Source organism: Phascolarctos cinereus, unplaced genomic scaffold (genome assembly GCF_003287225.1).
Source record: "Phascolarctos cinereus isolate Bilbo 61053 unplaced genomic scaffold, phaCin_HiC Scaffold_1;HRSCAF=81, whole genome shotgun sequence".
Taxonomy (NCBI): domain Eukaryota; kingdom Metazoa; phylum Chordata; class Mammalia; order Diprotodontia; family Phascolarctidae; genus Phascolarctos; species Phascolarctos cinereus.
The window spans coordinates 23,423,063-23,495,151 of NW_027555514.1; the positions used below are offsets into that span (position 1 = coordinate 23,423,063).

Consider the following 72,089-nt stretch of genomic DNA (forward strand, 5'->3'; position numbering starts at 1 on the left):
ACATAGCTATGGAATATTGGCGAATGTTCTGAAATGGAGTCTCCATTCCATGTCATCAGACTCTTCTGGAGGATGCAGGGATTGCTTCAAACATTGTGTGCTATGAATTGGCTCTCATTGGCCAGTCCCTCCATTAGAGGGAAAAGGGTGCTGGATTAGATCTCAAAGGATCTGGGTTCAAACTTCGCCTCTGTTACTCTCTGGGTGGCTCTAAGCAAATCACTTACTCTTTCACGGCCTCAGTTTTTTAAGTTTTAAAATGAGGTGTTTGATCCAGTTGGTGTCCAGGTTCCCTTATATGTCTAAATGTACGGTGTGATAGATAAGATTATGAGGCACCTGGTAGGTGCAGATGGAGCTGCAGCCAGGGGAAACTGCACCTGGGGACACTTCATGCTGGGTTTGCTACTAGAGTGGCATTGGCCCAGAGGACAGTCCCCCAGAGAGCCTGGCCTTATTTGGGTTGGTGGAATCAGACCCCTGAAACAGCAGCACCATGGCAGTGGTGCCCTGTTGGGTAGCAGCCTGGGGACAATTGCAGTAATGTCTGCCAGAGCACTAGGAGGCTGGGTAAAGCCAGGGTTCACCAGTGACTGTGCGAAGGAAACATTTCACCCCCACCCCCTCCCGTGTTGACACCCTGGGGTGGAATCCCATTTGTTCTGTGCTAGGAACGAATCTGGATACTGTCTATTAGAGGTGCATAGCCTAGTTACAGACTCTAGCTTATAAGTTCGATTGCTTTTCTTATTTCTGCCTTGATCTGTGCTCAGCCTCGACCTACCTCCCAGGCAGATTCATTTCTGGCTTTTAGTTAGCAAGAGGATTTTTTTTAACATGCCACTTTTATATTTCTAACATATTCCCTCCTCTCCCCGACTCAGAACCATCCTTCATAATAAAGAGAGGGCAAAAAAGCAGTTTAATAAAACAAATGCCCACATCAACCAGATTTGATATTATATGCAGTGCTCCCTATCCTTGGTTCAATTTCTCTCTCAGTTCCCTGGACCTTGAGGATAGAGTGCTAGAACTGAAGTTAGGAAGACCTGGGTTTGAATCTTGCCTCTATATGTAAAAGCTGAATGGCTCTGGATGTCACTTACCCAAATTTGAGCCTCAACTTCCACATCTGTAAAAATGGGTGGAATAATATCATCTCTACCTCACAGTGTTGATAGGATCCAAAGAGATTATATATGTATATCTATATGTATCTAATATATGTATATCTGTCTATCTGTCTATCTGTCTATCTATCTATCTATCTATCTATCTATCTATCTATCTATCGAGATATGTACACACATACAAACACATGCACAGTATTTTGCAAACCTCAAAGAGCTATATAAATAATAACAGTTATTGGTCTCCAAGTACAACCTCTGAGTTAAGGATCAAACTACATGCTCGACAATTCCCTATCACACCAAGATGGTACTCTATTCTTCCTGGTTACCATAGTTAGATATATCTCTTCATGGGTTTCTCTTCCTGGTACCTAGTCTCAGTAACTTTCCAAGAGTGTTTTCTCAAGTTTCTGCTCTGGTTAACCCCCAAATCCTTTAATCACTTCTTCTTTTGTCCTACTTTCTCATTCATAGTAATTTGTTTTTTCATGCCGTTCTCCCTTCACTGGAGGTCCTCCTAATCTGTTTCTTGCTAGCCAATTTCTGGCCCGTTGGAAATCATCATTTATTACAACAAGTCTGTGAGGGTTATTGTAAGGATCAATAGAGAGATTTTAAAACTTAAAGTTTTAAAAGTGCTTTTCAAACTTTGAAGTGATATGTAAAGTGATATTATTATCATTATCAATTGATATGCATTTATTAAGCAGCAAGCACTGTGCTAAGTGCTGTTTTTCTTCATCATCATCATCATCATCCCCATTTTACAGATGAAGAAACTGAGGCTCCAAAGGTCCAGTGATAGCCAGGACCACATAGCTAGTAAGTGTGTGTGATGGTATTTGAATGCATTTCTTCCTGACTCCAAGCCCAGACCTCTTCACTATACCATGCTATTCCTGCTTCTCTTGGCAAGCCTCCTCGCATTTCCTTTCCTCTGGTAGGTCAATTCCTCTTCCTTAAAACTAAGGAACCAGGAAAACAATGGTTAAAAGAAACTCACCCTATGATCTAGATGAGTGGATTTCCCCTCTTTTTATGGTGTTGATAGGGAGTCAGCTTTTTTCCATTCCTTTTGATACCCTAGTATGGTGGTAAGCCCCAAATTCCTCAAGTCATGTTCCTTCAGAGATCATGGCTGATTTAAACCTTGATGGAGGGAGAAATTAATCAACTTCTTTTTTTTTTTTGAGGGTCATAAGTCAGCATTTATTATTTAAGTTGAAGAACAGGTTATGAACGGGGCAGGGGGGATGCCTAGGGGAGAGGGAAGAAGGGAGGAGACAGGGAGACGAGAGCCTCTCCTTTGTGTCTGCTCCCGACGGGGTTGATCCTGATTTCTGAGCCTTGGTCCAGGGCACACAATGAAGCACACGATAAGATGAGGTTCCAGGGGCTACAGGTTCAGGAAACAGCAAGGGGTGGCCAAAGTTACACATCCAAACGGAGGTGGGGGCTGGGATTCTCCTTGGATCAGCAGCACCGCTTCCTTTTAGAAACTGAAGCATAGTGATAAGTTCCATCCCACTTATTTCAGCTCTTAGGAAACATTCTTGTAGTTAAAGTCTTTGTGCTAATGCATGTTTTCTTTGCCTCTCTAACTTCTTGTGCTTTGCTTCTAGTTTCTTTGAATATGCATCCAACGTGTAAGCTGCCTGCTCGAGAGCTGCTGCTTTCTCCTCACTTAAAGTGATCTGATCCAGGTAAGGCTGAAGAGCTGCAGATTTCTGATTTAAGTCCTTCAGGTTTCTACTTATGTTCACTGCAGTATCTTTCATTTCTAGATACTTCAAGCTAGTCAGTTTGTTCATATTTTGCAGAAGTTTATAGTATTCACTGGCGGCTGTCAGCTCGCCGGTTAGGTACGTGGCCATTTTGGAGAACACGTCCTGGCACAGCCCTGTGATGTCCGCCTCGGCAGGCTTTGTGGTCTCCTCGGCTGTCTCCACCACGGCATCGTCTAGGTCGGGGAAGGGAAGAAGGAGAAAGGATGGGGATGGGGGAGGGGAGGGGAAGGGATGGAAGGGTGAAGAGTCGGAGAAGGAGGTAAGGGGAGGGGGTGAGGAGGGGGCGGCGGATGGCCGTGGGGCAGGGCCCTCCAGAATTGATCAACTTCTACCTCCCAGGCTCGTGCCTAGCCTACTGAACTACAGGATCTTCCAGCAACACCTAATCGAAATACAGAAATAGCAAAATGGAAGATAGAAGCTGGATTCAGGGGGATTAGGGTTGGTCTTAGGTAGAGTTAACAGTGCTTTAAAGTTCAGATTACATGGTTTTTAGCTGCACAAATTTTGTTTCTTCAGGTTTACCTGAAAGTTTGGAGAGAGCTTCCTAAAATTCCTGTACTTTGTGCCTTGGTACCTCCATCTATTAAAAAATCTATTGATGCCTTCTTATTTTGTGTCAGAGTTATTGGTTGATACATTGCCCCTCCATTCCTACCCTCCTCCCTTTGCCCCTTAGAACTCCATAATAAAAAATAGTTAAGCAAAGATGCCTAACAGAGTGGTCGTGTCTGATGGCACATACAAGATGCTGTATTTCTAGTTCCCAGCCTTTCTCTCAGTGGAAGCATGCATTTCATCATTTGTTTTCTGACATCTCACTCAGTTATAATATTTAATTTGATTTTAGCTTCCTTTCTCTTCATTCTTTTTCCTCAGACTGCATCAGTACAAAGAAGTCTTCTCAGGATTCTCTGAATTCCTCATGTTGATTGTTTTTTGTGGACCAGTCGTTGTCCATTATAGCCATATGTCTCCATTTGTTCAGTTGCTCTGCAGTTGATGGGCACCCACTTTGCCTCCATTGTTTTGCTTCCCATGAGAGTACCATCTGCTATTGGTGGCGCTAACTGAACAGTTGTTGTTGCTTTTAAGAATATGAGGCATTTTCCATGTGTGATATGTGTGACTAGAGTCAGAGTCTAAAATTGTTCATGGCAACATCCTGATTTCCTTATAGTACTTTCCATAAGAACTTTCCAAATTCCTTTGGAAGTAGGACTAGGGCATTGCTTCTCATCAAGATGGGATTCTCAATTGTAGCCCACGTCCCTGGCTACTGGCTCAGGGAAAAGACAGTATAGACTAGTGGAAAGAGTTGGAGGCAAAGAGCCTCATATAATTCATCTGAAAAACAAGGAGGTTGAGCAAAACCAGGAGAACAATTGATTTATACAGTGACCACAAGAATATAAAGGAAGACAACTTTGACCCAGAACTTGGACAGTGTAAAGAGCAGGCATGACTTCTGAAGGTTGATGACAAAGCACCCCTCCTGCCTCTTGGCAGAGATTTTTTGGACTGGATCTCATCCATAGCTTTTCAGACATGACCAATATATAGATTGTTTTTTTTTTTTTTCTTGGTTAGACGTATCTGTTTCAAGGGAGGGCTTTTATTTAAGAGGGGGAGTTGGTGGGTAGTGATGCTAATGACAAAAAACAAGATGAAGAGAGCAAGAGGAAGATAAAAAGTGAGCACAGGGCAATTTTGTTACTACTGTGTTAAATTTAATATACATTTCTGTCCCATATACAATCCTTTTTCCTATTATTCTTATGCTGAACTGTTTATGTTTGTGAAATTCATAATAAAAATTAATTAAAAAACCCTCTAAATCAGGCATTTTTAACTAGGGAGTCTATCAATTTGCTTTAAAAATTTTTCATAGTTGTAGTTTAATAAAATTAATTTCCTTTGTATTCTTACTTTTTTGTTTTGTGCATTTAAAAACATGATTCTGAGAAGGGGTCCATAGGCTTCCCCAAACCACCCAAGGGATCCATGATTCAAAGAAGGTAAGAAGACCTGATTTAGTTCCATAATCTCAGTATAAGAGTGGAGATTTTTACTCCCCACCCCAATTAATGTAACCACAGAAGGCCCAGAAATTCAGATTGGCTCATTCAATCAATCAAGATTATAAAAGTCCTTAGTCAACTTGAGAGGAATAAAGTGCTTTGTGAATGACTGAAAGAAGCAGATGTAGCTCTGGGCCCATACACAACAAAGTAAACCAATTTGGAATCTAGTTAGTATTCCAGAAACAGTCCAGTCTTCTGGAAGAGGAGCTCTAGCCAGCCCTTGAGGAAGGAACCAGAGGTGGTAACAATGGTTACATTGCTAGAGTGGTCATGGCAGACAACAGAAGAAGTAGCTACAGACAGATGGGGAGAAACAGGCACCCACAGGTTCCTTAGGAATCATGATTCTTCCTGATAGAGAGAAGTGTTGGCTATCAACTCTAGAAAGGCATCGTCCCTTGGAATCCAACAGAGAGACCCACTTAAAGGGAACTTCATGCAGATTCCATAAAGGGAGAAAAAGACTCCCAGTGCCAGGATTTTTGAGGTACCCCTTTACCACATATGTTGTTCTCACACGTGTCTCAATCTTACTGTACTCTAAATTTAAATCTACTCTTTCTCTGGACTGTAGGCATATTTATGGGACAGTGTTCCCAAGACTTTGGGATGTGTGTGATATTTTGTAACTACTATTCTTGCTATACTATCTCATCCTAGAAGCTAGTTGAGACTACCGGATGATAATCAATGGGAAGCCCACTGGTGGGTGTGACAGTACTTGTGAGTGACAGCACTAGAAACTTCAACCCTTCAGGATTACCCCTAGAACACTGAGACAATAGGTAGAAATCGTTCTATGTGTCCCAATCTGCCACTGAGTGTGGGAATTGCCCTAGACAAGTTGTTACTGTGATTCTATGAAGAAAACGAGAAAGTACACATTCTGGAAAACAATTTTTTTTTGGCTAGGCAGTGGGGTTAAGTGACTTGCCCAGGGTCACACAGCTAGTAAGTGTTATGTGTCTGAGGCCGGATTTGAACTCAGGTCCTGCTGAATCCAAGGCCAGTGTACTATCCGCTGCACTACCCAGCTGCCTCCACTGGAAAACAATTATGAACTATACTAGAGTGTACATACCCCAAAGAAGGCCAGTGATAGAAGGAAAGGTCCCGTATGCACCACAACACTGATAGCAGCATTTTTGGAGTGCATATACCCTAAAGAAGGCCAGTGATAGAAGGAAAGGTCCCATATGCACCACAACACTGATAGCAGCATTTTTGGTGGTAGCAAAAGAAATGGGAGAAAAGAGGGTTCCAACTGACTGAGAAGTAACTGAACAAAATTACGCTCTATTAATAATGTATGGAATATTACTGTCGTAGGAAATGATAAATACGATGAATTTAGAAGAACTTGGGAAGACTTATATGATTGGATATAGACTGAAATAAATGGAATCAGGGGAACAGTTTATACATAATTACAATAATGTAAAAGTACCCAACCCTGAGCTATCATTTGGGTCAAGGCAGTGACCAATTGTGACCTCAGAGGACCAATTGAAAAGCAAAACTCGCTGCTTTCAGTAGACTAGAGGTGCTGAATAAGGTATAAGATGTGTCCAAAATCTGATTTGTTTTGCTTATCAATACTTCTTTGTTACAAGGGAGGCTTCTATGAGGGTGGAGGAGTCAGTGGGAATCATTTGTGACAGAAAAAAAAAGCATCAATAAAACATTAATTTTTAAAAATAGTGTTACATCATTTTTTTGTTGCATCGTTTTTTTTAAAAAAGCTGAGAAGACTGAATTAGATCACCTCCAAGATCTCACTCTTCTTGCTTTATGCCCATGTTCTGGATTTAAATCTAAGCTCTATTACTTAATACTTTATAACCTTGGGAAAATCACTTCTTGTTTCTGGGCCTTGCTTTTCTCATTTGTAAAAAGAGGGCATTGGGTTAAACCATCTCCAGGGTAGCTTTTGATGACTTCCACAGATAAACCTTTCCTTTTGGTTGTTTCTGTGAGAAAGAGGAAGGGATTTTGCCCAAGAACTCTTCTCTTGGGAGATGGGAGGGTGAGGGAGGATGGGAGGAAGGAAGAGAGGAGAAAGAAGAAAAGAGGAGGAGGGGGAAGGTGAAGGAAGTTTATGTGCTGGATGAGAGGTTTGTCAGCCCCTAAACAGCTGTTCAGTGTTGGAGGATCACTCCTCTCCCTTGAGTCAAGGTGAGAAGGAAGACCATTAACACATTAGCTCTGATTAATTCATCATTCTGCTACCTGAAAAACAGGGCTCTGAGCGGCTAGGTCAGAGGTGCAGCAAAATCTCTGGAATTGCCCCAGACCATTAGAATTCCAAGAAAACAAAACGTTCTTTTAAAAAGTTTTGCAAAATGAATATCTATCACCAGACCATCTGTCCCGGTTGGTCATTTGGAGAATGTGCTTTATATATTTTGATTGGGCAAGAAGAGGGCAGGGACATGTGCTGTGGAGGTGGCCGAAGGGGAAGGTGGCAGAGGAGCTTGGCAGTTGCTTCTCTGCGTCTCTCCTCCCTTTTGTCAGGAGGGGGCCTGCTCAGCCTTCCTCGATGATGTCAAAGTTAACAACTGACACCTTTGGCTCTCTGAATGGGAGTGGAGGTGCAGAATAACATGTTCTTTTTGCACCAATCTTTTGTCCTGAAAAGGAGTCCCAGCCAATAACGTTAACTGAATCGAGTGGGTGGTTTTCTGTTATGACTGTTGGACTGAAAACAGAAAAAGGCCTTTTTGTATCCCCAGTGCCAGGCACATGATAAGCGCTTAATAAATACTTGTGGATTGGCTAACTGACACCTCCACTGACTTTCAGGTGTGACAGAGCTTGAGTGGTAGAAGAATAGAGGCCAAAGGGGAGAAGAGAAAAAACAGGCCTGGATCCTAGCATAGGCTTGGCTTGCTTTAGCGCACAGGTGTTTTTCCTTTGCCTTCTATTTCTGCTCTCCCTGGCGGCAGGTGAGAGGAAGCTTTTATGGGCCCTGCCTCGTCTCCCTTCTCCTCTGTAGGACAAAGCTGTGGGATGCATTATGATACCTCATCTTCTCTGTGGGCATAGGAGACAGAAGACTTCTCTTGGGCAGAAGAGTGACCAGTGGCCTTTTTTCTCCTTTTCTGCCAGGAGTTTTCAAGGCCCACATGACCTTATGGCAAGGTTGGCATTACTGAGTTCAAGAGAGATTTCTACTGCCATCCTTCTTTGGGAAGTAATTGTGTGTCTTAAATTCCTAGGATTATTTTTAAGGATTTTATTCTTATGTAGGTATCATTTTTGGAGGAGGTGTGCATTTGTACTGAGCTAAGAATTTCCCCTGATGGGTCCATGAAGCCCATCCCCTGATGGGTTCCCATGGTTCCCATTAAATCTTTCTAGCAAAGCCGTGTGGTTGTTTAGTGAAGTTCAGCCTGCCAGACACTCTAGTGGCCAGCGCCTAGAAAGGTATCAGAAGTACTTGCCTTCCCTTGATTTGGGATGGACACATTAACAGACACATTGACATTTTAAGCAACTTCCTTTTCCCCTCAGGATGTTTACTATTCTCCCTTCCCCACTACATTCCCCTAGCTATCTAGAATAAATGAATTGAAAGTGTTTATTAAGTGCTTACTATGAAGATATAAAGACAAAAATGAAACAGTTCTGGCCCTCAGGGAGCTTATGTTCTGTTGGGGGAGGCAACATGAACTCATAGAGTATTTACCAAATAAATATAATGCAATTGGATTACTGAAAAGATTATATAAAATTATATTTTTGTATAATTTTATATAATTGAAAAGATTATTAAAAAGTCTTGTGATTCTAGGATCCTACTTGGAGGGGACATAATTAGAACAATGATTAGGATATTTTCTCTTTTTCCCTCCTTCTGTTTAAATAATATGAGAATGATAACAACATTAACAACTCATTATGTAATGCTTTCTAAAAACCACGCAATGAGGGAGGCTCATGCTAGTGTACTTTCCAGCTGCTAAAGGTCAAGCTTAGGGAGGCTATCACTTGGCCAGGGTCACACAGCTAGGGAATGCTGAGGAAGGATTGGAATTCAGATCTTACCGCTTCTGACTTCACCAACAATGCTCTAGCTAATGTCCTCTAAACAGCTAAATCAAATGTGTTCCCATCAGCCAATCCGAATTTACAGCAAAAAACCAAACCAAAACAAAACAAATGAACAAAAAACAGAAAAACAAAAAGTCAAGAGCTTCACATTGCGTATTGAACAAAACTAAAATATCTTAGCTGGGTATTCAGGGCTTTCCACAGTCTGGTTCCAAATGCATTTCTAATTCTTTTATGGACTGCTTTCCTTCATGGAGCCTCTACTTGACCTTCTCCAATCTGGTCTTGCTTCTTGCGTGCCATCCCCTACATCTGAAAGAGAGGCTCTGCGTGTTGACACTTTTTGCAATCTCTTCCTTTCCTTTAGGTCCAGCCCAGGTGCCACTTCCATGTAGGCTTCCTTGTTCTCTCTTTCCCCTCCCATAACACCCTTCTCTATGAAAAACAAACAAGCTCAGTGACTGTAAATGATGGAATATGCAATAAGACAAAAATCAGTATCTGGAACCAAGACTGGTCATGGCATCTGATCTGATCTCTATTATCTAGTATCGTCTACTTTTATGTGATTGGAGTCATTGTGTGGGTTGTTTTTCTGGTGCTACTTTCTTCAATCTTTGTGGTTTTATACTTATTTCTCGGAGTTCCTAGCATTTGTCATTTATCATGGTGCCATGATATTCAACTGTATTGAAATACCACAGCTTGCTGAGCATTCCCCAACCAATCAGCACCTAATTTCTCTCCCTCCACCCTCCCTCAGTGTTAGGTACTGCAAAACAACGCTGTTGTGAATATTTTGCTTTATATGGAAACTTTTCTTTTGTCTTTAATTTCTTTGGGGGTTTTGCCCAGGAATGAGTCCCTGAGGTCAAAGTATATGAACGGTTTAATGACTCCCTCCCACATAATTCCAGGTTTTTTTCTCCCCAAAATGGTCAGACCAATCTACAACTCCACCACTTCTATGTTCACGTATCTATTTTCCCACACTCCTTCAAGCTAGTTTAACCAACTCCACCTTTCCATATCTTTCCAATTTGAAGGGGGTGAGGCAGTACCTCGGAGTCATTTAAATGTGCATTTCTTTTATTATTACAGAGTATTTTCTCTTATAGTGAGTAAAGTGTCAATTGGATTTCTCAGCAGAAAGTTTTAGAAAGTTATGTGTGTATTTTGGGGACAGAAAAAGCAAAATAAGAAATTTTCTTGTGATCCATTTAAAAAATTATTGTTTTAAAGTTGACCATTAGTTGTTTTTTTTTTTTTTCAAAAAAAAAGGGCTGGGAGAATCAAATCAAACTGATGTTACCACCTCTTCTATGGAAGTCCCTAGCTGATATGTCTCAAGTACTGGAGAATGACTTCTTGAAAGTGAAGCATTTTGTTAACAGTCTTAATCTGTGAGAAATAACTTTTTTTTTTCAGATAAACATGGAAAACCATAAGCAAAAAGAAATGGGAATTCAGCAGAGAAATGAGGGAAAAGAGATGGCAGAAAATTTCATATATTTTGCAATGAATGAATTGTAGTGAATTCCTGGGGAAAAACATCAGCACGAATAGTCTTAAATTAAGAGATGAGCATCAGAGATGACAGAAGATATGAAAGGCTGTTGGCAAAAATGAGGGATTATCACAAATTGCTTCTTAACACCCAAGGTTTGGGGTGAGAAATGGGACTGGATGACCCCTAGGGATCCTAGCATTCTCTGGTTAGTTTTTAATTTCTATGTTGTTGTCAAGCATGCCCTTGGAAATGAATTTCTTTGTAATTGTTCTCCCTTCAAGGTCCTCTGGTACACTCTGCCTCACCCCTACTCCCAGATTATATATTGGGCAGGGACTTTCCTTTCTACCTTGTCATTCTTTTTATCACCAAATATAGTGTTATAGTTAATCAGCATAATAATAATAGCAATAACACTACCACTAATAATAGTTATACAGCAATGAGTCATGGAACACTGCGGTCTCCTAAAGAATGGAAAACGTGTTCTCACCCAGAGTGCAATGGAGAGGGTGTTAGCAGGCTGCAGCCTGTCACCAACAGGGAATTAAGAAGCAACATGAAAGGAAAGGAGATTAGTGAGGAATTGTGTGAGTGATAGAGCAGATGGGCTGCTCAGATGGTGAGAATGAGGGATAGATAACCAACGTACCACCCTTGTGTTTCTTGTGGATAGTCACTGTGTCAAGAGGAGGCAGGGACAGCCCACCTGTGGGCCATGGTGGCAGCTTAACAGAAGCCTAGACAAGAGTCTTGCCACCTGGGCAGGCCTGGAGGGAGTATGATCTGCCCGTGGCAAGAGAGCTCAGCTCCCATCGGCTATTTGTCTCTATTTGAATATAGTAATGATTTTGATAACAAGAACAGACATTCTGCCGTTGGCAAGAGTCAGCTATCGGCTATTGTCTCTATTTGAATATAGTAATGATTTTGATAACAAGAACATTGAGGTAGCATTGGAGGGTTGGCCCGGAGTGTACATCTCTCATCGCATTTGAGCCTGACAAGAGCCCTTTGAAGGAAGCCCCATGGGTCTTATTCCCGTTTTGCAGCAATTACAATTAGAAGCCAGTTCTGGGTTCCTGGGAAGCTCTCAGTAAATGCTTGCTGATCGAATGAAGAATGACCCTTTACAGGTGAGACCGTATTATTCATCTTTGTGGAGCTGACACTATAGAAAGTCCAATTTGAAGAGGGTTTAATGAGCGGAATAAAGAGAACGCAGGCGGCTCTTAATGCCGTACCACCTGGGGCTCTAGGTGTGACCCAGCAGGGGCCCCTGCCTTGCTGGCACGCTGCCTAGCTCACTGCCCTTTTGTTGGTGGCAGCTGAAGGGCCTGACACGTGTTAGGAGAGAAGGCAACAGGTGGGCCGCCCTGGTACCCACAGAGTGGGAAGAGGACCCACAGGAGGGTTTGAATCCTTGCACAGTGTGTAAGGGTGGACCTGCTGTGGGAGACGTGGACAAGAAAGGGTGGATGGTTGCTTCCATGGTGAAGGTGCCCACTCCAATGAGATTAGCATTAAAGAACTGTGGAGAAGCGATGCACCTGAGTTATGGGGACAGAGTGGAAGCTTCGAAGGAAGGCAGTGGGCACTTCTTCCAACCTAGAGGCTATGTGCAGTCAATTTTAGGAAGGGGTTATAGAATCCTAGATCTAAAGTTAGAAAGAAACTCGGTGGCCGCCTAATCCAATCCCCTCATCACACAGATCAAGAAAGGTTAAGCAATTTGCTTACCATCACATGAGTAGACAGGATTTGAACCCAGGCCCTTTGACTCCCGACCTCATGCTTTTCCCACTATCCCATGGTAAGGCAATCTCGAATCTTTTCCTACCTTCTGGCTTCTTCCTTATTGCCCACATACACGTCCAAATCTCTTCCACCCTTGAAAACCTCTCACTTGACCCTTTTGCTATTGTCTTGGCCCCCATCACTTCATGACTGGACTATTGCAATATAGCCTTTTGGTTGCTCTCCCTACCTCAAATCTCTCCCCAGTCCCTCCTTTCTGCAGCTATCAAAGTGGTCTTCCTGAAGTGCGGGTCTGGCCAGGTCATCCCGCCCTCCTGCAGTGGCTTCCTCTTACCTCTGACATCAGGTATAAAGTCTGGACTCTTCTTTGCTTGGCCCCTTCTACCTTTCCAGTCTTCTTATACCTTACTCCTCCCTACATGCTCTAAAATGCAGCAACGCTGGTCTGCTTGCTTGCTCCTCTCACTAGACACCCCATCTCTTGACTCTGGCTATTTTCACTGGCTGTCTCTCACACCTGGGATTTCCTCCCTCCTCATCTCCATTTCTTGGCTTCCTTGGAGTTGACAGAGGAAGGCTTCCTTTTCAAAGTTACTCTCCAAACCAAAGAAAAAGGTCTTTTCTCCCAGTCACTGAAATGAATATCTGGGGAATGTGATATTCTGCTGGAGGCCCTGCCTCCTCAGAAAATGCAGAAGTCAGTAGAGAATTTGGTCTCTCTCCTTATTTTAGAAACTCAAACCTTTTCTGTACATCAAGGCGGCTGTCTGGGAAGAGAACGTATTGGACTTTTCTCTGCATGACCTATCAGGAGCAGACATATTAATGAGTGGAGCCCAATGCCGTGGGAAAGGGTAAGTGACAAAGAAACTCGCGATACCTGGGAGCCTTTCCAAAATTCAGCTCCTTATTAAATGCTTTGCAGATATAGATCGCCCCTGTCTACGTGGGAGCCATGAACAAATGGAGCCCCAGAATTGTAGGTAATGGCTCTGTTCCTTTAGCAAGATATCTGACAGCCAGGCTTGGCCAGGAAGCTGGTTAACTCTTCCCTGACACAAATAAACCACCTGTCTCTCTCTCCTCCTTTCCCCCAACTCCCAACCCTCAATGAACTCAATATGGGGACAGATCTTGGGATGCAGCAAATAGAAAATCATATTTTCCCAAGCTAACAACCAGCATGAAAGCTGCCTTTTCAATATTTTCCTGATCAGAGTAAACCGTTGATGAGAATTTTATTCCTTTGGGACATTTCAGAGGAAGAATGAGTCAATCAGATATATTGTGAAGCTGGAGGATTTCCCTGATGTATTTGCAAGAAGGCATTGAGATTGTTTTGCTCTCTAATCTAGAGTTCTTTACCTGGGATTCATAGATATATTTCAGGGAATCCATGAGCTTGAATAGGAAAAAAGAATTATATCTTTACTGTTCCTAACCTCTATCTGAAATTTAGCATTCCTTCAATTATGAATTTAGTCAATAAACATTCTGATAAGGGGTCCCACGGCTTCACCAGATTGCCCAAGGGGTCCATGATACACAAAAGAATAAGATTCACTACTCTGGAATATTTAACCAGCAGTATTTTGCATAAGTACCATGTAAATATAGTGCATTCCTCATTTCTCACCTGATTGTACTTACTCTGGAACGTCTCTACAATGCCTTCACGTTAGGTATCTTCCCCACCTGCTTGGATTTTTAGCTTCCTTTGATGTTTTTTTTTCTCATTCGATTGTAAGCTTGCCGAGGGTGGGACTGTCATTTTTCATGTTTGTATCCCCAAAACTTAGCACAGTGCCTGGCATATAGTAAGCACTTACTAAATGTTTATTGACTATTAATTATTGACTAGGTATAGGTATAGATCAACAGAAACTAGTTTTGGGGGATGTCGGCATTCATTTAATATTCCAGGGATCTGGGATTTATAGGTGTGGGTAGTCCCTTTACCAACCGAGATTGCAGTCCCTGTTGGATCTCAGTAAAAAGTCTTTGAAAGTTGATGTATTGGCAAACAGCATTTAAATGAAAATATAATTTTGGATCTTAAGTCCAATGTAAAATACCTATCAGAGATGAGAGATAAACTCTTTCCTTTGGTGTGCTGAGAAGAGTCTTGGAAGGCAAGTCTGGAAATCTAGGTTCACGTTCTGGCTTGAATACTTCCTAGCTGTATGACCCCGGATAAACCATTTCCCTCTCTGATCCTCGACCTTTTTCTTTGTATTTTGGGGATACAATATTATCTGAACTCCCTACCTCATTGGGTTGTCGGGCAAAGTGATCTGTAAACCTTGAATGTGCTAAGGAAACCTGAGCCATGGTTATCGTAGCCATGGTGATGGAATTCCATTTCCCTTTCAATGCTGCTAACCAGTTGTTTCTGTCTGACCTACTCCTGAAGTTGTGAGAGTCTGCAAGTCTATGAAAAGCCTGATGCTTATTCACTCCCCAGTTTTCCTACATTCCACAGGATAATGCTTAAATTCTTAAACAAATATGCACCTTGGTATGAGGCACAAGGCATAGTGGCAGAGTAGTAGTAATGATCATGATAGTGATGAAGACAGCCTCAGTTTCCTCATTTGTAAGAAAAGGGGGTTGGATTAGCTGGTCACTAAGGTACCTTCTAAACCTATGATCCCTGAATACTTCTTTTCTAACATATAGTTCTGTCCCACTTCTCTTTTCCTTTCTCCCCAGACATTGTTTCCTACTCTCTCTTTTATCCCGTGTCTTTGCTTACTGGCTTCTGTCTCCTTTCCTTCATTTTCTGGACCTGTCCAGGGCCTTTCTATGTCTAGACTGCACTCAGCTCAGCCAGTGTACACCTCTTCCATCTGATAGCAGGCAAAGTCATGCTACGTTTTCAGTGGCTGTATGGGAACTTTTGGAGAGTTCCTGAAACAAGGAGACAATAGGTGGCCTCAGACTGCTATGGCCACCCAGCCTAGGGACCCTGAGCTAAGTTCTCTGGGTAATAAGTGTTATTATCTCCATTTTACAGATGAAGAAACTGAGGGTTAGCAAGACCAAGTGACTTGGAAGCAGTGGAAGTAAAAGGTTGTGTGGCTGCATCACTGCCATCCTGGGGCTGTTTGGCTGAGCAGAAACCTCTGGGGGAAAAGTGCCTTCAAGGGAAAAAAAGGCCTTCCCTTCAGCTCCTTCTGCCCAACTTCTCTTCATGCTACAAGTACAAGAATTGGAACTGGATCTGTGAGGGCATGAGGAATTCTCCTTAAGGAGACTCCTGGGGGCAGCTAGGTGGTGCAGTGGATAGAGGACCAGCTCTGGAGTCAGGGGGACCTGAGTTCAAATCCAGTCTCAGACACTTACTAGCTGTGTGGCCCTGGGCAAGTCATGTAACCCTGATTGCCTCAAAAAAAAAAGACTTCTGCTAATGCATCTTTTCTTTGATCATCTTAGAGAGTTGTTAGAGGGTGCCAAGAGGGAAAACAATAGTTTAAAAAAGTTGGGACATTGAGAGGTTAAGTAATTTGTCACACAGATGGTAAGTGTCTGCTGCATGGGGATTTGAACTCAGTTTCCCTGACTGCAAGTCCAGCTTTCTATGATACTGTGCTACTAAGCTGCCTAGTGTCGGGGAAGGTGGCATGGAGAAACTGGTACATAGCCGGATCTTGGAGGATGGGAAAGGATGTCCTTTGTATCCAGGGAAGCTGCCAATAGAGATGGCGGAAGGGGTTACCACACAATTTCACCTGAGAAAAGTCTTGCTTTGAGAGGGCTCAGGATGCACTCAGCTAATGGCCAGTCTGAGCTCTAGGAGATGGGGAGCAGAGAGAGCTGCACTCCTCTCTCCTGGACTATTGCAATAACTTTCCAGCCAAATGAGACAATCTGTAAGTATTAGCTTAGCACAGTGCCTGGCGCAAAGTAGGTGCTGTCTACACACTCCTCCCCCTCCTCACTCCCCCCTCAGCTGGTATTCCCATTTCAGTCTTTCTTCTCCCTGACTCAGCCTCCATATAAATACCAGAATGATATTCCAAAAGTCTGACCATGTTATTCCTGTGCCCAGTAAATTTCAGTGGCTCCCTATTACTTCTAGGATCAATAATAATAATGCTAGGATCTGGGAACAATAACAATTTCTGATATATATATATATATATATATATATACATATATATTTTACAGATGGGGCAACTGAGGCACACAGGGTTAAGTGACTTGTCTAGGGGCGCACAGCTAACAATCGTCTGAGGCAGACTTCGAACTCAAGTCCTTCTAACGCCGAGTCCAGCATTCTGCTTCACGCAGTCTCCCCAGAACAAACTCTTCAATGTTTACAGCCCTTCATGGCTTGATTCTGGCCAGACTTTCTGGGTATTATGACCATTTGTGCACTCTGCAGTCCAGCCAAACTTGCCTTCTGGGTGCTGCTCCCGCGAGCCACGCCTAGTTATTTACATAAATACCTGGCCATACAGGCACTCTTCCTCATTAGACTAGGAGCACCTCGAGGGCAGGGACATTTTTGCTCATCTTTGTATTCCCAGCTCTTAGCACAGTGCCTGGCACACAGTAGGTGTCTAATAAAGGTTTGTTGACTGACTGAGCTTGGCCCTTGGTGCCCACACCAGAACTTTTATCGAGATGGGATACCTGGCTGGGTCTCAAGGAATGGCACTATTCTTTCCCCAGAGAGTCGAGAAGAGGGGACAGCCAGGAGGATTCTGGAGCTTTGCTTTTGACATTTTCTACTGTCTACCAAAGAGATTGTGGAGGCTTTTAATTATTAGTTGCTTTTCTAGAGTAAATTTAGAAGGCATATTCAAAGGGGTTTCTGTGTCCTGCTAAGAAATTCTTTGATATCACTTTGGCATTTGGGGCCCCCTCTTCCAAGTGAATACCTAAGCTTCGTGTGCTTGGAGTTGGATTCTAACTGCAAGAAGGAGGCGTTGCATAAGGGACAAAGCACAGTTATTTGGGGCTCTCCCCATCCTCTGAATTCCTCCCATGCTTAATTGGATTTTCTTTCAAACATCTTTTACATCCCTGCAGTTAGAACAGGGAGTCAACTTACTGAAAATATTCCTGGATTATAAACGATAATGGGGGGCCCCAGTGCCGGAACTTCGGGTCCATAGGTAACTGGGCTATGGAAGCCAGTGGGGCAGAGTGGAGAGAATCTCGTGTAAGAAGTCAGGGCACCTGCCCTGAGTTATAGTTTACACAGTCTCTAGCTGTGAGACCTTGGGCAAGTCTCTGCCTTTCTCTGAACCTTGCTTTCCTCATCTATAAGGTAAGTGGTTGGGCTAGGGTCATAGGAACAGAGGCTTAGAACAGCAATTTCAGTGCTTTCATTTTACAGATGAGGAAACTGAGGCTTTAGGTCCATCATAGTTCTCAATCACGTAATTTATTTATTTATTTTTATTAGGAGGCAATTGGGGGTAAGTGACTTGCCCAGGGTCACACAGCTAGTAAATATCTGAGGCTGAATTAGAACTCTGGTTCTCCTGACTCCAGTGCTGGCACTCTATTCACTGTGTGGTTTTAGCTTCATTTTTTTTTTCCTTCCACTCTTCAGTCCTCTCTTCTGCCTCTGACTCACTACCCACCAGCTAGGTTATAAATTCTTTGAGAGGAGGGAATCAGTCAATCAATAGCTATTTATCAAGCACCTCCTATGTGCCAGGCACTGTGGGTGCAAACACGAAAATTGAGAACAGTCTCTGCTCTCAAGGAGTTTAAATTCATAGGGGAGACAATAGGCAAGTCTATACACAATAACTGAAAGAGACATGGAGGCAACCTATCTTGGTTGTGGGTTCAAGACCCATTTCTGCTGCTTAATACATTTAACCTCCTGGGCTTAGTTTTTATCATCTGTAAGAAAATGGGATTGGATAAGATGGTCTCTAAGGCTTTTTCTGTTTCTAAATCTATGAACTTATGAGAATAAATACAAATGCACACAAAATAGCTAGCTACAAAGTGGTTACCCAGGGAGGGCACTAGCTGATGGCGGTGGTGGTGGAATCGGGGGAGCCATCATGCAGGTTTCTGAACCTTATTCTGAAGGAAGGGAGGGAGTCTGAGGGGGAGGAGGTGAGCAGGGAAGCAGATTCCGCTATAGATCACAGCTAGCCAGTACAGATGGAGTATTGTGTTTGATGAACAGAGAAAAGGCCAATTTGGCTGCACATCAGTACAGGACGGGGAATAACGTTGTTGGCAGCTGGATTTGTGCAATTGACAGAGCACCGGACACATGGAGACAGGAAGACCTTCATTCAAATCCAGCCTCAGGAGCTTACCAGCTGTGTGACCCTGGGCAAGTCACTTCACCCTGTGTGCCTCAATTTCCTCATCTGTAAAATGAGCTAGAGAAGGAAATGGCAAACCACTCCAGTATCTTTGCCAAGAAGTCCCCAAATGAAGGAATGAAGAGTCAGACATGACTGAAGCAACCGAACAGCAACATGTCTAAATTTACGATTCTATGAATTCACAAGACATTAACATACCCTGTAGCCAGGTAGCAAGAAAATGTTATCCATTTTTTTTTACTTTCCCCCCCCCCCAGCAATTGGGGTTAAGTGACTTGCCCAGGGTCACACAGCTAGTAAGTGTCAAGTGTTTGGTCTGTGGCTGGATTTGAACTCAGGTCCTCCTGACTTCAAGGCTGGCACACTATTCACTGTGCCACCTAGCTGCCTGGAAAATGATATCAATTTGATAGCTGTTCTCTAACTATGTGTACAAGGACCAGCGATGGAATGAGACCCTAGGAAAGGTAACTCCTCTTGGCCTCAGTTTCCTCATCTGTAAAATGGGGATAATAATCCTATCTACCTCATAGTTCTGTTGTGAAGATAAATAGGATAAGACATGTAAAGCAAATCATGTCATGGGAATATTAGCCATTATTATTATGAATGTATAATGAGGTTGGAAAGATAGATTGAAATCATATTGTGAAAAGCTAAACAGAAGAATTTCTGTTTGAACCTGAAAGCAATTGGAGGCCACTGGAGGTGAATGAGGAGGGGAATGGTATATACTTTGAGAAAACCCCTTTTGGCATCAGGGTCTGTAGGATGGAATGGGTGGTGAGAGACTCGAATCAGGGAGCTCAGTTAGGATGGTCATGCAAGAATTTAACTGAGAGGTGATGAGGGTGTAAACTAAGGTGGTTGCTATGTGAGTAGGGAGAAGCGGCCAGATGTGAGAAATGTGGAGGCAGAGATGGCAGCATTTGTCAGCTGACTGGATATGGTGAGTGAGGGAGAATGAGGAGCTGAGGAATTCATCTTATTCCTGGGCCTTCCCTTCTGTTGTGGCCAATGAGGGTAGTAGAATGACCTAAAATAGAAAACCCTTGAGGTCCCGGAGACTCTTTCAGGGAGTCCTCAAAAGTCAAAAGTGTTTTTAAAAAGGCTAAAATGTTGCTTGTCCATAAAATTCTCCTTCCTTTTTGTGGGACATTTTTTGTGTGAGGCCAAATTTTCTTCATGTATTTTAACAAAACCAACTTATCCCAGCAGATTAAATGCAGAAGCAGATATGAGAATCTGGCTGTTTTTTATTAAGCCAGATATTCAAGAGATTTGCAAAAATGTGTGAAACAATACCATTCTCACTAAACTTTTTTGGGGAAAATATAGTTATTTTTCATAAAAATATGTTCTTATATTAGCATATGATGGGTTTATTACTGTTATTTTAAATGAATAAATATTTTAAAATTTTATCAGCTTTAATTTCTAACCACTATTTAACATGGTAAATATAGATAGCTATAATCAACATAAACAAAATCTCTTTGGAGTCCTCCATAATTCTTAAGAGTGTAAAAGGGTCTTGAGATATAAAAGTCTGAGAATCACTGAAGGATACTTGGATATTTTGGGGGATCTTTGAGCTCCTTGCTGTGGGTATTCCCACCAGAAATGTAGATGACCACCAATCGATGTTTTTTCATCCTATGTGAATCTCTTGACTATGTTCTTCATATGTCCTCTGCCAGAATGCCAGGGGGCTTCTCTCTCATCATCAGATTGGTATTGGTATTACTGGAGTGCATGTACTGTCCATTGGTCTCTGCTCTTGCAATATGACTGGTGTACTTCCTTCTCCATCCCATACATCTCTTTGATGATATCTTTTATGCCATTTATCATGCAGAGTTCTTTCTTGCTAACACCCATCATACTTCCCTCCATTGTCTTTTGGGCGACCTCAATTTTGATTCCTCGGAGATTGTTGAAGTCTCTGAATCATAGCCAATAAAGTGTGACCAGAAGGATGATGATGTCAGGTGATTTTTTTTTCTTTTGTCCATGGAGAAGTATGAAGTGATTAAAAACACTGCCCAAATCCCTGAACATGATTCAGCCTGTACTCTTTCTCCTGTTCAATTCGGAGCCCAGGGGATACCTGGATTTTCTTAAGAACTTTATTAAGCTTAGCTAAAAGCTATAGGGAATGAACTCATGGAGCATGAATAGACCAAATCCTCTAATGCTTTGATTCCAGCCCTGTGTGTTCATTAAACCTTGTCTCTCTTTCCCTGATGTAGGTGAATGTCACTTTCCCGTTCCGTGTAGGTACCATTCTCCTTGTCTATCGCTGGTCTTTGTGTACACAGTCAGAGGACACCTACCAGGCTAATACCAATCTCTGTTACTTGGCTTCAGGGTGTACTGTTATTGTCTTGTGAATTAATAAATCATTAATTTAGAATCATAAATTTGGATTTGGAAGGGAACTTGGAAGCCATCAAGTCCATACAGACCAGGAAACTGAGTCTAACACAGGGTAAGTGACTTGCTGAAGGTCACAGTCAGTGACAGGTCTTCCTGACTCCAGGGTAAAACTCATCCATTGCCCACCAGCTGCTGCCTCTCAGCTCTTATTCCTCAAGGCTAGACCCATCATTGCAAATACAACTGAGATGTCTTCTCTGAACTTTGCATCCTTCAGCCTGGGCCAGCCACTGTTTTGGGTTACTTGGCCCTTTGGTCACGATGGCAGTTAGAACCTTGGCTTTTAAGTCTTAGCCAAAACATAGCATTAATGTGTAAAATTACCTCACCGTCTGGAACTTTGGACTTAAGCAGAGACAAACTCAATCTCAGGATCTGTTCAGTCTAGCATATTATTCTCCTTGCTATGCCTTCAACAAGACACTCTAATCTCCCCACTCTGGACTTTTTCTCTGGCTATCGCTCTCAGTTCCCTCATCTCTTCCTCACGGCTTCTGTGTCTCTCTTCAAGTCCCAGAGAAAATCCTGCCTTCTACAGGAAGCCTTTCCCAATCCCTCCTAATTCTAATGCTTTGACTCTTGATTATTTCCTCTTTACCCCACTGATAGCTTGTTTGGACAGACTTTTCATGTTGTTTCTCCTATTAGATTGTAAGCCTCTTGAGGGCAGGAGGAACTTTTGCTTTTCTTTGTATCCCTAGGACTTAACACAGTACCCAATACATAGTAGGTGCTTAATAAATGTTTATTGACTGACTGGTTGTCTTATGGCCCCATCCTGAATCCCTCTTCTCTAGATTATTTGAACTCTCCTCTAGGGTTTTTAATTATTCATAGCTACATCCAATAAGTTAACAATGCACATTTAAACATAGAATATTTATGTAGGTTACTAATGAATAGCCAGAAGATAAACATTTGTTAAGTGCTCACTATGTGTCAGGCATTGTGCTAAGCCTTGAGGGTACAAAGAAAGGTTGATATATCTCCCCTCCTCTCAAGGAACCCACGGTCTAATGGGAGAGACAATATTCAAATAACTATGTACACACAGGAGATCTATCTATCTATCTATCTATCTATCTATCTATCTATCTATCTATCCATCCACTCACCCATCCATTCATCCATCCATCCATCCATCCATCCATCCATCCATCCATCCATCCATCCATCCTTCCACTGACCTACCCAGCTCTCCATCTATCTATCTATCTATCTATCTATCTATCTATCTATCTATCTATCTATCTATCTATCTATCTATCTTTCTATCCATCCATCCATCCATCCATCCATCCATCCATCCATCCATCCATCTATCTATCTATCTATCTATCTATCTATCTATCTATCTATCTATCTTTCTATCCATCCATCCATCCATCCATCCATCCATCCATCCATCCATCCATCTATCTATCTATCTATCTACCTATCTATCCATCTATCTCTATCTATCTACCTATCTATCCATCTATCTATCTATCTGGCTATTTATCTATCATCTATCTCTATCTATCTATCTATCTATCTATCTATCTATCTATCTATCTATGTATCTGTATCTATCTATCTATCTATCTATCTATCTATCTATCTATCTATCTATCTATCTATCCATCCATCCACCCATCTATTTTTATAGGCATATGTGTATAGAATGGAGAGAAAGTAATGGGGGGGAGTAATAGCAGCTGGAGGACTGGGAAAGACCTCCTCTAGACAGTAGGATTTGAGCTGAATTTGAAAGGAAGCTAGGGAAACTACATGATGGGGGTGAGCAAAGAATGTTTCAGGCATAGGGGACAGCTGGTGCAAATGAACAGAGAAGGGCCTGGTCCCCAGCCTCTTCACTCTGGTGAGAGTTAAACATCTCTACTCCAAGTGTGTGTTCCTTTTTGTCCTCTTTCTCCTAAAATGCCAAAGCTGCATGCCACCATTAGGGGAAGTCTTTGTAGTCTGAGAACCCTACTCCCTGAGTCCTGGGGTAGAGATATTTTTTATTTTGGGGGTCTGCTCCTCACTTCCTTGTGGAGCGAGGAACTGCTCCCATGTCTTTGAGTGGCTCCATTGTGTCCATAGTTCTACCATCTCTCAGCAAAGGAGTCCTTCTCCTTCTGTGTCCACACCCCTGATCCTTTCTGGCTGTTGCTTCTCCCCTTTCGCTGCCCCCTTCCTAGCTGGCTATTTGCTGCCCTCATTCCTGCTTCTATACTTCAGAAGCCTGAGGTGCCGCCTTCTGGCTTCCCTCCCCATAATCCAATCCCTTTCTTAAGAAGCATGAAGAATTCCAGGAAAATGGACTTTTCCTGTTGGTACTGTTGTTATTCCATCTGGCCAGAACTGCTCTGATTTAGAGGATTTAAAGAGGGAAGGGGAATTAAAATCCATCTAGTCCAAGCCCTTTATTTTTCAGATGAGGAAACTGAGGCCCAGAGGGGTTATGACTTCCCCAAGGTCCTCCAGGGATTCAGCGGCAGAGCCTAGATTCAAACCGAGGTCCTCTTACACCCAGTGAAGTCTCTCTCCTCTTTTCTCTCAAAGGCTTTGGCCTTTCTTCCAAAGCACCTACTATGTGTAAGGTGGGTATCATGTGGTCATTGAGGATAATAAAGGTGAGAAGAAGCCCATGCCCTCCAGGAGGTGATGTGCCACTGGGGTATATGACACCCAACCAGATAAATGGAATACTCTCGGTAGAGTTCTCTGGCTTGCCTCTTATGAAGGGCTTCAGTCTCCTTGTCGGTACCTCAGAGAAGGGTGGAGCTGGGCTCTTCTCCTCTCTATGCAAGAAGCAGCTGTCTCCTCCTCCCCACCTGCTATAAAATATTAATAGTTTTCTGCACAAACAATTTGAGTAACAGGCAGAGTAGAGCGGAACAATGGGGAAACATGCCTGCACCCATCAAAAGAAAAATTATACACTCAGCATCTGGAATTTAAATGATGCATTTCCCACTTTGGATGCAAATAACTGTCGATGAATGACAGGGAGGCAGCAATACTAATGTCATTCCTAAAAACTCCATCTTCAAAATCACAAAGCAATTCCATTGTACGTGACCAGCATTTATTAAGCACCTACTATGTGCAATTATGTTTATCATGCTGTAATTAAAAGGCTTAAGAAATCGAATTACTTTGGGGAGAAAAATGTCTTTCTTTTCAAAGACTACCCCCCACCCTCTTGCTCTTCATATGTTTCTTTACAAATTGTGAAATTTCCACTTACAAGACGCTGCTTATCTCAAAGGCAATCTCTTTTTATGAGTTTTGTGTGAGTTTAACTCTACATGCATTTGTTGCACACCTACTGTGTGCACAGAGCTATCCTAGTTACTATTACTAGAACAAATGTGTTAGATGATGCCCCATCCCTAAGAAGCTTCCTGCTTTCACCCCAAAGGTCATCAAGTGCCTGCCTGCTCATTAGACTTGACAAGAAATTCTAGTTGGATGGAATTGGATGTGTTTGAGCCAGAGGCTGGATGGTAGTGGGACAGAAGAGACTGCTACCTTTCCTTTTTAGGTGGGACCTCTGAGGTCCCTTTGAGCTCTGTGATTCTATCCCTGTCTCATAGACATACAAACCGACCTTCGGAAAACAGTTCAACTCAACAGACATTCTTTAAGCACCTACAATCTTCGAGGTGATGTGCTAGATGTCAGGACATGGTCTGTTTGGGGGGAATTAAAGGTACAAGAATAGCTAGAATACAAAATGGAACCTGATAAAGGAGAGGAATAGAAACAATTAACAACAATCACAGTAGTAGCAATAGCTAACAATTATTTAGTACCTATTACATGCCAGAGACTGTGCTAAGCACTTACAAACATTATCTCATTCGATCCTCATAATAAACCTGGGAAGTAGGTGCTGTTATTATCCCCATTTTACAGTTGAGGAAATTGAGGCAGGGGTTAAGCGATTTGTCCAAATCACCCGGCTAGTAAGTTTCCCAGACTAGATTTGAAGTCAAATATTCCTGACTCCAGGCCTGGGGTGTTATCCACTGTGCCACCTACTGTATCAAGAGAGATCAGAGGAGGAAGAAGCTCTTCGAGCTGGTAATGGTTGGCACCCAGATTATTGCAATATCTTCTACTTTGTCTTCCTGCCTCAAGCTTCCCCCCTCTTCAGTCCAATCACTCAGTCAACAAGTATTTTTGAAGTGCCTGGTGTGGTGCATGGGGTGCTCAGAGAGGACTCGTACTTCTGGTGGGGGCGGGGCTTGCTGAGCCCTTCTCAGAGCTGCTCACCACTTTTGGGGTCTACCTGGCACTCAACTCTCACCTGTGGCTCCAAGAAGTTGTAGCAGTACAGTGGCCACACCCCTATAAACTGTCTCTGCAACAAGCCTCACACCCATTGATGAGTTGGGGGGTCCCTACTCCAAGAACGTGAAGACTTTCCCCGGCAGAATAGGCAGATAACAACAATTCGTTCCAACGGCCATGAAGCTGGCAGAAGCAGGCGCTGTGGAGCGCTTAGAGCTTGGTCAGACAGCAAAGATGCCACATCTCCCACTGCATCCCAAGCATCCTGACTTTTGTCCTGCTACTGGATCCTGGTGTCTCTGGAAGACAGGGTAAGGCTGATGACTGTGCAATTGTGCCTCACTTAAATCCAATTCATGCAAGTCAAGACATCACCACGATGTCACTGGTGTTCTTTGAAATGAAGGACAAAGAAGTGCCTACTATGTGCCAGGCACTCAGCTATCGACATGATCTTCCTAAAGCACAGCTCTGGCTGTGTCATCTCCCTATTCAAAAAACTCCCATGGTTCTCTGATACCTCCAGGATCAAATATGAAATCTCCTGTATGACATTTAAAGCCCTTCATAACCTACCCTCTGCTTTTCCAGTCTTCTTACACCTTACTCCTCCCCACCTCCCCCCATTTCCACACACTCTGCAGCAGGGTGACTCTGGCTTCCTTTCTGTTCCTCGAACAAGACACCCCCTTTCCTGACCCCGCCCATTTTCATTGGCTGCCTCATGCCCAGAATTCTCTCCCTTCTCATTTCCACCTCCTGGCTTTCTTCGTGTTAACTACAACCTCACCTTTTCTGATGAGCCTTCCCCAGTCTTCCTTAATGCCTTCCCTCTGCTGACTATCTGTAATTTGCCCTATATATAGCTTGTTTTTGTTTTGTAAATTGTCTTCCTCCATTAGACAGTGAATTCCTTGAGAATAGGGACTAGGTTGTCGGTGTTTTTTCTTCCTTTCTTTGTCTCCTCAGTGCTTAGTACAGTGCCTGACACATAGTCGGTGCATAATAAATACTTGTTGACTTGACTTGTATGGAATTGAACTGCAGGTCTGAGGAAGACTAGACAGAGCGTAATATAGCAACTGAAGTTGGCCTTGGAGAATTCATAGTATTTTCAAAGTAGAGGTAGCAAATTCATTCCAGTTGTAGGAATTAGAATGAGCAAAAGCAAGGATGGTAGAAAAGCCCTTGAAGGAAGGAACAGATTCATAGAACCTATGGAAACACAGATGGTATGCTGATTGAATTTAGAGATGATGCAGCTGGGAAGCATAACATGTGGGCTGACAGTCAGGACGAAAAAAAAATCTTGACAGCTAGAAAATGTACCAAATCTAATAAACTGAAATGTAATGATTATAAATGTAAAGTTTTACAGTTAGATTTAAATAATCAATTGCATATACACAGATCAAAGATTCATGGTTAGACAACAATTTGAGAGGATCTGGACTTTTTTTTCTAGTGGACTACAAGTTCAATATGAACCCATAGTTTGATATGGTCAGCAATAGAGCTAATGCTATCCTAGGTTATATTGAGAGAGAGACGTAGTTATCTGGAACAAATGATCTGAAAGTCCTACCATACTCTGCTCTGGTCACTTCTGGGATATTGTGTTTGGTTCTGTTTGCCCCATTTAGAAAGCTAGAATGCATCTAGAGGATGGTGACTATGATTCTAGGGAAACTTGAGACTGTGTTTTCTGAGGCTAGGTTGAAGGAACTGGGAATACCTAGCCTGGAGAAGGGAAGAATTGGGGGTGGGAGATACAATAATTGCCTTCCAGCATTTGAAGGGCTGCCATAGAAGAAAGACTAGTCATATCTTGCTTGACCCCTGGAGCAATGGGTAGATGTTATAAAAGAGCATATAGATAGGTATAGAAACTGGATGGTGGTATCAGGTGCTCCTTGGAAAGGAAACTCCCTCTATCAGTGAAGGTTAGAACCTTCTCTAAAATGTCATATTTTAGAGAGTTGCCTGGGTGTGCTGTGAGGTTAAGTTACTTGTTCAGGGACTCATAGCCAGCATGCATCAGAGACAGATCTTGAACCCAGGTCTTCTTGGCTCCAGGATAAGCTCTCTGTCCTCTACTCCATAGTAACATCAGCCACTCTGCTTGGTTTTGGCTCCAAGGAACATCACGTCTCACCCAGGATAAGCTGATCACCTGAAATCTCATCACCGTGCCGGATTGACTCAGTTTCTGATGCTCAACACCCTGTAAACTCCCTCAGCTGCCTCTTCTTTAGAGAGGGCCCATCACCTTCAGACCACTCTCCATTTTCTGTTAGTCACTCTGCTTGGTTTTGACTTCACTGAATATGTTGCCCTTCCCCTCAAATGCTTTTCAGCTGCCTTTTCTGTGTAATCCTTCCCCATTAGATTATAAGGGCAGCACATAGTAGGTGCTTCAACTGAACTCCATGCAGTCCAATTTAAGGGGAAAATTCCTTGGATTTGTCCAAAATCTGTCCAGATCCTTATCCTGTCCAGGAAATCAAATGAGCGTTCCTGTGATATAGTGGGTCCTCCCTCATTTGTGGTCTTCAAGTGGCAGCTGAAAGGCCGTTTGTCTGAGCTATTTAGAGACCAATCTTGTTTAGAAATGAATGCCAACTAGATGGCTTTTAAGGTCCTTTCCAATGCTAGGATTCTGTTATTGTACAATGGAATTTTGTCTTATTCTGAGGGAGAGGATGCATCGTGAAGAGTTTGGGTACAACTAGATTTTTAAAGTTTGGCTTGGAACAAGCGAACCACATGTATTTGAGGAATGGTGCGTGTGGACAAAAAGGTATGTCTTGTGTGGACTATGGACCAATAAGTTAATATAGTGATACTTTAGAAATAGAGTGAGTCAACACGGCATATTTATTTGAGTCCTTCACCCCCCCTAACATTTGCCTCTTTTCATTTCCATTGACGTAAAGCTTTTGATGGATTCCCATCTGGATTCTTGTTATCCTTTCCTCGTGGCCTGCCTGCTTTTCCTCCCACTCCCCCCTCCGTAGTTCAAAATACAGTAACCAAGACATCCTTTCTCGTTTGCCATTGTAACCCAGCTGCTTCGGTTCCCAGGGCTCTTTCACCAGCTTCTCATTGACTTTGCAATTCAATTTACCCTCTTCCTATCTCTCAACCCAGCTTTCCCTAACTTTGTTTATAAAGTTGACTTTCTCCTCTCCTCTTCCGGGCTTGGATTCAATAGGACAGCTCAGCCTCTTCCTAGGGGCAAGGTCATGGGTTCAAGCTCTAAGTAGCTTAATTAGGATTTCCTGCCCTCTCTAATTCAAACTAGCCATCCAATCTGCATCTCCCAAGCACTTACAGCGTGTAAGGCAGGCATTATATAGTCATTGAGCTTAACAAAGGTTAAAAGGGGACTTAATCCACATCCTCAAGGAGGTGACATTGCATAGGGATGTGTCATACAATCAGAGAAGTAGAAGACTATTGGCTTTGCTGTTTGCTTGGGAGGTATGAAAACACATCGGTCTCCAAAGAACCTAAATTGAGGGCAATGGAGGTTCTAATAATTCTCCCTGCCTCTCCTCTCTCCAATCTGTCCTCCATGCTGTCAAAGTGTTTTTCCTAACGTGTAGGTCTTATGTCACCTCCTAAACTCCAGCAGCTCCTCTTACCTCCAGGTCTGTTTGGCATTTAAAGCCCTTAACAACATGGCTCCTTCCTACTTTTCTTCTTACAATCTCCTCCACTTTAGATGCCTTGTAACCCAGCTACAATGTCCCAGTCCTGTTCCTTACACAAGACACTATTTCCTGACTGCTCACATTTTCACTGGCTGTCCTCCATACCTAGAATGCTCTTCCCTTTCACTTTTACCTCTTAACTTTCCTGGCTTCCTTCAAGATCCCTCCCTCTCTTTCTGTAGCCCACCTCTTCCCCAACCCTACCACAGCGCCTTGCCAAGGAGATGACCTTCCATTGTTCAGTCATTTCAGTCACATCCCACTCATGGTGACCCCATTTGGGGTTTTCTTGGTTTGCCATTTCCTTCTCCAGCTCATTTTACAGATGAGGAAACTGAGGCAAACGGGATTAAGTGACTTGCCCAGGGTCACACAGCTAGTAAGTGTCTGAGGCTGGATTTGAACTTATGAAGATGAGTCTTCCTGACTCCAGGGCCCCCACTCTGTACACAATGGCAGCCCAATCACCTTCTATTACTCTCTATCTTATATGTCCCTAGTTGTTTGCTACAGTCTCTCCCATTAAAGTGTGAGTTCCTTGAGTGGGGGGGGGGGATGATGTTTCTGCCTTTCTTTTGTTTCCTTGGTGCTTAAGGATTCATTTCTTCACTCAGTCTACCTGGAATTGATCCAACACTGCTTAATGCTTTTGACTTTTGTTTTTCAGCAGGATCAAACTATCCCAGAAGACATTCATGAATAATCCATACCTCTGTGTTTTTCTGGGAAGGGGCATTTTCTAGTCATGGAATCGTAGGGCTGAGAAGACTCTGAAATGTCCATGGATACCTCCTTCTCCATGGTGTCCAGTCAGAACCATGTACCTAGCATAGGTAGGCCTTTGATACCTGCCTTGGTTTAGTTCTGTGTGCTAGACTGTAATACTTAGCATGTCATTGTGTGTGCTCCGGTCGGTTTGGTGAAAAATCTTTAGTGAGGGCTGCACGGTATAGTTTGAAGGCAAAGTATGCCTTTAAGCAATGTCATTCACTTCCTCCACCTACCCCTGTTTCCTCTTGTCTTGAATTTCCTTCTTCTACCAGGTGTATGCTCCAGGTGGCTTTTAGAAGGCCCAGTGTTGAGGTGAGACTGGGCTACATTTATGCTCAGAGTATTTAAATAATAAGAACCAGACATGTAATGGGTGAATCTAAGGAAATGGAATTTGTTTGTAAAGACTTGTTTTCAGAAGCCGAGATTCTGCTAGCAGCTCTGTGTGGCCTTGTTCAAGTCAAGCCTTGGTTGATCGAGGCCTCCATTTCTTCCTCTATGAAATGAAAGGATTGGATTAGATCTGCTTCAAAGGTCCTTTCTGCTCAGGTATTTAATGATTCTGTGCGACTCAAAATTTGTGCCCTCACCTTCCAGGGCAGTCTTCCTTCCTTGATCTTCCAAAGTAAATCATTATCACATTTCTGTAAAAACTTTTAATGCTCTTTCACTAAAAGCCAACTCCTTTCTTCCTCCTCAGAGTTTCTTGGAAGCCGCTTCCAGAGATGCCTGCACTTCTTCAGTCCCCTTTTTTATCCTATGATAATTTCATTCCTTCTTCATCAAGTGTGCTTGGCATCAGCCTACATTACAGGCTCAGCTCTAGGTGATGTCTGCCTTCCTACCTCAGATACTTACTAGCGGTCTGATGGTGGCAAGGTCCATTTGTCTTTCTCAGCCTCAGTTTCCTCATCTATAAACTAGGGATGGCTACCTATAGGAGTGGTGTGACCGTCAACTGAGTTATATGGGAAGTGCTTTGCAAAGCTCAGAACGCTAGATCAGTGTCATCTCCCTCCTCATCCTCCATACTAGTCCTGCTTCTTCTTCTGCCTTGATGCTCCTTCTTCTACCAGGTTTGTGCTCCAAGGCGCTCCTGCTACAGCCTGATGGGCAAAGGCTTTCGGTTATATCCTAACTCTGCCTTGCCCTCCGCCATCATGCCTCACCTTGGAAACTTTCTTTACTCCTTGGGCAGCTAAGGGATGAGCGCTGGGCCTCAAGAAGACTGTAGTTTAGATGCTGCCTCAGACACCAGCTGCAAGACTTCACTTCTGCTTGCCTCAGTTTCCTCTGCTGTTAAATGAAAATAATAGCACCTACCTCTTGGAGCTCTTGTGAGGTTTAAGCAAGATATGGTTTGTTAAGCTCTTATAGTGGGCATTTAATAAATGACTGCTTCCTTCGTCCCTCTCTCCCTCCCACTCTCTCTCCCTGCCTCTCTCCTTTTTTCTCTCTCTCTCTTTTTCTCCTTTCCTCTCTCCCCCTGTCTTCCTCCCTCTCTCTCTCTTGCCCTCCCTTCCTCTCTCCCTCCTTTTCTCCTTCCCTCTCTCTCTCCCTCTCTCCTTTTCTTTCTCATTCCCTCTCTCCCTCTCTCTTTCCGTCTCTCTCTTGCCCTCCCTTCCTCTCTCATTCTCTTTCTCCTCTCCTTCCCTTTCTTCTTCCCTCCCTTCTTCTCTCTCTCCCTCCCTCCTCCTTGTCCTCTATTCACCAGGAACAGGTCCAAGATCAATTCCTTCAGAAACTTACTAGGTACCTAGAAAGAGTCTGATGAACTAATTCCTATCAAGATGCCAATACATGCCAGAGGATTAGTTACGACTCTGACTGGGTAATATATTTGCTCATTCACATCGGCCTTTATTGCTTTAACTAAAAGGAAAGGCTAAGAGGAGGAATTCCAGGAACGATGGAGGCTTGGGCGGTATGGAGATATCTTTTGAGTAGGGAGAACCTTGGCATGGTTTGTACTACACCTCTGAGTGGTGCTGGCCCTGAGCGAGATGAAATGAGTTAACATTTGCAGGGAGCTCCAAAGCCCTGTACATAGATCAGTTTCTTTGATTCTTAGAAAATTTTGAGGGATAAATATAATTATCCCATTTTAAGGGAACTCAGAGAGGCCATGCAATCATAGGATCATACATTTAGAGCTGGAAGGGACCTTATGGGTCCTCTTGTCCCATGTCCCCATTTTACAGATGGGGAAACTGAGGCCTAGGGAGACGTGACTTCTGTGAGGTGCCTCCCAGATCTCTTCAGCTAGAAGCGGTCTCTCTCTCTCGTCAGATTTCTCCACAGCACTTTCATTTTTATTCTACCTTGAAGCCTAATGATTGGTATGCTTGTCTCATTGCCTCTACTAGACTGTAAACCCCTCAGGGGCAGGCACTGTGTCATTTCATTTCTATGTAATTCAAGCAGTTGGCCCATAAAAAGCATTTGTTGAATTAATGAAAAGTGGTTGATGTGGGACATAAACACAGGTTTCCTGATCCTCAGTAAGATCTCTTTCCATTGCAGCAAGCTGCCTCCAATGACCCTACTTATCTGCTTCCACATTCTATTGATGCCCCAAGAAATATCAAGAGCAGTTTAGTCACTGCAGCTTACGCTCACAGCCTGGGAAAACCAAAGAACTATTCTCTCCTTCCATGGACAACTTTGCCCTTTCAGTTATCAGGGCTCATTTGCCATCTGTTGACGGCTTCCTGACAGATCATTATGAATGGGTTGAATCAATTAACAAATTGGTCAGTTTCCCAGTTGGCAAAGTACGGAAACCCTCAGTTACCTGGAGTTAAGGATATAATTCCTGATTTTTTTCTTCTCTTTCTCCTTCTTGTTGTCCACTCTTTGTCCATTGACTGCTTATCAGGATCTTAGGAAATGGAAAGGTGATGAAAAAAAAAAAGAATACTTATTAGCAGCTTTGGTAACAAGGTTTGATGATGAGGAAGACTGTATCTATTAGCAAAATTGAGTCATTGGATAAAATTTCTTGGTTTACTTCTAGGCTGTAGGTAATGGAGAGACTATTAGAAAATGCCTCTCCCCCTTTGTACAGATTCAAATTGACGCTGATATTGTAGATTTTCAGGTAGCATAGAAGATGGGAGAGGAGAGGAAGATAAGGGAAACAAAGAGAGGCCAAGACAGAGGAGACAGGAAGAGAGGAAGATAGGGGAAAGAGGAAGATAGAGAGAGAAAGAAAAATAGATAAGAGACAGAGGGAGAGAGGATTATATGGGAGAAGAGGAGAAGATATAGCAGAAGAAGAAAGATGTAGAGGGTGTGAGGGGGGAGGAGGAGGAGGAAGAGGAAGAGAGGGGGAAGTAGGGGAGGAGGTAAGGGAGAGAGGAAAGCAGGGCAGAGGAGATAAAAGAAAGGGAAATGGGAGAGAGAAAAAGGGGAAAGAGGGAGGAAAGAAGGAAGGAGAGGAGAAAATAGGCGTAAGAGGGAGATGGGGAGAAGAGAGAAGATGAAAGAAAGAAGGAATGAGGAAGATGTGACAGAGGAAGACAGGGAGGGGAAAGGAGGAAGGCAACGGTGTGAAGGGGAAAGGAAGCCAGAGGAGAGGGGGAGATGGGAAAGAGAAGACAGAAGACAAGGGAAACACAGAGAGGAGACAGGAAAGGAGCTAGGCAGAGGGGAAGCAGAGGAAAGGAGACAGGGCAGAGAGGAGAAAGGCTTGTCACCCAGGGATTATAACTGAGTTGTGTCGGAGAGATTGACAAGAGGGCATCTTGCAGGGGATTAGCTGGGAGCTCAGCACGGCAGGTTGGGGAGAGCAGCTGAGCCGCAGCTGGGAGAGTAGCTCACGTTAAATTGTTTACTTTCTCATTGTTACAGGGTGAAATGATCCTTGGGCCACATGCAGAACAGTTAACTCTGCTCACGGTAGGGGCACCAGCAGCAGTGATGCTGCTAATACTTAATGAGGGTTGAGCCCCACCAAGACGCTGCTCCTATACCTGGTAAAGCCAGAGATCGCTTGCTAGGGGAAGCTGTCATCCTCCTGCTTGGGGCTGGACTGGGCGGCTTCACCTTCTCCACAATGGGGTCCCAGGGGCTGCCCTGGCCCCCTTCTAGGCTGACTGAGGACCCTGACCTTGGCATCAAGACGGAGTGGTAGCTGTCAGTCCGCTTTTGCTCTACCAAGAACAAAGTCTACTTAAGAATTTTTTTCTTAAAGCTTCAGTATAGGAAATGGAGTGTGTGTGGGCCTGTGTGTGTGTTTGTCCGTGTGTGCCTGTGCGGGGAGCCCAATTATTTATTGTGCACATTGTCCAGAGGGCACTGGGGCATCAAAGCTAACCTGTTCCCTTTTTAGAGAAACTTCTCCTGCGTGCCTTCTAGGGAGCTCCAGCCGTCAGGGTTACCTTAATTTCTAGACTGATGGGCTGAAGATCCAGAGGCTGAGCACATCGTGACTGCTTAATAAGTGCCTGTTGCCTGGGAAAGGGCTGTCCCAGAGGGGCTTCTCTGTCAGGTCTAGACTGGGCTAGATGACTGCTGAAGTCCTTTCTGATTTGGATGTTCTGTGATTCTGCATGGATTATGCGCAGGGCAATGGAAAGAGAATAAGCATTTATTAAGTGCCTATTATGTGCCAGGCACTTTATATATAGTATCTCGTTTGATTCTCACAACAACCCTGTGAGGTAAATTCTATTATTATCCCCATTTTACAACGGAGGAAACTGAGTCAGGGAGCAGTTAGATAACTTGTCCAAGGTCACACACCTAGAAAGCATCTGAGGTGGGATGTGTGCAGGCAAGTCAAGTTTAAGGTCTGATTCACAGACAATCAGGTCCAAAGTGCAACTTGAACTGCAGACAATGCCTACGCCCAAACTTTTCACTTAAACAAATCATGAGGCCCTTTCTCCCGGTGTTGGACTCAAGGAGCAGCCCATTACTCAATGACAGCAAAGGCATTTGGCTTCTTGGCCCCTCAGGTAGCTAAGGTAATTTGCTAATTAGCACAAAGTAGAGGCTCTTTCCAACCTGTCATACTCCGAGATTTGGAGTACAGCCCTCAAGCTGCAGCCATCGACCTGCATTATCCATGAGGAATTGCTTTCTTTCTGGAAAGGAAAGCCTGGAGTGAAAGCCCTGGGTTGTTTGGAGGACAGTAGGTTTGGATCAAAGGGTCATAGAATTGAGAGCTGGAAGAGACCTTGGAGGCCATTGAGTCCAAGCCCTTCATTTTACAGATGAAGAGACTCAGGCTCCAGAGAGAGGGTCTGACTTAGCTAAGGTTACACAGCTGGTAGTGCCAGAGGTAAGGACTTGGACCCTGCAAAGCCTTTCCATTGTACCACACTGCCCCTAGAAATCTGAAAGCATTATAGATATACACACACAGAGTTAATATATTATAGTATTAATATTATACTACTATATTATAGTAATAATTCACATCCATTTTTAATAACATGCTACTTTTTGTCCATCCTTTGCCTCTGCCTCTGACTGGACCAGTACCCCACCTCATGCTCTGGATCCCTGATTGCTAAGAGTTCTTCATAAGTAGCTTGGCCTCAACCCCAATCCTCTGCTTTCTGGGCATCTTAATTCTGTAAGACCTTGGGAATATCTTCCCCCTCTCCCTTTCCCTTGTGTTTTCCACCTCTAGCCTTGCATACAGTACCCACCATTCCTAGAAATCTTTTAGCCTCCCATCACCTTTATCAGTTCATTTCTGCCAAGGATGCTGAACGTACTCAGCTGCACAAACAGCAAAGCGCATCTTTTTTTTTTTTTAAAGTATTGTAGGTTGGGAGCTAGAAAGGTCCTTAGACAGCAGCTAGTTGAACCACCTCCTTCTGCAGACGAGGAAGCTGAGACCCAGAGAAAGTGCAAGAATTCTCCCAAAGTCACACATGCAGTATGTGACTGAATAGCATTTGAACTCAGATCCCCTGACTCCAATCCCATTTTCCTTCCACTGAATACTTTTTCTCTACCTGCCTTACAATGTGGTTTCCAGGAATATATTGCCATATAAGAGTGGAGATGGGAACTATTTTGTGTCTATTCATAAGCTCTGGTGGGAGTAGGGAGCCATGTGGAGTGGAGTTATGTCAACGAATTTGCTGGATATGTGTGATTCTTAGACAGTCCGTTTCAGAAAAGAACCGAGGAATGCACAGTTTGGAACCAGACTCTCGGAAAGCCAGCTTGCTAACCATTCTGGAGCGTGATATTTCTGTCGGTTGACACTAGTCTTTAGAAGTCCACTTAAAGACCATCATTAAGTGCGTAGCTAGAAGTCAGGTCAGGGGTTCCTGGAAAAGGATCATCTTTTATTATTCTCTAGCTGCCCCTCCTTGCTTCTGTTAAATACTGATGACACACCCCAGATAGATAAAGACATTTTAATAACTGCTCTTTAGCAAAAAAGGGATTTTGGCACCTGCCTCGTTGTTGATAGCTGAGAGCATCTGTCCCATTTTCCGTGATCATGCGGAGAGAAAGCCGGCTTCAGTTCATTTCTAAAGCAAAGTTATGACTATAATTTCCCTCAATTGCAGTCTAGTCTCATTTGATTTGTGCTCAAGGGTACTTCAATTGGATTGATTTCCACCCATTTGGAATATCTCACTACAGCTGGAAGCCTAAAATGGAACTCTTGTCATTGATTCTGCTAGGAACAAAATAGCCAGGCTGGCCAGGGCGACCTAAAACTCCCCCTCTCCCCAAGCCACGGGGGTGGGGTGGGGGTGGGAAGACCGAGAGTGGGAAGGTGGGAGTCACTTGAAAAGCTATTTGGAGCAAGTAACCACCAGGCATCGGCGATCTCCAGGTGGCCTCCAGCTTTTAATTCTGACAGTAATTAGCAGGTATCACTGGAGCGGAGCCTTCTTGTTTGGGCTGAAGGAGGACCCTTGTGAGTGGAATGGACTAAAAGGGGTGCTGTCCTTCTAAAAGAAATCCTCATAATTAGATATGTTAATTAGCCAAGATTCTGTCTTATTCTTCTCTCTTCGTCCAAGGCCACCTTCCCCCCCTCCTCCCCCAGCCCAGCCTCCCTGCTGCATTCTTGTGTGAGCTTCATTTTAAAAACCCTGTGCGAAGTCCATTTTGATCCATGACCATATCAGAAGAACTCCCCCACACTTTCTAAGTCCCTCGCATCTCTGGCAAGCAAATAAAGCTATATATCAAATGAAGACAGACTTGGAACGCCAGGCTCCTGGCGCTGTTTGGAGAGGAAGTGGGTGACCACTCAAGCTTTCCTCCGGCAGCATCTGGTCCATGGGGGCAGCGTTTACGTGTTTGCTCTTATTCTGTGGTGGAGACGGCAGATGCCGGGACGGATTTGTATTTATGAACCTTTTGTCAGTTGTCAGCTTTAGTTTCCTGTTCATCTGAAGCCATCCAGAATATTAAGGTGCTCAATGTACTTCTATTCCCTGGAATCTGCAGCAAAGGATTTGCAAAGCAGGGGGAAAAAGAATTATGTGCACATCAGAAAAAGATTGATGAAAACATACTGCCATGCAGGATATGCTTTCAAAGTGGGCTTCCACAGAAGAATCGATCACGGGGGCAGCGTAAAGAACGTACTCTATCACTTCCATCCTAGCATATCAAATCAAGACCAGTACAAGGTGCATTAATTTTTTTTTTTTACTCCTTTTAAAAAAAAGATTCAGGATGGAAAAACCCCTCATGTTTTCCCAATAGTGCTAGGTGGTTAAAAATAAAAAAAAAAGAATGACATCCTTGGCTGCCCGTCCAATACCTGATAATCCACGATGCCCAGCCTCGTTTCTGGGATTGTCAGTGCCTCATCCACAGGTGGAAAAGGACACCCGGTCCCTTGCCAAGTCTCACTGAAGCTGGACAATTGAGGGAAATCTTCCCCAGCTGAGAATGGCCCTCTTTCTCTGGAGCTACATTGATCTCTAAAAGGCCAGGTTTGGCTTGATTTTGCTCAGTTCTCAACCTCCATTATACTTCCTGGCCATGTCCAGTGATGTCACCCCACATGTATGTCCCCCCTTTAGATCTCCTTTATGTATAGTCTATCACGAGAAATTAAGCTACCTGAGGACAGGAGCTGTCTTGTGTTTTGTTTTTTTTTTTAAATCCTCAGTGTTTAGCATAGTGGTCTGGCACACAGTAAGTGTTTAATAAATGCTTTGCCTATCCATTTCTTTCTGTCTCTTTTTCCCTCCTGCCTTTCTCTTCCCCTCCCCCATCTGATGGTCTGTCTGTCCATCCATCCATGTACCTTGTTTAGGTTCCATTGGACTAATGGGATGTTTCCTGTTTGGTTAGAGGCAATACTAAACAGAAGGAGATGACTTTAAAATAGGGCTATGGATGGGGTCCAGATCTGTGACTGCATTGGTATAAAGAACTCCCAGAGGGGAAGACTCTCTCTACCAATACTCTCTGCACAACTGCTTTCTGACTTAGAGTCACTTAAATAATAATAATCTAAATGATAATAATAATAGCTAGCATTTCTGTAACACTTACTATGTCCCAGGCACTGTGGTAAGCCCTCCCCAGACTCAGTTTCTCCATCTGTAAGATGGGTATATCAATAACACCTACCTTCAGGCTTGCCAAGATGATAAAGTGAGATAATCTTTGTGAAGAGTTTTGCAAACCATATGGCACCATATAAATGATAGTGATGATGACTACAATGGGGATGAGGTCCTCCGGCTTATTGGGTCAGAGGCTTTATATGGTGACATGAATAAGGATTGTACCCAGTGAGAAGGCATGAATGAATTGTGGGCTCTCCCCAGTGAAGGAGATACCAGACCCACTGGAGATGTGATAATGGCTCACATTGACATGGTGCATGACAAAGGGCGTTCCTCACAACAGCTCATCGAGGTAGGTGGGACAGTCATTACTAACCATCCTTTTCTTTTGGACCAGGCGTATGATTTCATTAGAGTAGCTCCTCACAACAATCCCATGAGGTAATAATAATACTAATAACAACAACTAACATTTATATAGCACCAGAGGCAGTTAGGTGGCTTAGTGGATAGAACACTGGGCCTGGAGTCAGGAGGACCTGAGTTCAAGTTTGACCTCAGACACTAGCTGATGAAGAAACTGAGACAAATAGCTTTAAGTGACTCTCCCAGAATCAAATGGCTAACAAGGGTCTGAGGCCAGATTTGAACACAGGAAGATGAGTTTTGCTGTCTCCAGGTCCAGCAGTCCATCCACTGTGCCACTCAGCTGCATTTTAATCTCTGTCATAGGCAGCTGTCAGGGCAAACCCCATTTGCCTCAGTCTCCTCATCTGTAAAATGAGTTGGAGAAAGAAATGGCAAGCCACTCTGGTATCTTTGCTAAGAAAACCCAAAGTGAGGTAACCAAGAGTTGGACGTGACTGAAAATGACTGAACAGCAACAAATATAGCTCCTACTATGTGCCAGGTACTATACTAAGTGCTTCACAAATATTATCTCATTTGATCCGCACAACAACCCTGGGAGGTATGTGCTCTTAGGATCTCAGTTTTACAGAAAAGGAAACTGAGGTCAAACGACTTGCCCAGGGCCACACAGCTAAAAAAAGTCTGAAATAGGATTTAAACTCAGGACTCGAGTCCAAATCAAACTCTGTGCCACCCAACTGCCAACACCAATAAGTTGCACTCAGGTTTTCTAGCTCCATGTCTGGGGCTCTTTGCATTTCACTATGCCAGGTACTTAGTAGGTGCTTTAAAACTGTTTGTTGATTGTTGACTGTCACTGAGTGTTGCTGCTGCCGTAAGGATGAGGAGCTCCAATGGATTCATTTCTGTAGCAAGCGAAGCCCGGGTGGAGGTGGGGGGGGGCAATTCTTTCTGAGGGAAGAGGCTGACACAGGGACTTTTTTGTATTTTAAAGAAAATATTCAATATTTAAAAAGTTTTTCCCTTCAAAATTATGTCAGGGGTGAATATTTTTCTATTTCTTGAATATTTTTTCTTCTTACTCTGAGAAAAAGCTGGCCACAAGTTAGGTTGGAAGCTTTGGGAGAGGGCAGAGGTCCATGGACTTCAGACAATGGCCAAAGATTGAAGGAAGAGTTAGTCCAGAGTTAGAATCTTCCCTCTGACTCTCACTGGCTGGGTTACCTGGGCCAAGTCAGTTAAACAATTTGGATCTCTCTTTCCTCATCTGTAAAATGGGGATAATAATCAGCTTAGTAACTTCCTCACAGGGCTGTTTGTGAAATAATATGAGTTGCTTTTGCAAACTTGAAAGGGTCGCTTTGTGTAAATGGCAGCCTGGCCCCTAGCAGGCACTTCATAAATGCTTGAATCCAACCTTCCCTCTCTCCCCATCTGTAAAATCAAGACCTTGGGGCAGATGACCTTCCAGCTCCCTTCTAGATCAGATGTTCAGAGATTCTAAATCTAGCTAACACAAACTCCTGTGTTCCTCTGCCTCATCTCTCACATATACCTGTTACCTAGCACCGGTTATCGTGCCAAGCATTAATGTGGGGTGGGCGGGTGGAGGAAGGCTCAGGAAGTAAGATTGGGGATGTTGATCATTATTCTCACTAAAAAACACTTAATCTTGATAATGAATACTGGGAAGAAATTGGGTAAGATGTTTTCTCCCCCAGGTGATTCACTTTCATGGAATTCCTTGATTATAATATGTCAATCTAATTCCAAGCTTTGATGGATATACAGTCTCACTGACGTGTGCTCTCCTACTGCGGTAGGTTGACACCTGCCCATGCCTTCTCATCCGGTAATGCCACAGAGAGAGCCTTTGATGTGACCTGAAAGCTTCTGAAATAATCCAACGCCTAGCCCAGGCCACGGACTGGACAAGTAGACATTGCTACTATTGCTTGCTAATTATTAACCAATTATTAACCTAATTGATAATTAATCGATTGACCAGCCTTATTATTTCTCTCCTAGTGAGTGTAGCTATGAGTTTTGGTTCTTACCAGTCCTTCATCTCTTACCCTAATGAGCATTAACCTTTGCTGAACTGCAGAGTTTGATATGTACATGTTGCTAGGAAGTATGGAGGGCATGATCTGAATCTGCTTCATCTTCATGCAATCTTCCCCCATTCGGACCTTTGGCTAGTCATTCATCACCACTTGTCTACTGGATGCCTCCTCTTGGATATACTACAGGCATCTTAAACTCAAGATTTCCCAAATGGAACTCATCCTTCTCCTTGCTAAATCTGTTCTTCCCCCAAATTTCCCCCTTTCGGTAGAAGGTATCACCATCTTTTCAGCCACACATCTGCAGGCTGGGAGTCATCCTTGACTCTTTTTACTCCCTCACGGGTCCCCGCCACCCTTTATCCAATTGCTAAGTCTTGCCAATTTTCTTTCTATAGTATATCTTGGCTCTTGTTACATGTCACTGAACCTACTGTAATAGTCTATGAAAAGCTTCCTTGTTTCTGATCTATCCTTCTCTACTCCACCCTCCACACAGCTACTAAAACACTCTTCCTAAAATACAAATCCGCCGTATTGCTCCCTTTCTCAAAAGTCTTCAATGGCTCCCCACTGGTTCCCACCTACTTTTCCAGATTTATTTCATACTAGTCCTCTTCATAAACTCTACGTTTCAGTCAAACTGTACTACCAGCTGTTTCTTAAGTCTGATATTCCGTTGTCCACATTGGTACATTTGCAGAAATCATTCCTCATGTCTTCTCTTCTCATCTTTAACTCTCAGCATCCTGATCTTCTTTCAGGACTCTGCTCAGGCCTTCTTCTTCTTCATGAAGTTTTCCTTAATGTCCCTGGTTGTTCGTGTTGTCTCTGCCTTCCATTTCTGGGCATTGTGGCTATTTGGGTAAATGCTACAGCCTCCTCAGTAGAGTGCAAACTTCTTGTTTTTGTCTTCCCAACACCTACCACAGGACGTGGCACACAGAAGGAGCTTAATAACTATCTATTTGAACTGAATTGAACACAAACAAATCAGTTCTATACTCACCCGTCCATGGCCATTTCTTCTTCCTTGTGATTGACTCTAACAGCAGGATCTGAGAAGAACTTAACATTATTTTTTAGTTGCTAGCTCCCCCCACTTGCTTAGTGTTGAATGGACTAGGTCAAGTGTTCAGGCTGCTGTTATTTTTACCTCAAAAACAAATTAAACATTCTTTGTTTTCTTTCCTTCACTCGATAGCCTTTGCAAGATGATTAATTTCTGTTCTTTTTTCCTGATTGATGTGACAGGTTTAGATTTGTGCCATGCGGTAATTTCAGGGAATGGTGACTTCCTAAATTAATTTCTAAGCTATCATGAGGTTGGATTTCTTACAATGCAACTCTTGTCTGGTCGTGTTCGTTGGGCAGTCACTTCCCTTTGTTCTTTGCCAGGGGCATTTGATTTGAAGGGCAGGACTGCTGAGGCTGGTGGAATCTTCCCCAAACCTATAGGATGCCAGATTTAGAACTGGAAAGAACCTCTGTGGGGATCTAATCCAGCCCCCTAATTTGACAGATGGGAGAGCCAAGTCCAAAGAGATGAAGTGATTTGCTCAGGGTCATTCAGGTAGTTATGTATGAGAGGCAGAATTTGAACCCAGGGTCTCCAACTCCAGAGCAGGTACTTTTCCCACTGCTCCAAACAAAGTGCTCGAAGACAATCTGAAGGCAGGGAGAACACTCTCAGCCATTCCCTTGCTCAAGAATCTTTGATAGCTGCCTATTTCTCCTACAATAAAATATATACTGTTCAGTTTGGAGCTTTAAACCATTCAGTCTGCTGTAATCTGTCTTGGCAGACTAATTCCATTTTATTTCTCTTTCTATTCTAGCCAAGCTGGCTCACTTTATGTTTTTCATATATTTCCATCTCCCACTTCTATGCCTTAAGCTGTCCCCTGTGCCTAGAACGACCTCCCTCTTCACTTTGGTCTTTTGGAATTCCTGCAAGGCTCCTCCACAAGGGCCTTTTCTCCTTTCCTCCCCCACCCAGTTTTGAGTTAATTTTCCCAGTACCAAATTACTTTGTTTTCTTTTTTTTTTAGATTTATTTACCTGTGTATATATTTTATCCCCAATAGAATGTAAACTTCTCAATGAAAAAGGACTATTTTGTTTCATTTCCATTCAACATAGTAAGTATTTATTAAGTGCCTCCCATGTGGCAGGTACTGCTCCAAGTTCTAGAGATAAGAAAGATAAAAACAAAAACGGTGGCCAACTGCCCTCCAGGAGCTTAAGTTCTAGCACAGTTCCAGGCACATGCTAAATGCTTGCACTGAATAGAGTTTAAGTGCATACCCATCTTTCATGGTGTGTCTACTTAGCCAATAGAATATTCAGTTCAGTATTTCCCAGGACCTCACTCAGGACAGCTGTAGTAGGCATTGCTTTTTGGGAATGGATTTGACTGGATGGTGGTAACCAGCAAAAACCACACTCAAGGCAAATTCAGCTTGTTTGGGACGTGTTAGCACAGTGGACAGCTGGAATTTGAGCTCAGGCTCTCCAACCTCTTTCCAGGAGACTTCTATTCCCTCTGCCATCATCCCTGACCTTGCTGCCATCAGGAGAACATGCATTAGTGTGAATTCATGGCATGCTTCCCAATGGACTTCCATCATGTCCTTTCTGCAAAAATAACATTCTCTACTTTGCACTGAAAAAGTTGATATTCTTTATAAACTTATCTAAATTCCCACAAGGGAGCTGACAGATCACAGACAAAAAAATCTATTACTGTGTCACTTATAGAAATGTTAATGAAAAATGTGAAGGACAGCATGATTATAGGGTGGTTGAGTAATGCTGTGGTTAAAGTTGTCTCAGCACTTTAATTATTAACTTCTTATTTCATCTATTCCACTTTTCCCCATTCAATTTAAATCTCTCCCCCTCCATTCTATTCCGCCCCCCTCAAGATTAATTAGGTTGACATTGTCTGCTGAAGGGCCTTTCTTTGTTTGTTGAGAACTGAGTTGATTAAAACTTGTGTGTGAACTTTTCCTCATAGATAATTTCATCTCTGGCCTCCAGTCTTTGCCCAGGTGGTCTCCTGGGTCTGGAAGACATTTTCTCTTCACCTCTACGTTTTGGAATCCCTGTTTTTTTTCAATGCCCAAATCAGGTGCTACCTCTTCCTTGGGGCCTTTCTTTATCCTCTCTTTTGCAAACTGCTTTCAGTCTCTTGAAATTACTTTGTGTTATATTTGTATATACTTATATTTATTTTTCTGTGTATATATTATGTTGGACCCCCTCCAAAGAATTCAAGCTCTCTGAGGACAGGGACTGGTTTTTGTCCTTGTATTGTTAACACTTAGATTAACATCTCATACAGAGTAGGTACTTGATAAATGCTTTTTACATTACATCAATATTGAATGGCATGCTAAGTATCATACTACTCAGTTAAAGGTAGAGAGAACTTTTGTAACTGCAACCATCTGATCTTTCTTCTCTTGTCTCTCCATTTCTTCTTCTCCAGGCTCTTAGTTCCTTTCATTCCCATCTCCAATCAATACATTACTCAGGTCTCTTATTCAAATCTGCAGGCATTGCTGTCCACTAACTACTCTTGGGTCTCAAGGGGAGAGGAAACTGGGGCACTATACCTATTCTTTTCTCCATTATGAGGTCCCTCTCAGCTCTGGACTCACGCATATAGTCTGGACTAAGCTCAGTTCTGGGGGAAGCCTGACTTCTAATGGCATGATTTAGGCTTCCTTTTCTTATACTCTTCAGCTTGATAAATCCATACTCTAGCCCCTGGGGAAAATTATAGCTTAGATCTATTTCATGTCTAGGGGCTCCCCAAAAGGCAGAGAATAGAAAGGCACTCAGTGTACAACATGAATCAAGTATGGAGCAGGTATTTATACCTTACATACAAAAGTAATAACAAAAGATACAAAGTGTAGTGATAGGGATAGAGAGTAGAACTCAATGATTTACAACTACTATTATAATCCATCAGGAGCCTGATACTTAAGCCCCGTCAGAATGGTGGGCCTGTTGATCAGGAATTTCCGTTTTCAGCTCAGCTTTGCCCTGTCTCCCTCAAAGTTGCTGTCTTTTGGTAAGCCAGTCAGGGACCTGAGTTAATTCTACCGCCAATGTTCTCCAAAAGTGCTGGAATACTTGGGAGCCTTCTTCTCTTGCCACCAATCAGCGCTGACCCAAGGGAGCCAGGACCTCTTGAATTCACTAGGTCGCCTCCAAGCTGGGATGTGTCCATCTCAGGACAGATACTTGTTTACCTGAGGTCAGGAGAAAACAAATACAAAAGAGGTAGCTCAAGGCCAGCTTCAGGCTCACTTAGGCAGGACATGGGCTTTATTGGCCGTGTATTCAGGGTGAGCTGTCCCTCCCCTGTCCCTCATTGGAAGTGACTGGGAATAACCCTGCTATTATCCACAGACAGAAGGTAAGCAAGCACTCAAGTGGGGTTACTCCCTTTTAAATATGCATGGCATCATCAGCTCTTCGTACTTGGCGGCCAATGAAGGGCTTGTCTCATCATGTTAAGGCACCTAGCCTCCTTTGAGTGCTGAGTCACGTGTGACTGGATGCCGGGCTGGCTCCTTGTCACCCTGTGCTGAGTCACACATACTCAGTGCTCTGGAAGCAAGACTAGCTTTATTTGTTCTCAGTGACAACCCCAGTTATAATGGTGATGTGGCCCTATGGAAGAAGTGCTGGATTTAGAGAGAGAGGACCTGGGTTCGAATGTCACCTCTGCTACTTTCCTACTTGTGTCAATCTCGGGCAAATGACTTAACCTCTCTAGGCTTTAATTTCCTTATCCCCAAAATGGATGGGTTGGATTATTTGGCTTTTAAAGTCCCTTGTACCTTGAAATCCATGGTCTTATAAGCCTTTATGGGTTGGATTGAAGTGAGGAACACTCCCCTCCCGCACTCTCCATATATAATTATCTCTTCCACATCTTGGGGGTTAGGGCACAATGCCCCCCCCCAATCTGGAAAATTCATGCAAAACTTTCTGCCCTCCCTTTGTACCAGAGAAGAAGTCTGAATTTCCCCTTTTTCATTTACGGGGTGTACCTTATTGTAAAATTTGGGTTAGGTATTCAGTCATAGGCTCTGTGTTGTCTGCCGGCCTTTGAGAGTTGTCTGTGGCTTCAGTAAAACTTCCCTTAATTCCCATTTAATTTCTTATGCTGCCCTCCCATGGATCAAAACTAAGAAGCCCCCGATGTGTAAGGGTTAAGCGTATTGGGTGTAAACCCTGGCGTGACTTTATGGGAAGATTTGGGCAGGAACTGTGTAAGCTGGGCAGGCACAGCTGGGTTGTGATCAGAATCATTGGAAGGAATGGTCACACCAATGAGATCACAGATCCTATGGGCATGATCCTGTCTACAGTACTGTGGTACAGGGATTAAAGAGAGAATACAAGCTCCAGCCATAATGATCAAGTCCCAGCCTTTCCGTAGGGGTGGGAAAGGAGTGAACAGTAGGGAGGTTCCCCTTCAAGAATCAATGAGGACAGGACCTGAGGGAAGGCCACTAAGAGTCTCCTGACAAGCAGAAATCCTCTGTGCTAATGGACTCTGATGCCACTATACCTGGACCCCTCCCTTGTCATTAATCTTGAGTTGCTCTATAGCTCTCTCTTAGAAACTGGCCTGGATTGTCATTCCATTCTCCAGATTTGCTCTCTTGCCTTTTTGCCTTAGGACCTTGTCCTCATCCTGCCATCTTCAGGACACCTTCCAGGAAGGAACTTTGGGTGGCTCTCTGCTGCCCTCTGATCACTTTTCCAGATCCCTGTTAACCATGTTTGCCAAGTCCCCCATCCACACCGTGGCCATCTAGAAAGGTTTACTTAGGTTTCTTTGGGTTGTAGGAAAGTCTCTTCTTTTAGCTGGTACACTCTGCCATTTGAAGCCAGATCCCCTGGCCCCATTTTTGAACATGTGGAGCAGGAATACAGAATAACACATTTGGAAGAGTCCTTGAAGGCCACCTGGTCAAACTTGTGTTTGGACAAGAATCCCCCACCAAAACACACCCCATAAGTGCTCACCGAACCTTCTCTTAAAGACGTCTGCTGATGTCACTTCCTGAGACCACCTCTTCCACTTTTGGACAGCTCTAAATGTTAGGAATTTCCCTCCTTATATTGACCCTAAACCTGCCTCTCTGCAATTCCCCTTGGTTCCAACCAAGCAAAGCAAATCCAGTCCGTCCTCTATGTGCCAGACCTTCCAAGACTTGAAGATATCTGTCATAATTGTTTTCAGTCTTGTTTCCAAGTTGAGCATCCCTAGTTTCTTCACTAAGTCCTTGGGAGTCATGTGTTCTTTCTGAGTAGAGATTGTTTCATGCTTTGAACTTGAAACCCCAGTGCTAGGGTTACACTGTGCCAGGCAGCGCAGAGCCTACCACAGAGTAGCCTTAGGCCTTAATAAGTACTTACTGATTGATTGATCTTGAGCACTCCCAGTCCTGAGTGCCCTTCTCTGGATGCTCTGCCGCTTATCAGTGTCTATAATGGAGCACAGTCCTCCATAATGGTCTGCCCAGAGCAGAGTACAGTACAAACTATGAACTCTGTCCTTCTGAACACTAGGCCTCTCTTAATGTACTTTATTTTTTATTTTTTGGAAGCAATTGGAAGTAAATGACTTGCCCAGAGTCACACAGCTAGTAAGTGTATGCTGCTGAATTTGAACTCAGTTCCTCTTGACTACAGGGCTGGTGCTCTGTCCATTGTGCTACCTAGCTGCCTTTCTTAATGTACCTTAATATCACATTGGCTATTGGGGGCTGCCATAGAATGCAGATTACTCATAATGAGCTTTGAGTCGATTAAAATGCCTACATTTTTTCATGACAGTTTTTGTCTAGCCACATGTCCTCCATTGATAAAGTTGAACCCAGGATTATGACTTTACCTTTATCTCTTTTAAATTTCATCTTTTCTGATTGGCCCAACATTATGGCTTTCAAGATCTTTTTGGACCTTCCTTAGTTCCTTTCAGTTCCCAGCTGGGGGAGCAGCTTCTCCATGAAGACTTTCCTGAACCCCCTAGTTGTTAATGATCTCTCTCCCTTATTTGCTCATTAGTGTATAGGTTGGATATTCCCAGGAGAGTGTAAGCTACTTGAGAGCAGGGACTTTCTCTTTTGTCTTTGTATTTCCAGAACCTAGAGCAGTTTCCTGCCCATAATAGGTACTTGATAAATATTTAGTTGAGTCAATCCTGTGTTTGCTCTTCCTGTATCTGTGACGTCTGCCAACTGAAGTCATTGATAAAAAATGCTGAATCGCCCTAATCCTTCGGGCACACCACTAAACTCCTTCCTCCAACTTGATATTCTCATCAGCAGAGAACACAAGACAAAAGCGAAGTAGTTCTGTCTCCTTCCCATCGTCTCACCCCATTCACTCCATCTGGTGGGCCATTCCCTTCTATGATTATTCTCTTTTTGCCAAGCTAACTAGGAGCCAGATGGAACAATGCCTGGAATGCTGGACTCAGAGTCAGGAAGACCTGCCTTTGAACCTTGCCTCAGAGGCTTACAGGCTGTGTGATCCTGGGCAAGTCATTCTCTCTCATCCTCTTCTCTAAAATGGGTATAATAATAGTGCCTACCTTTCAAGGTTGTTGCATCAAATGAAATGTATGTAAAATGCCTTACAAATCTTACACTACTATATAACTGTTAATGATTTTTATTGTTTGTTAGAAATGTGCCCTTTTTGTCGTCTCTAGCTTTCTTCCCCAGCCATGGCTCACTGTGGGTGTCAGTTCATGCTCATAAGGCTGAGCTCTGCTTTTGTATTCATTCCCCTTACTTGCTCTTACTTCCATATTTGATGTCCTTAAAAAAAGTCAAGTGGTCTGATGAGTTCCTTGTGCAGCCACAACATGCTCTGTAGACAGCTCTTCCCCTTCTTCCTCATTGGAATTACTTGTTTGTTTCTTTAGAATTTCATTCTTGAAAGCTCCCATTCTTCTTGGACTGACGTCTGTAGAATGTTAGCTTCTGCTAATCTGTTTATTTCTTCACTGAGCCCTCTGAAATCTGTTCTGAGAGTAAAGAGTACTAATGCTTGGGGTGGTGGCCAAGATGATAGCTGCTGATGGGGAGAAGACAGAGCTGTTCTTCTTCTCCTCCATCTTCTCTGCCAAAGAGATTGGTCTTTGGACTGGAAAAGACAGGAAAAAAAATAGGGAGATAAAACCTAGGATAAGTAAGGAGCTAGAAAGAAAACAGCCAGATGCTTTTAATGAGTACAAGTCACCTGACCCAGATGAACTACTTCAGAGGGCATTGAAAGAACTGACAGATGTGATTGCAGAGCAAACTTTGAAAGGTCTTGGGGAATTGAAGGATGACCATAATTTTCCTGACTTTCCAAAAGGGGAAGAGAATGGAGTCTGCGACCTATAGGCCAGTGAGCTTGACTCCAATTCATGGCAAAATTATAGAATAGTGAGTCCACAAACATTTATTAAGTACCTACTGTATGTCAGGTACTGCCTAAGCACTGGGGATACAAAGAAAGGTTAAAGACAGTTCTTGCTCATTAATAGGATGGTTAACAAACATCTAATAAAAGGGAGCAGTGATTAAAAAAAGCCAGTATGGCTTCATTAAGGATAGAGCATTCCAGAATGAGCTCACACTTTGTAAAGAGATCACTGACTATTAACATCTTATTTATACATTAATGCCTATCATCTGTGATTATATCACCTATGCTTCTTTGTTACTAGATTGGTGGAACAGGGGAATACTCTCTGTCTCTCTCTATCTATACATATATGTGTATATATATCATCTATCTATCTATCTATCTATCTATCTATCTATCTATCTGTCTATCTATCTATCTTTCCATGCGTGTATTTATCCATTTGTGGATCCATCCATCTATCTATCTATCTATCTATCTATCTATCTATCTATCTATCTATCTATCTATCTATCTATCTTTCCATGCATCCATGCATGTATTTATCCATTCATGGATCTATCTATCTATCTATCTATCTATCTATCTATCTATCTATCTATCGATCTATCTATCTATCATCTATCTATCTCTCTATCTATTTATCTATCTATCTGCCTATCTTTCCATGTATCCATGCATCCATCCAGGTATTTATCCATGGATCCATCTCTCTCTCTCTCTCTCTCTCTCTCTCTCTCTCTCTCTCTCTCTCTCTCTCTCTCTTTCTCTCTCTCTCTTCATCTATCTGACCTAGATATTAATAAGGTGTTTAACAAAGTTTTCATTCTCACAGAAAAGTGAAGAAATATTGACTAGGTGATAATGAATTTAGGTGAATTCAAGATTGGTTGCACGGCTGAACCCAAAGAATAGTCATTAAAGGTTCAATGGTGATTTAGAAAGATGTCCTCAGTGTCCACAAGGATCTATGCATGGCCTTGTACAATGCAACATTTTTATCAGTTATTTTGATGAAGGCATAGAAGGCATGTTTATCCAATTTACTGATAACACAAAGCTGGGAAAGCTCACTAACATACTGGATGATAGAGTAAGGATTCAAAAAATATTGTGATGTGACAGAACGTTGGACTGAATCTAATAAGATAAAATTTCATAGGGCCAAATGTAAAGTCTTGCAGTTGGGTTCAAAAAATCAACTTCAAAAGTACAAAGTGAAAGACACAAGAGTGGAGAACACCATTTGTGTGAACCAGGAGAAAAAGAAATATGTGGAGCTTCTGGTGGCTTGTGAGTTGAGAATGAGGTAATAGTGTGAGAAGACATCTGAGAAAGTGAATATAATCTTAAGCTGAGTTAAGAGAGGCACAGCGTCCAGAAAAAGGGAGGGAACTGTGTTGTTCCAGTCAGACGACATTTATAGCGTTGTGTATCCTTCTAGCGTCCACATTTTAGGAAGGACATTTATCCCCGGAGAGTTTCCAGAAAAAAAGCAGCCAACAGAGGAAGGGCCTGAGGATCATTCCTCATGAGGCATGATATTGAAGAGAACTGGGGGTATTTAGCCCAGAGAAGAAAAAAACTGGGACGGAGGGGAAAGTGATGCTTTCTTCAAGTATTTGAATTGCTACCATGGGGAAGAGAGATAAAACTTGTTATGAGTGGCCACAGAGGTCAGGTCCTGGAGGACTGAGTGGAGGAGGAAAATGTGCAGATTTAGGCAGTTTTATACAGTTGTAATCAGCATGGATGGGCTATCCCACATCCTACTTTCTTCATTTATTTCACCTACACATTTCCATGTACTTACATAGTCCACATAAAGATTATTTTTTATTTGCTTGCTAGCATTTCATTGCGTGACAATATCATTGTTTGCTTTGCTATTCCCCTATTGTAGGTCATCTGAGGGGCTTTTCCTTTTTCTTTTGCCATCATTAACATTACTGCTATGATCACCTTTGTACAAATTACCATCCCCCAGATTCATGGAATCAGAGAATCTTAGTATCAGAAGGTCTGTTTCACCTATAAGTGAATGAAAACCTCTTTCTACAACATTCCTGAAAAATGTTTCTCTGGTCCTATGATCATAAGAGCCTAGCTTTAGGGCGGGGAGAGATCTCAGTCCTACTCTCCCATTTTACAAATGAAAAAAATGGAGGCCCTGTGATTTTAAATGATTTACCCAAAATTTCCCAGATAAATAGCATGGTTGGGTTTCAACCCTAGGGCTTTTGACTTGAATCTAATTTCCTTCCCTTGCAGCACATTATTGGGTCAGAGTGTATGAATACTTTTATTACTCTTGTATTATATTGTATGCCTCATTCTATATTCTCACTGACACTCCACTGCTGCATATTGTAGGTAAATAATCCAGATCATGTATTAACTCAATTAATTTGTTCAGCATTTATGGAGATGTTGACTTTTGTTCACGACCATATCACTGAACTTAGGTGGTGAATTTGTGGACGGCAGGGAAGTAAAACATCTTAGTCTAGAGATCACAAGGAAGACAGGGATTTCCAGTGTGCCATAGAATTAAAACAACCAGAGTTTGAAGAACAAGCGTGCCAGTGTCATGGTCTGGGATCATAATGGAGCTGGTAGCAGTGGGCTTGGTCAGCACTATGGCCAGTGAAAGCAGCAGAGTCAATCTCCACTGGGATGGATTTTGCTTCTCTCTTGGGTAGGGGGAGAGGGTAGCATGTAGTGGGAAAAGTTAAGGGGGAAGAACAGCACTGCTTGTGGCAGTTAATTAGACTGGCCACAATTGGGTAGATTTTTGGCAGGTTCAGTTTCTTGTAGGAAGAATTCCAGACTCAGGGAAAACTCTGAGATTTAAAAAGGTATGACTACATTTTTGCTTAGTAATTTCTGGAAGACTTTTCTTACAATATGCTGACTCATGTGAAGATGGAATCCAGAGCTGAAGCCTAGCTCAGGAGCACAGGACCAGATGAGCTAGCAGACACTGAACTCTTTATTCCTGTTTTTTACTCTGTGTCTCTTTAGGAGCAAATGTTGATGAGGCAATGGGGTATAAAGGTTGGCTCAGAATACAAGAAATGTTTGGGGCTGGTAAGGACCTCATACTTGCTCAGGAAGCAAGGTCAGGAGACCAACGAATGTCTAACAACATTGGACTTGTTTGACCTTGTATCAAGGTGATACATTTCCCTGGGCCTCTGCAGCTCTGTCAATGGGAATGGAGTATGTGCTTTTTGGACCAGAAAGACAACTATGACCTTCCTCATGGCAGCTTCTGGAATGAGGAAGTATCCCTCTGAAAAAGTGACTGCTGATTGCAATTCAGTATACCAGCCTTGATTCCTTGCAGCTGAAATGCTGCCACTTTCAAGGATACATTCTTCTTTTCTCGGATGATTGCATGGGGACAGCAGAGAAAGTGAGAGACCTAGGGCCTGGGTAATGGCCGAGAGTACACAAGTGAAGCCCTTGTCATTTTAGGATGTGGTGTGTTAGGCAAGGAAATTAGGAACGGTTGGGGGCGATGCTGGGCACTTAGGCCAGACTACTGGTTGTGAGCAGTGAGGAAACTCCTCTAGTCACTGGCCCACTCTGTTGCATGCTACTGGCAGCTCTATCATCATTCTGTGTCTTTCAATTTAGAGAAATGTCTTAAAGAGGCCAGTACAACCTGGTCATAACTGGCACTGCACCTGGGTAGCAAATACATCCGTGGTCCTGCTGTCTAGTGGAATGAATATGTAAACAGCATGGGGGGTGTTGGCATTATAACAAGGCTAACCTCTGCCATGTGGGCTTTTGGATGTCATTAGGAATTGCAGACAGCTCTCTGGCTTTGCTGGAGGAGGGAGGGAATGTGTGACAGATATGCGTGGATAGAGGTATAGGTGATATACATTTGTTGGTGTTTACATTTGGCTTTATTGAGGCTGATGCTGACAGCTCATTGAAGCATTATCATTTGTCATTCTTGTTCTGGAGGTGCGTGAAAGGTAGCATTTCAGTGTCTGAGAGAGAGCATTCCCACGTTTCCACTGAGAGGTGGGAGGAAAGGTTTGGCGGCAGGAGAGGAACTGGAATTGAGTAGGCTTTCCATCTCAGACTAATGGTTAAGCTGTCAAAAGGTGGATGTGTGTGCATGAGTGAACAAGCATGCATGCGTGTGTGTGTGTGTGTGTGTGTGTGTGTGCGCAGGTGTATGCCACTTAAAGATATCACAAAATCTGAATTACACAGCTAGGTTCTTAGTAGTGCAAATAATGAAGAGGTCACATTTTTTTGAATGGTGATATTTGAAGTTATAATTACATGTAAAATATGGTAATTGATTTTGGCCCAATGGAAATATGTAACAAAAATTCAAAGAAATTGCCACTTTACCAGATTCATTATTTCACTAATGGAGATCTGGCCGTAAAACTTAAAAAAGAAATGCTGGTTATGATTTTCATCTCCATCTTGATGACCTTCTTCCTAAAAGGACTCATTTGAATATCAACTCTAGAGCAATACTCTAGTGCATCTGGGTGCTTTTATTTATAGATCAATTAATATTTTCCTCTCATCTGTAAAACATGAGGGAGGTAGGGCTAGATGCAATCTAAAGACCCTTCCAATTCTAAATCGATGTTCTTGTGTTCCAGAACAGGATTAGATACTAGGGAAATAAAAATGGAAAATAGTCTTTGCTGTCATGTCACTTCATTTTGTCACATGTAAAAAGGGGATTGGACCCAATAATCTTGAAGGTCTTTTCCTGGTCCAAAGCTCTGATCCTCTGGTTATTTTAAGAGAGGGTCGGTAAGATGATTTCTGTAACCCCTGCCCCAGTGTGCCAAATTTCAGATCTTCATAGATCGCACCCAGTTTTGGGAGCAATCCGAAGAACCCTGTATTTCTTTGGCTCATATTGTCCCTATGCAGAATTGTTTCTGGTGAATCTCAACATATAGATCATTTCTAAATCTATAAAGATGTGGATAAAAGGGTTCACAGATCTCCCGAAAGTACTCAAGATAACCATTCATTTAGCAAGTATAGGACAGCTTTTATTCTGCCCCACAGGAAACACAGGAGACACATCAAGACAGATGGTAGCCAACAAACAGCTGGGTAGGAAGGTGGCCAGTGGATACAGTACCAACTCTGGAGTCAGGAGGAACTGAGTTCAAATCTGGCCTTAGACACTCACTACCTGTATGGCCCTGGGCAAGTCACTTCACCCCATTTGCCTCAGTTTCCTCATGTATAAAATGAACTGGAGAAGGAAATGGCAAACCATTGCAGTACCTCTGCCATGAAAACCCCAAATGGGGGCACAGAGAGTTGGACACAACTGAAAATGACTGAACATGAACAACTAAATCCCATAAACAATTGATACAATTCTTCTCCCTCTCTAGGGAGATTTACTTTTCCCCAGAGCCCTATAGCCTCCAGACTCATAGAACCATCTTGTGTCTGGAATCACCTTAGAAGGAATACCAACTGGTGGTTGCTGGGAAGGCAACCCCCTTCCCATCTAACCTATATTTTCTTATAACTTATGATGATAGGGCAGACTCAAGGTCTTTTGCTTCCCCATTTTGTGGTGTAGACTCCCTTGCTCCCTCCCTCAGGGGCCATGCATGCCATCCTTTTCTCTCTTTTTAGAAGCAGGCTGATCAGGAAATTGTACTCTCTAGATAGAGGGCTGGATCTTGGAATTCCTGTATTTGGGATTGCTAGCCAATACAGGCCCTACTGGCCATCAGGCCCATTGCAGGTCCTGAGGCTGATGAGGCCCAGGAAGCTCTCCTGCTCTGACTAGAAGGCCAAATTCTAATCTGCTGATTGGAAATCCTTCACCCTCTCGTTAGAATGCTGGGGTTCATTGTCCAGTAACTCCTCTCTTGGGTTATGTGGGTGACAGTGTATCTCTCTTAACATGCAAATCTTCCAGCCATTAACAGGTCTTGGTAGGCGGGGAGAGGATATTTCCATCCCTCTCTTACCTACTTCACTCTTGCATCTCTCCAGAAGAAAAGTAGAAGGGGAAAGTTGAAGGAGAGAAGGAGATTGAAATCTTCAATAAAGACTCACTTTTTTAGGCTTTACAAAACATGGCGTCACCCACAATAGCCCATCTTTTCATGTATTCATGTTGGGAGCAGTCTCCGACATCGAAAAACCATCATCCGGGAAGTGCCAAAGGCAGACTCTGCACCAATCCATTCATCTTGTGAGCAGCTCCCCTCAGTGATGCCTAAGGGGAGATGTCTTCTTTTACTTATTTTTCAACACGATGCCAACGCACCCATATTTTACATATGGTTTGGAGACAAATCCTCTCGGGTCTTTATGTTCATCAAATTGATTAGAGGAACCCTCTTGTTCAAGTGCTTATTCATTGGATCAATTAGTGGAGAGAAAATATGCCTAGAATTATAAGGAGGGCAATATAGAAAGGACAGAGCTCTGGGTTTGAATCCTGACTGTTACCCCTACTGACCATGTGATGTAGGGAAATTTAATTCAATTTTGAGCTTCATTTAATCTATTCGAGCTACACTCACCAAAATGGGGGATAATAATACCTCTTACTACTTATGGTAGTAATGTGAAGACCAAATGATCAATAAATCAGCAAGCATTTATCAAATATCTCTTGTTTCTGTGTCAGGCTCTTTACTAATGGCTGGGGAGAAAATGACAGAAATGAAACCTTTTCTCCCCTCAAGGAGCTTACTTTCTATCAGGCGAGAAAACATGTACAAATATAAGTATATAAAAATGTGCATTAAATAAATACAAAGTCATTTGGATGAGAAACACTAGAAGGTGGGGGCAGGGGGCAAGAAAGGCCTGTTGTGGAAGGTGGCGTTTGAGCTGTTTTGAAGGAAGGATTCTAAGAGTTGGCAGAGAGATGGGGGAGGTTTTTGAAAGTCATGGAGATAGGAGATGGAGTGTCCTACCTGAGGAACAGCCAGCAGGGAAGTTTGGATGCATTGCAGAGTAAGTGAAGGGGAATAAAATAGAATTAGTCTGGAAAATCAAGCTGTTATCATATATGGAAAGTGAATTGTAAGCCTTAACCTTCAATACTTCTGGGGTTTTATGAATCAATCAACAAGCATTTATTAAGCATTTACCATGTGGCAGGCAGTGTGCTAAGTGCTGGGAGTCAAAGGAAGTCAAAAGCACCGTCCTTAACCTTGTGATTTTATTGGTGTGGGCATTCCCTCCACCGGCAGAGATGATGCCTCTTCTCTAAAAGCTGACATAAATCAGTCTTCCTCGAGAAATTTAAAATGAGGAGGTTGGACTTGGTCGCCTCCAAGGTCCTTCCCAGCTCTAAATCTATATTCTTGTGGTCCTATGAGATGATAACTCCATAGTGTAGGTATTATTATCCCCATTTTACAGATGTATAGAATAATGTGCAAAATGGAAATGCCTTTTTCATGGTCACACAGCCAGAAAATATCAGAGGAAGATTTGAACCCAGCACTCCAGCCACCGTGCAATACTGCCTTTATGATTTAAGAAGTATTTTTTTTTTGAAAATTCACTATGACGCCCCACTCCCTGCAATCCATCATCCCATAGTGATGATGATGAGTCTTGCCGCATTTCGCTAGGCTAGTCTTTGGGTGGGAGATACGCCATCCACTGCTGGGCTCATAAAGTCAATCAGCTGTTCAGTCAACGAGCGGCTCCAGGAAGCCTTTCCAGATCAGTAGCCTCTCCCAGTGCTCGCGCGTAGCCTTTGAGGATTGCCTGGCTGCGTCCGCACCATACCGAGGAATGATTCAGGGGAAGCTAAACCCGAAAACATTATACGAATGTCATATAAGCCAAGAAGTTAATATAATTTGATTTACATTGTATACTTAAAAAGAAACACACTCGTTATATAAAGAGAGGCACACCCGCCCTGGTACATCGGTCGGGACCTGCCCTTAATAAGTGCTCTGAGGTTTCCCACCCTCTTTAGATCACGCCGCTGTCGCAGAAAGGGAGGCACATGGAATAGCGAAAGGCTTTCCTTTTGTTTCACTTGAGCTATACCTCGGGATGCTTTCTAGCTGCTCTCCTGCTGGGTGAAAGATGCAACATCCAATCTTTGGCATCAGCTGGGGGAGGTCTCAAGGAAAAAAATTAAGGAAGATTTATGAGGTGATTTATCTTTGGTTTTTAACAAAGCTGGGAACCAACGTTATAAGCCAAGGAGACGACTTGGGAAAAACAAACACGTACCAACAACAGAAATTACTTGTGCAGAGCCACTCGCTTCCAAATGACGCGTCCTTTGGTTCCAACCTTAAACACCTTTACGAGTCAGGGTCATCTCTGAGGTGCAGTTTGAAGTTCTTGACTATTAAAAGGGGCCTCTTAACGGCTGTCCCAGGGTGAGGGCCAGCTCTTCACTCACTGTTCGAGCTGTGATTTCTTTGGGGTGGCATCTCCACGCATGAGTACGTATTGCTAACAAGCTAGTCCAACCTACTCCCTATCAACATCACCCAAGATAATTCAGTCCAATCTTTTCCAATCTGATCCACCCACGCTATAGTTCAGCTCAAGTATTTATTAAGTGCCTACTATGTGCACTGTGGTTGGTGCTGAGGGTACAAAGACAAAATGGAAAACTCACCCTTCCTACAAGGAAGAGCTAGGAGGTGAAGTGGATGGAATGCTTGACCCGGAGTCTGGAAGACCTGAGTTTAAAATCTGTCCTCGGGGCAGCTAGGTGGCACAGTGGATAGAGCACCGGCCCTGAAGTCAAGAGGACCTGAGTTCAAATCCGGCCTCAGACCAAGCACTTGACACTTACTAGCTGTGTGACCCTGGGCAAGGCACTTAACCACAATTGCCTAAAAAAAAAAAAAAGGAAATCTGGCCTCAGGTACTTATTAGCTGTGTGACCTTGGGCAAGTCACTTAACTTCTGCCTTAGTTTCCTCATCTGTAAAATAAGGATAATAATAGCACTTACCTCATGGGGTTGTGAGGACCAAACGAGATGGTACTTGTAAAGCGCTTAGCATGGGGCCTGACACATAGTAGGTGCTATTGAATTATGATGATGATGATGATTATCGTTGTTGTTGTTTTTATGGAACTTACACAGCATTGGAGGACGTGCCATCAATCAAATGAACAGATAAGCAAATGCTTCTTAAGTACGTCCTCTGTGCCAGGCCCGACGTCAAGCCCCAGGAATTCCAAGACCAAAAAGAGACAAATAGCCCTTGCCTTCAAGGAATTTCCGTTCTTCTTGGGGTAGGGAGGATAGTTGGTGCATAAATGAGTATGCACATAATCGGAGGGGAAGAAAGGGAATACTAATGACTACGGCAATCAGAACAAAACATTCTGGTCAATGATCACACGTGAACTAGATCTTGAAGTGAGCTTTGGGTTCTAAGAAGCAGAGTTGAGGAAGGGCTGAGCTCCTGGTACGAGGAACAGCTTGGGCAAAGGCCCACGGGTGGGAAATTTAGTGTCTAGTGTGCGGAATGACAAGGAAGTGAATTTGAAGGGAAGGGAAGAGATAGGCAATAATCCTGAAAAGGTAAGTTGGGACTTGAATATAAAGGACTTTAAAACCAGTTTGAGAAATTTGTATTTTATCTTAGGAGAAGCAAGGAACCTTCTTGAGTATGGGAATAATACGGCAATACTCCTGCAGAAGAATGATTATTTCATTTCCTCCCCCCAACCTTTTTTTTTGGCATCACCATCATTACTCGCCAATTCTCCCTCCACTGCCCCACCCTCAGAGAGAGGCCCTTCCTTGCCACAAAATTGTCCTACCTACTGTGTCTAAAAAGGTATGTGCCATTCTGAACCTCTGACCCATCGCTTCTCTACCAAGAGGTGAGAGACAAACTTCACGACCTGATTACTCAAATCACAATTGGTCATCGCATTGATAAGAATTCTTAAGTCTTTCAAAGAGGGTTTTGGTTTTTTAAATTTTTGTAGCCATTTTAAAAATTGCCCTGGCTCTGCTCACTTCACTTCATCAGTTCATATGAATCTTCTTGGGTTTCTTTGAATCTGTCCCTTTCCTCATTTCGTAGAGCACAATAGTATCCCATTGCCTTCACATACCATAATGTGTTCAGCTGTTCCCCAGTTGGTGGGCCTCAATTTTATTTCCAATTCTTGGTTCAAACAAACATGTCACTGTAAGTGTTTTTGTACGTGTGGGTCCTTTCTTTCTCTCTTTGATCTCCTTGGATAGACATATCTACTAATGGTATAGTCAGTTTTGTAGAGTGCAGTGGCTCTTGAGGATGATTTTGAGTTGAGAAGAGGTTAAGGAGATTTGTAAAATGAAGGTGTTGGAGTAGATAATCACTAATGTTCCTTCCAGTTCAAAGTCCCATGAGCCTCTGGGGGCATTGCAGCAGTCTTGGACCTCAACCTTGGATACTTAGCCAGCCTATAGCTCAGCGACTCCCTTGAATTCAGAGAAAAAGTGTTGAATTTTGAATCAAAGGGTCTTGGTTCAATCCTCTTGCCAACCAAGAGCTGAGTTCTAATGTGACTTCAGATGCTTGTTGGTTGTATAACTATGGGCAAGTCACTTAACCTCTCTTGCCCTCAGTTTCCTTAGATATAAAATGAAGATAATCAGAGCATCTACCTCTTGGGGTTATTGTGAGGATAAAATGTGAGGACAAAATTTGTGAAGCGCCTTGCAAATTAAAGTCCTATATAAATGCTACTAATAATACTGATAGGGCATTTCCTCATATGAGAATTTCTCATAGCACTGAAATCACAGGCCCCTTTCTCACAGTGTTTTTGGACTCCTGCCTTCATCTTCTGTGGTAGAAGCATCTGCCAGGGCCCCCGATCCTTCCCACCATGACAGCGACTGTGTGTCCTTATCATGTTTGTCATCCTTTCCTGACCTCAAGGACATCACCTGCCTTAAGGTACTTGAACTACTCTTTGGGAAATGCTGGCTATGTGTCTGGAGCACTCTGCTGACACCGGCCCCTGTTTATGAGGTGCTGGGAAGCCTTATCAACTAGGTTGGACTTATCATCCCTATGAAATCTGGACAAATCTCTGGCTCTAACTTCCCCACAGAGATGTGATGAGGACAAATAGGTTGACAAAAGCCTGTGGCATCCCATGAAGTGAAGAGAGCACCAGATTAGGAATCAGACCACCCAGGTTCAAAGTCAGACTTTTCCACTCGCTGGCTGTGTGACCTGGGCCAAATAACGAGTTTTTGGGACTTCTGCTTTCTCATCCATCAAAGAAGGCAGGAGGATGTTCCCCAGAGGCCCTTTCAGCTTGAAATTTATGCCTCTAAAACCCAGTTTCCATAAGGAATGCTGACCATCAATATATAATGAGAAGCAATTAAAAAAAACTTAATTGTGGGCCCTTGATGAGAATCCTTTGGTGATGGATTTCTGTAGTTGGTTTCCATTCTTAGAATGCTTCTGTGTTTCACTATTTCTTTACACATGACATTTCAGAGCTCTCTGAATGGGCAAAATGGATAAGCAGATGAATGGCTGAGTTTATTTTTGGAGTTCCTTCACTCATTCAAATGTGTTTCTCGAATATCTACTCTCTATGTAGTGCAATGCCAGCAGAATCCCATAGAGAAGGACAATACTTAGTTCCTACCCTCAAGAAGCTTGTACCATACCGATATCTAGGAAATGTTTTACATTTCCTTCTATATTTCTAAATGTTTTTAGAGTATTCAAATTAGCTCAATAAGTATTTTTATTTCCCTGAATATTTCTAAATATTCTTAGAACATTTACATTAATTAAATAAAAATTTTAAATTTTGTTTAATATTTCTAAATATTCTTAGAGCATTTGAATTAATTCAACAAACTTTTAAATTTCTCTTAATATTTCTAAGTATTCTGGGACTATTTTAATTAATTTAATAAAATTTAAAATATCCCTTAATATTCCCAAATATTTTAGAGTATTATTATTTCAATTAATTCAACAAATATTTTAAATTTCCCTTAATATTTTCAAATATTTTAGAGTATTTTAAGCAATTCAGTAAATGTTTTCAATGCCCCTTAATATTTCTAAATTTTTTTATGCTTTTAAAAATACTGTCCTGTCTCAGTACCATGCCACACCTCATTCCCCACGTGGAATCCTGTCTCCAAACACAGAAGTAGAGTTAAGTAAAGGAAGAGGCACATTAATGATGCCTTAGGGTGTATGTTGCACTCCACACCAGTAGTGCATCACCTCCCTACTTAGAGAGGGTTGTAACAATGAATCAGTCAGCCAGCATTTATTACACACTTATTATATGTCAGGCACTGTACTAAAATCTGAGGATACAAGCAAAGATAAAAGTAATCCCTGCCCTTAGGGAGCTTCTAGTCTATCTAATGACACTTCTCTGGAATCATGATCTGAGTTCTGATATCTTTTAGTCTTGTTTTCCTTTATATACTATAAAGAGGCAGTGTGCCATAGTGGTTAAGATGCTGGGAAGTGGAGTCAGAAAGAGCTAGGTTTAAATCTCACCCATGAGACTTAGTAACTACTCAAAGCACGTCATTGAACTCTCTGAGTCTTTGTTTCTTCCTGTACAAAATGAAGGGGTCGGACCAGGTGTCCTGGGAGGTCTCTGCCTTCTGCGATTTTCATACCTGTTTCTACACTTACTTGACTTTTCCACATTCTTTTCTATTTCTATGTGTATTTACCTCTAACAGTGATGCTTCTATGATCACGCTTATTGTGTATGTTGTTCTCCTTTTCCACTTCCTTTGTTCTGCATCAGTTCAGAGAAATCTTCTTCTGTCTTTGAATTCTTTGTATTCATTGTTTCTTATGGAACAATAAACCATTCTATCACATTTCTATGTTCCACGTTGTTCAGCCTCGCCCCAGTCGGCAGATACCTTGTTTCCCCCCTGCCTCCAGTTTCTTGCTACCTCTGAAGTAAAATATTTTGGCATATATACATAAAGTAAAATCTTTGGCATATATCTATCTTTGATTTCCTTGGGGTAAATACTTAGCAGTGGTATTGCTGGCTCCTAGAGAATGAACAGCTCAGTAACTGTTTTAGTATAATTTCAAATTATTTTCCAGAATAGTTGGACCAATCTCAGCTACACCAACAATGTATTAGAACTTGTCTTCCCACAGCCCCTCTAACTCAAATATTTGTTGAAAGAATCAGTTAGCACTATACTTGCTCGTGGTGATAGGTTTGCAACCTATGCATTTCTCATTTTGGGTGATTAAATTGACTAAATGTTCATGCAAAAGGAGAGAAATAAATGAGTGTGGAAGACATTGTATGGGGGCTGGAATGGGCACAGAAGTTTGTGAATAGAGGGCCCAATTGTTGTTGCTTGGAGTACTTGGCCATGCTGGTAACGAGGCCCTTTGAACTGCAGCAGAGCCATGATTTAAAATCTGGACATTCCTCAATCAAGAATTTCAGCAAGGGTCTGAAGAAAGCAGGCTTGTATTGTCAGAGACTCCTTCTTTCTCTACTTCCTGGTGGAATGTCTGGGCAATAGCTGGGCCTATGTATGTCACAGTGGACTAGTGACATGCAGGCTGCATGATCCCTGCTCCTCAAGACAGTTTACCTTTAAATTGCACGTGCAAAAAGATTTTTCTAATTTTTCCACCAGATCCCTCCTCTTAGACCTCATTATGCCGTGAAGATGTACCTTGATCTTCAAAGCCTTTGCCAGCAGAGCTCAAGCTTGGGTAGGCTCCTCTAGGCTGGGAGAGTTCAGCAAAAAGGTCCAGCAACAGTCTAGTTAAGTCTAGTTAAGAATTGGGACATTCATCCTCAGTAAGCTAATCTTTTGACTGATGTGATTATAAAAATACCTAAAGAAATTTGAGTGTATGAGGCTACTGTGTAGTCAAGACAAGAGCATAAGGAGCTGAGAATCAAATAAATCTTGAAGTATTGTTGTTACTCAATGTTTGTTCAAAGGCCAGTGAATTGGTGCTTTCTTGGAGGAAGTCAACTGTTTCCGTGTTGTAATTTTTGGTAAAAATGGAAACTAGAAGACATAAAGAAATTGACATTGGATGGAAGCAAGCCATCTTATCTGATCCACACCTGAGCAAGGATTTCCTTTTCAATATACCCACCGAGCGGTCATACAGCCTGTACCTGAAGACCTCCAAGGAGGGGGAACTCAGCCTCTCTGGAGGCAGCCCATCATACTGATAGATAGCACTAATTATTTGAAGTTATGTATTATGTCAAACTTAATCTAACCCCTCTTTCACAGAACAGGATTTCACATAATGATTAAACAGTCATGTTGTGAGACTTTTTAGGCCAAACAGGCCCAGTTTCTTCCATCAGTCTCCATATGGAAGACTTAAAACCCTTCACCAACCCTACACTACAGACTTCTTTCAAGTTAACATCAAATCATTAATAACTATTCACTCAATATCTAATTATACTATTGTCTGAGCCACATGTCTCCATCTTTTGAACAAGAATAGCATGAGAGATTTTGTCAAACTCTTTTCTGAAATCCAGATTAACTATTTTTTTCCTGAATCTACCAGTTTAATCATCATCTCAAAGACAGCAATGAGGTTAGTCTGACGTGATAATATCATTCTGGTTCTTAGTGATTACAGCTTCCATTTTAAGAAATTTTCCAGTTATCATCTCTTTAATAAGATGCTTTACTATACAACCAGGATTTGAAGTCATGCTCATTAGTGTTGGAAGATTCCATTTTTCTCCCTTTTTTTTGAAAGTTGGGACATTTGCCTTTCTCTGCTCCTGTGGCACCTCCACTGTTCTCTGGTATTTCCCCAATATCATGGACAGTGACTCAAGAATTATATCCATGACTTTTTTTCTCCCCCCACCACCAGTACCACTGAATACAGTTTATCTGGGTCAGATGATTTGAGGAACTCATCAAGGTACTTTCTTACTATTTCTATACTTGTTTGGCTTTACAGCCCTCTCTACACATTAGCCACATTTGTCCTGTCCTGTCCAGTACAAAGCTCATTGTACTTGGCAGAGAAAGCCGTGCATGTGTGCAGACACACACCCACACCCACACCCACACCCACACCCACACCCCAGCATAAGAATTGAGTTGTCTTCTCTGTTGCTTACTCTTTGCTCATCTGACCTATCCAGTGGTCCTGTCATTTGTCATCATTTTCTTTTCCCAAATATTTATGTGCGTGTGTATGTGTATGTATATGTATATATATAAATATAAAATTTTCCAGTCCTCTCCAAAGCCCATGTCTTTTTGTTGACCTTACTTTTCCTCACCTGCATCAGTTCCTCCTGAGCTTTTGTGTTCCTGACATTGTTCTTGTAGGCTCATGCCACACTTCGGTGTTCCTCCTGTTACCTGCCCTTGTCTCCAACTTTTAAAAATCTGATTTGGTCTGTGAGTTCCTTATTCATCCACGGTGATAACTTCAAACAGCTCCCTCTTTTACTCCACATCAGAACTTGTTTTCTTGGTCTTCAGAATTTCATTCTGGGTTGACTTCTCCAGTAGAATTTCAGACCATGACAGACTGTCTATTACTGGTCTCAACCTTTGAAATCTGTTTACCCCAAATCCTGGGCATATGTCAGATAGTGCTTATCTTTCCTTTCCTTATTTATAACAAATTAAAAAGAGAGAGGTTATGTCCTCCTAAATTTATCATTTTTTTTGACAGTAACAGCCAATTAGTGAGAATCGCATCAAAACAGAATTTCCCCTTGTTGATTCTTTAAACTTTTGGAAGATGAAATTATCATTAAGGTGAGGTTTTTTGTTTTTGTTTTTTGAGACTGGGTGTCCTTATTTCACACAGACTTAAAGTGTAGCAGCCACTCGTGGGCCTAATCCAACCATTGATAGTCATGGAAGCTTTGGCCTGCTCGTCTCTGACCTGGGCTGGTTTGTTCTTCCTTGGGCAGTCTCATGGTCTTCTACTCCTGGGGTCTCACCAAGTTGGTGCCAGATTGAGTGAGAACACTCAACAAGCCTTACATCTACTGGAGCAAAGAGCTCCTGAGCATGTGATATGGGGTGTGGGGCCAATGTGCAGGTTGCTACTCTGCTTTTGGCAGAGAAAGAGAGATGGAGAGAGAGAAAAAGACAGAGAGAGAGAGAGAGAGAGAGAGAAGAGTGAGAGAGAGAGAGTGAGAGTGCTCTAGGAAATGTCTGGACAGTTGAAGGCCCCCAATATCACTGTATTATGCCAAAGCTTGATTTAGTGCTAGGCTTGCAGTCTTGCTCCCCAGCTAATTCATTTATTTCTTCTTTCTGTTCAGGTGGTCTATAGCAGGAGATCTTAATTTTTTTTTTTGCTTGTCGCACACCCCTTTGGGAAGTTTGGTTGAACCTTATGGACCCCTTCACAGACTAATATGTCAACACATTATTTATTTATTTAAATATGTCACTCAAACTTTATTTATTTAAATTTGAAATGATTTTAATATTTAATAAATATTAAATTTATTTAAATGTATTATTTATTTATAAATTAAAAGATGTGGGATTATGAAAGAAACCAATTATATTGGTTTATTGAGATACTATATTGAGATACCTTTATCAAAATATTTTAAAAAACAATTTCATGGACTCCTGGTTAAGAAAAATAATAATAGCAAATATTTACATAGCCCTTTAAAGTTAGAGCACTTTGCAAATATTATGCCCTTCTGTCCTCACAACAACCTTGACAAGTTGTGAATTATGCTTATTTTGCAGATGAGCAAACAGAGCCTGGAAGAGGTCATGTAACTCTCCCAAGCTAGTATTTGAAACGAGACTTGAATTCAGTCTTTCCTGATTCTGGGTCCAATGCTTTAGCCACTGAATCACCTAGCTGTCTTGTAAGAACCTCTGGAGTAAACCAATGGCAATGTTGCTTGTGTTTGTCCCTCAGCTGGTCTTCACCCAAATGTTTCTGCCCTCTGGTGTCTGGTCTTTTATGTGCAATTTTCTTTTTACCTTTCACCATCACAAGTCTCGTTCCACCAAGTCTTCATGGTACCTGTTAGGATGATTTTGCTTCCTTGAATTGAGCCCCCTACTTCATTCTTATTGCCCTATATTTTATGCATTTGCATATAGAAATTTGTGGCTTTGGGTTCTGCTTGGGGGCCTTTTCTTGGATTTTGTTTCCTGAGAACATTTGGGTCTTTAAGACTTTTCTTTCTACATGGTTGTTCCTGCCTATGCCACTGCATCCTGGTGGCACTGATGGATGGACATAAGGTGTCTTCTCCCTCCACCCCTTTCTTTTCCTTTGAAAGCCCTTTAATTAGATTTTTAAAAATCGGCCCTTATTCAGAATATTCCATCCCCAGTTTGGAACTATTTATAGCTTAATTTCTATATTTTAATGGCAGTAATCTCAAAGGGCTGAAACAGTCCTTAGAAACAATACTCATCTGTCTCAGTGGCTTCAAAAATTCCAGAAATGATTCCGGGGCACTATAATTCAGGGTCTTTGCTGGCCAACAGTGGGCAGGTACTTACCCTGGGAGAAGGGAAAATATTAAAAAACTTTATTAGAAAATATTACCCCTTAACCACTTAGCTTTGTTCCTGTTGGCAATGTCTGTGACTGATGTATCTTGAAATCTATTGGCTGAATTGAAATGGGTTTTTAGCCAATAGCCTGGGGCTGTTAATCAATTGGGTCCAAATCACCAGGTGAATTACATTCATTGAAAGAGAACTGGACCACAGAGGCAGCTGAGGTTAGGAATGACCCAATTTTAATGGGAGAGTTCTGACTGTGATTTTTCCTTCCCTATTATTGGACATAATCTGACTCAGGCTATTATTTCTAGCCAAACTGAAGAGTGGCGGCTGGCTCCTATGGGATTTCTTTCTGAACCAAGCTAGGATTGCTAGCTGCTACTTTCTTAGGTCATCTGTGATTAGCTGAAACAGACACTGATGAACAAATCTATCCTTTCCTCCTCAGTGGGTACGTGAAAGCTGCCCATTGACTAGGGGTGCGTATTTTATTTTTATTTGTATTTTCAGATCCAGCTGCTGAGTAACAAGTATTGGAATTGTAACCAAGAAGTTTTAATCCAATGCCAGTATTTATCTGGCTCAAATGTTTGGGAGCTTGTATGTGTATGTATACGTGTGTTGGTTGCGTGAACACGATTCCCCCTTTTTAAAGCTTCCATCTTTAGCTTGAAGCTGTAGCTGGGATATAAACACAAGCCTGGTAGGTTGGAACAGGGCTATGGACCACATTGTGGAAAAATAAATTCGACTGCCCTGAAGAGGACCTCTTCTTCACAGTACTCCTATTCCTGGTTGCATTTTAGCCATCTCCTTGAAGAAGTCTGGGGAGCCAGGAAAACATCCTGAGCAGTCAATGAATAGTTATGAAATCCTAAGGCTAGAAGAGACCTTGATAGTTACGTCATCAATTCAACTACAACTTGGTATTTATGAAATGCCTACTATACACCAGGCATCGGGCTCAGTGCTAGAGCACACAAAGACAAAAATAAGAGAGTTCCTGTCCTTAAGAAGCTTCCATTCTACCGGGAGGATACTATATGCACACAGGGAAGGCAATATGGTGTCTCCACGGAAAGGAGTAAGTCTTTGGCCAATCCCCTACCCAGAAAGGCCACAATGCAATTATGAAGTGTTAGAGTGACTAGAAAGATGGTCCTGGTGCCTCTAGGAGGAAGAAACACTTTTGTCTGAGTCAGGCACCGATGGAAGGTGGACATCTCTAGGGGAACTTTTCAGACAATCAGGTGGTGAGTTTGAGAGAGCGTAGTCTCAGGAGCACTTTGGGGAAGAGAGCCCTGCATGAAGGAGGAGGGGATTTCTCTCTCCTTCCTCTCTCTGTGCCTCATCACATCGGCTATGGCACCTGCGGGTTGAGAAGGGGGCTGCCATTGATTGACATTGGTTGACATTGGTTGACCCAAGTCAACCACTGGAAATCTAACCAGAGAATGTGGGTGCAAGTTGGAAAAATACCCCCCCAAGAGGGGCAGTGCCGCACGTGCAAAATAAATACAAAATTATTCTAACTTTACAACTCCACTGCCTCCCACATCTTCAACTATGACCTGTGTGAGAATGACTCTCATAGTCACAGTAAACTTCATGTACCAATGTTGATTACAGATTTCTTTACAACTTAGTACCTTAGAAAGTTTCATAGAACACTGAAACATTATGTGATTTGCCCAGCATCACTAATATGTGTCAGAGGCTGGATTCCAACCCAGATTTTCTTGGCTCCAAGATCAGCTCCCTACAGCACACCTTCTGGACATCGTAGGTTCTTGGTTAATGTTTGCACAATTGAAAATGATATTGGTATCATGGTGGCACAGAGATTTTCTGTGAATTATCAATCTACAATAACGTGGAGTTTTCTTTTTGGGATTAGATTAAATATATTTCCACTAATATCCTCTACTGATGCTATATTGCAAAGTGCAAAGGGCCCTGGGTTCTTGAAGCTGCACCAGTAGAATTCAAGCCCTGGTAGGTATTGAGGGGTGGGAGGAACATTAACTTTAAAAAAATTAGATGAAATAAAAAAGAAATTCCTTATGGAAAGGCCAAATGGTAGACTATATGTCACCTAAGGCCCAGCCTAGTTAAGTATGCAGAGGCTCATCTCCACTTTGGCTTCAGGGAATGGATATTTTGGTCAAAGTAGGTGTCGAGGAATATCCATTCCCAAGTTGATCTGCCTTGGTGGATAGAGTACTTACATTGATAAAGTCACCCGTCCTTGAAGTGTGATACCTTAATACTCCACGTTATGACCACATCCTTGTGGACAATTGTTGCAATGAGATAGGTCACTATCACTCCAGTGTGATTCCTCTCTGTGTCTTCCTGTATCAGGGTCCTTCCAATGTGCTAGAGGCCTTCCTCTAGTTCTTCTGACATAGCAGATACTAATAGCCTTCCCCCTTTAATTACACCCCCCATTCTTGCTGTGTGAGAGGCTTGTTTCTGGTCATTTATCTCTCTGATAACATCCTTCATTCCCTTTCTCTGGTGCAATTACTCATGTATAATGTGTTCTATTTATCCCATGCCCACCATGTGTCTCTCCATGGCCCTTTGGGCGATTCTCTTGCAACATAAAGCAGGCACATTTTATTCTATGTAGCAATGGGGACACCATCATTAATCACTTATATTTCTTTGTATTTGCTTAGGATCATAAATTGATGAGGAAAATTAGGCTTCTAGAATCGGGATCCTCTGACTCCAGGGACAGTGATCTTTCCAAAGTACTAGGCATCCTCCTTGTATGTATACATATTATTTCTCCCAATAGAATGCAAACTCCTTGAGGACAGCGTTTATTTAATTTTTGCTTTTGCTTTTTTTTTTTTTTTTGCTTTTGTATCCCGTATGCCTCACAACGCCTGGCATAGCCAGTCAATCAATAAGGAAGGAAGGAAAGAAAGAAGGAAGAAAAGAAGAAGAAAGGTGGGGAAAAAAGGAAGAAGGAGGGAAGGAAGGAAAGAAGGAAGAGAGAGAGAAAGGAAGGGAAGGAGAAAGAAAAAAGAAGGAAGGGAGAGAGGAAACATGTTTTTATTAAGTGCCTACTTTGGGCCAGGCACAATGCTAAGTACTTTAGAAATATTATCTCATCTGACACTCACAACACCCCTAACAGGTAGGTGCTATTATTATCCCTATTTTACAGTTGAGGAAACTGAGGCAGGTAGGGTTTAAATGACTTGCTCAGAGTCACTCAGGTAGTATATGTCTGAGGACACATTTGAACTCAGGTCTTCTTGACTCCTGTCCTAGCACTTAATCCATTGGACCACCTGGATCATTCTAGCATTAATTAAGTTCTTACTGTGGGACAGGTATTAAATTAAGGCAGGCACACAAAGAAAGGTGAAAAGACTGTCTTCACCTTCAGGAAGCTCATATTTGAATGGCGCAAGATGTGGAAACACTACAGATAGATGATCTCGATCTCTATCTATAGGCACTTAATGAATACTCACTGATTAATTGATTGTCTGATCTGTATTTATTGTGCATATACTTATCTATATAAATAGATGGATAGATTCGTTGTTGTCCTTTGTTCTCAGAGAGGGTCAAAATGACATCACTGTACTAGAGTCAAGTTACAGTGCGTCTGACTGTGGCTGATCAAACCAGCATGAGCTCAGAATGCTCTACCACAGGTCAAGCACAAACAGTCTACGAGACCATTTGGGGTGGATTCTCTAAATGTGCGTATCTTGTGTTTCTCTTGAGCTACCTCAGTTCTGCTCTGCTCATAGAGCATGGCACCTTTTCTGATGTGGGCATGCCATGCTGGGCGGTTCTGTGCCAGTATCTCCCATGTCACATAATTAATTCCAAAGTTCTTAGGAGAGACTTTGAGAGTGTCCTTGTATCGCTCCTTCTGACCACCAAGTGAGTTCTCCATGAAATAGTCTTTTTGGATAGATAAAGGACTTATTAAGTGCTTGTCCTGTGCCACAAGCAGTGCTAACTACTAGGAAGACAAATGCAAGCAGAAGGAAAGCCCGTCCCTGCCCTCCCAGAGCTTGCATGCCAAAGGGGGAAAATGACACATAAAAGAGAAACTGCAAAACAGGAGGGCGGGCAGAGCAAAGGGGCGGAGTCTTGAGGGTCCTGGGCTGAGCTGGGTCTGACATGGATGTGGCTGCCAAGGGAACTTCCTGCAACGGAGGGTCTGGGAAGGAACCCATCCATCCATCAGAGGAGGCGGCTGTAGGACTGGAGCTGTTGCCAATAGGAGAAGGCTGTTGGAAAAGGAGGAGGTGGAGACATCATCCAGGAAGTCCTGGGTTGAGCTGGCTTTGAGGTGGTTGTGGCACGGTCCTTGGAGGTTGTTTTCCCTGATAGAATGCGGGCTCCCCAGTAGCAGGGTAGTTTATTTCTTGTCTTCATATTTCTTGCATCTTGCACAGTGCCTAGCACATGGGATGTACTTAATAATAAATTCTTGACTGATTAATTGATTGGTAGTCAGCCCAAGTTTGCTACCCTTTGCAATATCTGAGAAGTGTGAAGTGATAACCACAATGCCTTCCCTCCTTTATAGAAGGGGAAAAATCAGCTCTAAATGGGAGAGTTGCTTAGAGCTGTGCTAGCAGAGGGGGGCATCTTAGTCTCAGTGTATTTTTCTCAAGAACAGAGAAGGCTCTCTTCTAGCCCTCCACTGATGGGCACATTATCTGGAAAAAGTATTTTCTTGGCTTGACATCATGGCATTGTCTAAACAACATCAGTGAAAGCTGACCTCCCACTCTTTGCCCATTGAAAAAGAAACACCCTGCTGCATTTGTGTTCCAGATGGGAAGGTATTAAAACCTTTTCATCTCATGATAATCAAGGTGCCAGAACTGGAAGATAATGGCTCCAGATAGAGGGAGAGCCAGCAAAACAGGTGCCCCCTTGGAGCTCATTTCAAATGAAAAGATGCTTTTGGCATGACCCCCTTGGGTCCAAGAAGGACACAACTGCAGATGTCCATAGGTACAGTCTGGGCAGCCAGGAGGAGGGGAGGCTTGTGTGTGTTCCTATCTAAACAGGATCAGCTTTGATGTACTCACACTTTTCCACCAGAGGCTGCAACTCAGCTGCCTCTGCCCCCATCATGGAAATGTCAGCCTCTGTCTCCAATAGTTCCAACCACAAAAGATTCACAGGGAGTTCCCCCCCCCCTTCTTTTCAATGCAGACATTTGACTATGACATATTGACACATGTATGAGGAACTTTCTTTTTTACTGTGTGAAACCCGCCAACCCTGTCCCTGGTGATTTCCGTAGATGCATATGAATACTTTGAACC

General features: G+C 42.7%; 1 protein-coding gene across 1 annotated transcript; it reads right to left on the reverse strand.

The window, feature by feature from the left end:
* Positions 1-2,692: 2,692 nt before the first annotated feature.
* Positions 2,693-33,962, reverse strand: LOC110213007 (biogenesis of lysosome-related organelles complex 1 subunit 2-like). Its single transcript, XM_078149526.1, has 2 exons — positions 33,818-33,962; positions 2,693-3,093 (listed from the first exon to the last, which is right to left on the reverse strand). The coding sequence occupies exons 1-2, from the start codon at positions 33,960-33,962 to the stop codon at positions 2,693-2,695; spliced, it is 546 nt and encodes a 181-aa protein (XP_078005652.1).
* Between the last annotated feature and the right edge of the window lie 38,127 nt (positions 33,963-72,089).

What these genes read in the sequence shown, in the direction of transcription:
- LOC110213007 (XM_078149526.1), bottom strand. Translation starts at nt 33,962, where the DNA reads ATGCCAAGGTCAGGGTCCTCAGTCAGCCTAGAAGGGGGCCAGGGCAGC. An exon ending in GCGATCTCTGGCTTTACCAG is followed by an intron (nt 3,094 to 33,817) that starts GTATAGGAGCAG and finishes TCCCCGACCTAG; the next exon opens with ACGATGCCGTGGTGGAGACA.